Source organism: Haliotis rubra, unplaced genomic scaffold, assembly GCF_003918875.1.
Source record: "Haliotis rubra isolate DU_JTF1 unplaced genomic scaffold, ASM391887v1 Scf68, whole genome shotgun sequence".
Classification (NCBI taxonomy): Eukaryota; Metazoa; Mollusca; class Gastropoda; order Lepetellida; family Haliotidae; genus Haliotis; species Haliotis rubra.
The window spans coordinates 581,293-653,381 of NW_025767390.1; the positions used below are offsets into that span (position 1 = coordinate 581,293).

A 72,089-nucleotide genomic window follows, 5' to 3' on the forward strand; every position below is an offset into this window, starting at 1 on the left:
GAAACGAGCTTTTTGGGAAAGCCCCTTTGCCATTCTGTCCCCAAACCACATCATGCAGATAAGGTTAAAAGAAGGCCTTGGTTTAGCTGCCTGGCATTCAGCAAGGACGATCCTCAGAGCAATGAAAAATCTGAAAGGTATTGTATTTTCGTTCATGTTGATGTGACCTTGTAAGATGTATTCGCCAAAGACCTGTGTTCAGCTGACGGACGATGGTATAATAAGAAACAGTGCATGCTCAGCCCAATTCATAAACTTAAAATGATTCGGGACAAAAGGATCTACAATGGGTAAGACACCTCAATCACCTGAGTGATGACTGATTGAGTTTGGTTTTACGCCGCTTTTAGCATTATTCCAGCAACATCACGGCGGGGGACACCAGAAATGGGCTTCACACATTGTGCCCATGTGAGGATTCGAACCCGGGTCTTCGGCGTCCTGAGTGATGAGGTGCCTATTCCACAGTGGATCCGTCGATGGTGTTTTCGAATCCAGATTCGCCATGATACTTTTCAGCACTTTTCGGTTTGTGCTGGTGAGTTTTACAAATGTGATATGTTGATAACTGCCCGTAAGGCGCTTGTCGTTAGTGAAAAACTGAGCTATTTGTACAAAGTAAAAGTCAGTTTTTATTGAATATGGTGTGACATGTTTACGTCAATTAGAGAAAATACGCCGAGAATGGCTGGAACTTTGCCGATGCGGCGTAAAGCAATATCCATTCATTCATTTTATTTCATTTTAATTCAGAATTGTGGAACGCCCTACTAGCTTCGAGGGGTCAGAGCGCAGATCGATGCTCATGCTGTTGATCACTGGATTGTCTGGTCCAGACTCGATTATTTACAGACCACCACCATATAGCTGAAATATTGCTGATTGCGGCGTAAAACTAAACTCACTAACTCACTCACTCAAGGGGTCAGTAGACTAACGCTTAGTCTCTGAATATGTAGAATTTTGACAGTAACAAATTGCATTGCATGGAGGACTAGGCAGTAGGGAAAGAATGTGATTCAGGAAATTTGAGACATACTGAGAATTTAGGGGTTATAAGCCTTTGTTACAATTACAATGGTAGCCCCTATCCTCTGGTGTCAGCGTTCGAAATTAACGTCGGTCTTTAGGCTGACTGAAAACCACTCGGACCCACAGCTTTTGTTTTCTGCATATCCTATAGCCGACAGTTCTTTCATCCCCAATAACTAAGTTTATTAATTTTCAGAAAATATCATAAGTAATTTCTAGTTTGTATCTCGATCAGCAGCTGGTAAAACAATGGTAGACGATATATGGAGGTGTGCAGAGTTTTGACGTGTTTCCAGTTAGTCTACTGTCAGAATGTGGCGGTTTTTAGACTGCGATCCCCCGAAAAAGAAATTTAAGCTGACTGAAGAAGACGCCTCAACGCTCCCGACTCCAGTGTTGCCCATGGTGTGGAAGCTACCGAGGAGTCTGATGCTGCAGTGCTTAGTGGGTGTTGGCGCCAATGGTGCACAAACTGCCTTGGATGACTCTGAATGCTCTGACATATCCCTGTCTGAACATTCAGATCAAGACTTTTCAGAAGACTTGGATCTTGACATGGATGTTGATTTTGTTGTAAATGAAGACATGTCAGTCACTAGAGGTAAATTAAACTCTTTAGCTCAGTTTGTTAGTTGTCACAGTTTTTGTTTGCTGGGAATTATTTTGATTGTAGCTAAAATATAGGGCCTACACATTCTGATCAGGACCCACAACCTGTCATGGTTCTGGGTCTTGCAGCTTTTCGGGGTAAGGGCAAACACTGTTTGGTGTTTGTTTATTTGTTGTCTACGAATGATATATATGGATACAACATCATAGCTGATGCATCAGCGATCCTGGCATGATGTGGTCGTCGTTATCGCCCAAGAGGGTGAAGTCCTGTCCAGTTACAACAGAATTCTTACGTACACATCCAATATGACATACCCGTGGGGCACATTTGTCATTGTGTCCCACCCAAGATCATGACCCTCCATGACGTCTATTGCATTGTGCTGAGACCCCTAGGGGGACAATATATACATTGATATTAGGGGTATTTACAAGCTCCTGTGGACGTAGAGGATTTAGCTAATTGTTCCATCTCCAATCAATATTTCGTTATTTTAAGACTTTTGTCGACAACTTCATTGCCATGTTCTAGGTTTTTGGACATACTGCATCGTTCGCTCGTCACGCCGATGACCCGGGTTCGATTTCTAACATGGATACCATACGTGAAGCCAATTTCTTGTGTGATAATGCTTGAATATTGCTAACAGCGGGTTAAAACAATTCTCACTCAATAAGAGGAATGTGTGTGATGGTACTGCATGGAGACCACGGGTGTTGGAGACATGCTCGATCAGGGCGAACCCTTTATTTTTATACACAATTTTCATTTGTACTGTTTTCATTTGTACTGTTTTCATTTGTACATCCAGAGCGGCGTTAAACAACAACCAACAAACCAACCAACCAACCATTTGTTCACACAACACGTGAGGCTTGTTCCACGAAGTGACCCTAGCCCTGCGGCTGTCGTTAGGGACCGTTCATAATTTATGGCTAGGGGGAGTGGTGATGATTTTTATGGAGAAGCATGTACAATGTGAATGACACCACCACCACCCTAAAAATTATGTACAAAATAAGTGAACCCCCCACCCCTTGCATTATGTACAAATTCAATGACCCCGCTCCCCTTCCCATAATTTCTGAGCATAATTTTAAACATATTTTTATGTACAAAATTGCTGACCCCCCCAGCTCCCCAGAACCACCACCACCCCCACCACCCCAAATAAAAAAATCCAAAAAAAATCATCATCACCCCCCTAGCCATTAATTCTAGGCAAGGGATTGAGAGCTGCGATCATCTTAGCACTAGGATCTTTCATTACGGGGACCAGGGACCCGTTTCACAAAGCGGTCTTAGCGCTACGACTGTCGTAAGTCTATGTTAAAGTATGGTAGTTACGATCATCTTAAAGTAGCGCTACGATCGCTTTGTGAAACGTCGCCCGGGCTTGGACCGCTATCTTCTTGACACTCTTGAAGTTTTTGAAAGGCATTTAGAAGTTGGACGAACATGAATGCATGACACGTTTTATGGATAGCCACATTGCATTGTGTAAACATTTTTTATCTACAGCACAACCAGAAATTATTGAGAATTTAAGATTGTAATTCAGTTACAGTTAGTTAGGAACAGTTAGTATTTTGTCAAGTCACCATGGGCAGCAATGCAGGCTTCAATGCGGTGGGGCATACTACTGATCAAAGAAGTTAGAAAGTCGTGGTCCATGCTGTCCCAATATCGGACCACCTCTTCTGTCATATCAGCAATATTTGTCAGTTTTTTTCTTATTGACACTTTCCTTCATAAATCCCCAAACATTTTCTATTGAATTTAGGTCAGGGCTATAGCTTGGCCAATCTAATAATGTCATATTTTGGGTCCCAAACCAGGCCTGTGAATGCTTTGAACGATGTTTTGGGTCGTTGTCCTGCTGGAAAATCCAAACATTTCCATAGAACATTTGCAATACTCGTGAGCAGATGGAAGTAAATGTCCCTCGAGAATATCTGTGTACCGCTCACTGTTCATATTCCCTTCAAATACACAGAGGGGCGTTGCCCCTAACACAGATATGCAACCCCACACGTTAAATTTCGGACTGTACTTTGGGCGCTGATACAAAGGTTTTTCAGTTGGTTTGGTCCAGAATTTTAGTTTATTAGGAAACAGCCACACAGAACTTTCATCTGAGAAAGTCACACTGTCGCAGTTAAAATTTCTATGCTGTAAGCACCAGTTCAACCTTCGCTCCTTTTGTTCAGGTTTCATGATCGGTGATGGAATTCCTCGACTTTTCTGCCAACCCATATGCAGCTCAATTCTAATTGTCTCCTTACAGACAGCCACAGTTCCTCTATCAATCATATCCAGCCTTAAGGTTTCTAAACTCCTTCGTTTGTTTTTAGAAACAAGACTACCAAGCCGCCTCCTGTCACCGACAGTCAAATTTCTGGGCCTACCTGCGCCTCCCTGGTGCTCAATGCCATATCCATTTGCAATATGTTTCAAAACACGATAAACTTTGGACAAAGGGATGCCTATTCTACTTGAAATCACTTTAGCTGATCTGATGTCCTTGTTATAATACTCTAAAATCAACTTCCTCTTCTCTAAATCATCCATACTGAGGATCACTGAAAATGTCGTCTGCTAGCAAGTAAACAAAGGGGAATAACTCTTCACAAACTAATGGAAAAGGATTAACGGAGTTGTCTCTCTTGAATGAAACCAAGCACTTGATAGCTGGTCAAGGTTGTTTATACTAGAAATCCAATGAAACATATTCCTAAACTTATCAATAATTGCTGGTCATACTATATATATATTCACTATGTACACTGACTCAGCATTCACCTGATGAAGGAGCAAGAAATAGCTCTGAAACGTCGTGAAAAGAATAAAAAAAGAAGTTGTCGATAAAACGCGTCACGTATTCTTGACACTTGCTAAAACAGCGCTTCTCGGTGAACTAATGCTATGTACATCTTCTCCTACTGCACTCGCTCACATATTCAGCATGCATGTCCTTATGTAATAGGATATTTATTTCCCCTGGAGAGTCTTTCTATGTATAGGATGTAGTATCCAAAAAAACATTTCCACTGGATTTTTTTTCAAAGGATATTCTTTCCTCAGGCAGCTTCTGGCATATTTTCTCGTATAAATATTATTTTCTCCCGAGATTATTTGATCCGGAAATATTAATATTAATCGTTTATACATTGTAGCTTGATCTCTCACGTATTTCTGAAGCTATCCTTCCGTGAAGATCCGTGTTAGAACTGATCTTCAGTAACCTATGCTTGTCCTAAGAGGCGACTATAACGGGATCGGGTGGTCAGGCTCGCTGACTTGGTTGACACATGTCATCGTATTCCAATTACGTGGATCGATGCTCATGCTGTTGATCACTGGATTGTCTGGTCCGGACTCAATTATTTACGGATCGCCGCCATATAGCTGGAATATTGCTGTGTGTGGCGTAAAACTAAACTCACTCACTCACTCAATCTGAAGCTATCACGCCGATAACTTTATTTTTTTATGAATTGCCCTGCTGGTTTTCTTTTCTAGGTGTGGACACAAACATTAAACAGTGCATGTGAATGGTTGAAAGTACATTTATGACTGTTTAGAAAATACATGTTTTAGTTAGTGCCAAGTAATGATAAAACGAATGTTAGTGCAAACGAGTTATAGGATAGTGTTAGCGGCATTAGCGTGGAGCATCAAGCATTTTTAATATAATGTCCAGAATTTATACAGTGAAATATTTAAGAAACACGTCCTTTTTCAGAGAGTTTTTCAGTCATGGGGTGATTCTTTAAACGGTCAAATATACTCATGCCAATAATGGTTGTAACCCACTTCAATTTTTTTTGGCGGCGAGGGGTGTGGGTGGGGTTGGGGTGGGGGGGGGGGGGTGACAAGCATTATTGGCATGAGTATATTTAGCATAAAGTAAAAATAAATAAATAAAGTGAAATTGACCCCATCCCAAAATTATACAAATAATTGCATCGTATAAATGCCGGTGGAAGAGACCTTCAAAGATAACACGAAAAATAAACAGATAAATCAAGAAAAACAAATAAACAAATTTTATATTATTAGGAAGAACAAACATATATAGTAATGTGTGCCCCTTTGGTATAGTTCGTGATCATTAGCTGCTACGAATAATTGCAAACACGTAATATCTCATGGCGAGTTTAGTGCGGATTTTTTCTGCACTGTTGGTAGACACCATTTCCATCTAAATATCAACAGCAACCAAAAGAGACATGTCGACACGAAGCACGTATTTCTGTAGCGTTTATCAATATCCATAAAGCTGTTCCTCTCACGCTGACACAGAGTGAACATGTGGTTTTACAGCAACTAAGGTACTCCAGTAGGGGTATTCTCGGGACGTGGACATCCTAAGTCGTGTAAAAACAAAGTCTAGAAAAATGTAATCCACTGTGGGTTACTAAGCTAATTAACGCCAGACAATAGACAGAGTTTGTGATTGCAAGATTTCAGGCAATACTAGACTGCGTAAGTATAAGGAAACAGAAACAAGGGTTTATTTACAGTTTTAATAAAATTATAATACACTGTGTCGGCAATGACGCTAATGTTCCCACGGTTATTAAACATCGACAAATCTCAGTTTCATTTGGATCAGCGGGGTGGTTGTGTGAGGATGTCGTTACCTGTAGATACAGTTGATTTACAACACTTGATGCCACGAACACAAGTCATTTGTTCTTCTCTTCAGGATTCTGTATGTGTGTCAATTCACGCAGAAATATCTTCCGCCTCAGAAATGTCAGAAGTAATTTGTAATCTAACTGTAGCAACAATTTCCTGACAGTGATTATTACTCACCTAGCGTGTACACTTATCGGAGTGAACACATTTTGTGAAATCAGTCAACACTGCAAGCGATTTCTGGAGTGAACTCACTCACCTATCATAGTCACATGCTAACCATGCTTACCAGAGTGAACTACCAGAGTGAACAGACTCACGAAACATTCACAATTCCGGTAACAGTTAAGATTTTAACACTTCCCGACCAGTTAATCCCTTACTTAAAAACAGACGACATCAAAGGAAAACCGTCTGTCCACGTCCTGAGAAGACAGACAAATATTTTACTTAAGTCTCACCTCATGTAAAAGTACAGATATATACAGACATATACATAAAATGAGCCACAATTAAGGGGTTATGAGAGACTATTACATAGAAGTGGCATATATGATAAAAGGTACACTAAAGGATTTAGCCGCATAAAATAAGTTTCTTCTTTGAAGAACGCAGGTTTTGGCTGTAAAATAAACATGTTCTTTAAATAGTAAAATCATTTCTTTATTATAACATAAATCTAGGAAGTTGGGATAGCTGAACCACATATGGCCATATAAACTTTCACGTAGATCATCGTACAGCGGACATGCCAACAGTACATGACGTTCGACTTAAATCTTATCACTACATTGAAAACACACTCTTTCATTTACATGCATATTTGAATATCTGCCTGTTTCCAACTTTAGAGGTGCAGAACCGGATCTAAACTTGGAAAGGGCAGATCGATAGGAAATGGCATTTGCACATTTACATAGCTTTCGCAACCATACACACTTCTCTCGTCTCCCATATCTGCACGTGAACCACGCTTTGCAGTGGTAGTCTCTTTATAGGACATATCATGAGGGGGAAATTAAGCCGACAAAGAGTCGCCAAGGTATCCATGCACATGTTGATATGTAGATATAGATGTAGATGTTATGACTGCATACTTACCTATTACTTTTCAAGTGCTATCCATGCTGACACGGTGAATAAACGTGCACAACTTGTCTGCGTTTGTGTGGAATCAATTGCAAACAGCGCGGTTGAAGGAGCGGCTATAATCGTCCACGCGCTTTTCTTCAGACTGTCGCATGTTTTGCACGGGTAATGTGCCGTGTGTCGTAAATGTGTGAGAAACTCTTTGAAACATTCGGCAATGTATCCCTGGGCCGTCGGTGATGTAAAGTACTGCCATATAGCTTGAATATTGCTGACTGCGGCGTAAAACTAAACTCAATCAGTCAGTCACACTCACGCTAACGCAAGTGAACTTGTGATTACACAGCAGTTAAGGTACTTCAGTAGTTTTGTATCAGTATCCATTACACTGTTACACTCGGGCTGTTGCAACTGAATTTGTGAATCGAGAGCAGGTATATATACTGGAAATACACGTAACACCGCGATACAGGTCACCTATGAAGTTTTAAAATCCATTCAAACAGCACCGAATTGTTAGCAGAAGCGTATTACTTTTCGGGCATTGCAAAACCGGATCCGATTTTACTAGCGCTTACTTCAGCTAGACCAGAGTTACCCCTTAGACCACAGCTAGAACTTTTACCCTGACCCGGAACGCTCATTCATTGACAATCTTTAAAAGCTGCCTAAAGACATACCCCTTGCAAAAGACTGAATTTCAATGAAGATATAACACCTCTACTGCACTGTATTTTAATTTTGTGTAACGCTCTGGGTTTTGGCACATAACACTTGTCTTTAAAATACACTTAGACATACTATTTGTTACTTCAGTATCGTTTAGCTTGTGTTTAACCCGCTCACGCTGGACAGCTCGTCATTGTCAATTGAAATTGACATCGTCTCCCCATATCTGCACGTGGACCACGCTTTGCAGTGGAAACACGTAATTATATAATATATAATTCTAAACGACCACATGACAATGAGTCGAACTTGCAGCTCTGTCCTGTTACATACGAGACTGGCGGAATACGACAGTCGTGTCGCCAAGCAGCTGTTGTTATAACGGGGTCGTTTTCACGAAGTGCCTACCCGCGACGTGTTGAGACTCGGATGTCGTATATAACGCTCGAACAGGTGCATCACCTAATTTGCCAAAATGACAACAACCGAGTGTCGGGAAACGTTAACAGACATTATTTTTGTGCCAAGTGAGTATATGGAAATTAGTTAATATAGAAAATTAGTGGGGAAGAAGGTAGATGTATGGAAATCGACTTCCTGGTCAGTCGTGTACGTATGTATATAGTGCTAGCTTCGGCGATGTGGGTCACATTGACTCCCACCTTTTTGTTCACGAATATGCTATCGCAGGAAAGATTAGAAAATACAGTCTTGTGTTGATAATACCATAACTATAACATACCCAAAACCGACACGTTTTATGGAGTATGTAGGTGTTATATCCGTGAGCACCATTTGACACGACCAATTAAACAACCTACTTTGGAGCTTTGGTCAGTCGTTCATTTCCATACAATGTCTAATTTATCAGTAACAACCATGTTTGTCTGTTAGTTTATATTTATTTTAAGAGAAGGCTTTTATAGTGAGGTTACAGGTTAATAAAAACTTGGATTGTTTTCTTAAGGTCAGGGTGACACAGAGATTTGTTGAAGCACAATAAGATTTCATTTGTGTGGTTTAGTAGTGGTGAAAGAAACATTCTTGATTGTCTATATTTTGTCTCACGAAGTAAGTATTTTCTAAAACCAAATCATTTTCCGTAATTATCGTGCATAATCCGGATTGAAACTAAGTTCAAACTTTTAATGTTCAATATCCGTCATGCGCGGGGATTAGAGAAGCACACGAGCTTCTGGCTGTAAAGCCGGTTATTTTTTAGTTGTGCTGGAAAGTCAAAGGCAACTTCGATGAGCCTTAATTCACCGACAATCAGCTAGTATAATCGCATCAATAAAAGGTAGATCTATATGTTGTATTCATCTGTAAGTAAATCTGTACTGCCTCCAACTTCAGTAAAGTAGCTAACTGACGCTGAAGGGGTCGTTGTCGGCACAGGTACTACAGATACGTACCCCAGGTACGTTTCTGTATACAGAGTATGTACCCTAAACAAAGCCAAAATACATAAACGTACCTGGTACCCTAAAAGGCGGACGAGTCCATATTCCGCAGTCCAAAACCGAAACCACATGTAGTTGTTCCCGTTCACTGATTGCGAGTGGTATTCATGTGCATCGCGAAATATCCGTTACTGTGTTGTGTATTCTCATTACTTACATAACGCAATCAAATGTATCTAATACAACAGCATGCCAGTTCCGATCAAGAATTCGACACAATGGGAATGAAATCGTCCAAGGGTACGTTTCTGTATTTTCATTGTGGCCAGGGTACATATCTGTATTCAGAAACGTACCTGGGGTACATATGTGTAGTACCCGTGCCGACAACGACCCTAACTGAGACACATCAGTTCACAAGGTCGATATGGACACAGGTTGATGAAAAGATGATGAAATGTTTTAAGTAGGATAAACCAAACAACCTCTTTTCTTTGTCTTTTGTTATTTTATTTATCGATCTAGTACTAGACAATGGTAAGCTTACCTTATGAGATTTGTTTATTTGTAGCATTGAGAAAGATTCTATTTCTGTTTGTACAAAATCCCCAAATCGTATTGTTTACATGATCATACATGATCAGATTTTGTCCTATCAATATCATTATCATGTGATTCATTTCTGTCAACAAAGAATGATTAAAAATGACGAAATGCCTCGTTGAAAACTAGTGGTAAATTTATATATATGGTATATAACGATACATAGATCATGATACGATACATTTCATGATACAATTATCATGTGAATGTTGATGTTAAGTTGTTTGTAAACATGATTGGCGAGCTGGGGGCATGGTGGGCGAGCTGGGGGCATGGTGGGCGAGCTGGCTAAGGCACCAGGCTAGTGATCCAGTGAGCATGAGGTGCCGGGATCGAGCCCACCTGTGACTGGGTGTAAAAACCTTGGAGTCAACTTTATGTGCAGACTCTTTCAGTGTTGTCACAACCCCTAGTGTACAGTACACAACCCTCCCCAGGGAGTTGAGATTGATATTAAGATGTGCTGTTGAGATTCACATCCAATAATCGAGGGAAAAACTACCAGCGCCTTGAGCATGCACTAGTGCGTGGATATGGGCGCTATATTAATATCCAATAATAATAATAATAAATAACTTCTTTAGTACATGTATAAATGTTTAAGCGCAGGCACTAAGGAAAAATACCTCTAACTGCTACGCGTTTTTCAATATTTGACTGACAGAAATGCAGGAGGATCCTTGAAAGAGTAGGAAATGTTTATTTTAGCAAGTGAATTATTTTGTATTGATGCAGAAAGAAATGCATTATCTATTTTAACATTACTTGAAAATTCATGATGTACGTGTGCATTGATGTATTGTTTTACCCCTAAATATTATTAGATAATTAATTACTTTCATGCAGGGAACAGGTGTCCTTATGGAATCTGGAGTGTTAGTTAAGTTCGAGTGTTTTTACACTAATGTTCTCTGTTCACAGTGATGGCAGAGTGTGGTGTGAAAACCATTGAAGGCTTCGCAAATGATGTCGTCACTAACTTAGAGCGAAGGGAAATGAAACGAGTTGGTGAAATATATGACAAACTTCAGAAAATGAAATCAAGCGATATCATGAAGCATAAATTCAACTACTGGAAAGTAATGCAGTGCCTGGGGGAGGTCGGAATAGAAAAAATTATTCTGACAATCAAAACGAACACTCTTCACTCCTGTCACTGCCATGTGTATTCCAATCTGTTTGAAGCAATGAACCTATTCTGTGAATGTCTGACTACAGTGAATGTCATAAAGAGAGTCCTCTACCACAGACAGGCGCTTGTGCCGATTTTCTTTGAAGCTTTGAGACAGACGAAGGAACCAAGGCTTGTGGGGAAAATGCTTGTTATCATGTATCGGTGTCTCATTGTTGGAAAACAGTCTCTGGTAGAGTTGTACATGTCAAATAAGATTCTTAAGGACCTTCATTCAGTTGCCCAGAAACAGCTTGATTTCAATGACAACTCTGTGGATATTGTTGAATATAGTGTAAAGTTATTGTACGGGCTGGTGATTCATGGAGGTAAAAATGTTCGTCATCAAGTGAGGCATTCGTCAGCTATTATTGCTGTTGAAGAGTACAAGCAATGCCTGGAAAGAAAGATTGGTCCCAAAATAATCCGTCTAACAGATCCTGTGGTATTAAAGTACTACACTGCGCTTCGAATCGAGCTGGATGGAGGGACACAGTTAATAGACAAGCAGTCACTGCGGGACATTCTCAAGGAGGAGTGTAAGAGTGATAATGGGCATGTTATCTTTTGTTCAGCGCCATGTTGTCGCAGACAGTTCCAGGAGGAAAGAGACCATTTTCGTTACTGCGGAGCATGCCGACTGTCTCGCTACTGTAGCAAGCAGTGCCAGCGGGAACACTGGAAGGTGGCACACAAGGAGATGTGTCTCAAACTGGAGTGTTATACACAAGATTCATGATTTTTTGAGATTTTTTTTTTTGTGAGGCTTTTGATATTTTTTTTCAATTTAAAACTTTTGAATTTTTTAAAGTCCATTTTGATTGAATGTCTGTTTCATAAGGTTTATTTGGATGTTCATCCAGATTAGTGTTTTCAATTTAGATTTTTTGAACGTAGGTTTGATACCTGAAAACATACCATGAGGTTTCAAATTGGAAAAAAATTATAGGTATTAAATTGAAGTTTAAAATCTCTAAATTTAAAACAATACTTGATTTATATCCAGTCAACTACAAGACTTACAAAACAAGTGCGAGTTCTTTGTTTATGGTGGAAATGAATCATGATTTGCCATCAGTTGAGCCTAATATTTTCATGATGTGAGAAACATTTTCAATCTTTTCTGGTGTGCAGACTGTTCTGGTCGATGAAGTAGCTCTGTGCTGAATTTGTGAGTTTTGTGCTACATTTTTTATACAACCAGGGATTTATCTAGACTTATTCATGGGCTCATAATCGACCACCTCTGCTACAAATTTCAGTGAATGCCCATAAATGTAATGTTAAAATTCATAATTCATGTAAATATAGCTATAATTAACATGATTAATTGGCAGCTTGGTTAGGTGAGTCAGCTGATTACAATATCCAAAGGACGTTGAGGTAAATTTATGATTTTATTGAATGCAATGTTGAGCGGGTCGGATACTTAGAAAAAAAATAATTACAAAATGTCTCCCAATTTTATGCAAGTTTACAATTATTTTCCAGTTTTACTTTTAGTTCTAAGTCTCAGATAAACTCCTGCACTCATTTTCTCATTTCATTATTTAACCTGAATGCTGGCTTATGCTTATGTTTTATTATTTACATTAATTTGCTATGTGATTGCTTTTTTACTAAATTTTAGTGAAGGAAGTCATCAACAATAAATGTGTGCTCTTGTGTGAAATTGTCTGTTCCTGATGAGAGACAATTCTTTTCTTTTAAAGTGGAAGCGTTTTATTTTTCAACTTGAGTATCAGATAATTTTGTGTTGGTTAGATAAAAGAAGCATTGTATATAGATTGAATTTGCTATATAGTATATTGTGTGCTCAGTGCTTTTGGTTGATGTGCTATTTTGTAGGGCATGAGTTGCCAATCCTGCAAAAATTCATTGCGCAGAGTTGTGTCCCTTGAGTATGCCAGGAACCTGTGATTGTGTATGAAAATCCCAGATCTCCCCTGATTAATAACCTAGGTTTGTCAGCAGCAAACCAATGCTTGTGGGTTTCTCAAATTTGATAATGTCTTGGGACTGCATCACTTTCGGCTTTCCTCAAGCATTAAGATGACACCCCTTGATGTAACTGGGCAGTGGGGTAGCAAAGTGGTTAAAGTGTTTGCTCGTCATGCTGAAGACCCGGGTTCGAATCCCCACATGGGTACAATTTGTGAAGCCCATTTCTGGTGTCCCCTGCCGTGATGTTGCTGGAATATTGCTAAAAGCGGCGTAAAACCAAATTCATGTAACTGAAATATTGTTCAAAGAAGCCATAAATGCATCTATAACCAGTAGTGTTGGGAATTGGTTAAAATTTCATAATTGATGATTGGTTTATTACAACCAATCAATCATCAAAAATGATTGGTCAGCGTCATTTATAAAAATGTCCTGGTTATAAAGAAAAAACCTGTAGTTCTTTCGAGTTTATTGAGAATTGCACACAATGCATTTGGAAATTTTACATCTTTAAAGGATGACTAATATGTTAGGAACATAAATTTCCTGGAGTCTTTAAGATAAAATCAATCATGACTTGGAACGAGCTGGTAATGCTTATGAAATGTAACAGACAAAACCAACCTTGTGGAAAATATTGTTAAAGCAAACAAGTGTTCCAAAATTGTTTGTGTTCGATTATGAGAAAACATGATCAATTGCTTGGTCGTTTAGTCACTGCGACCAATCTTCGATTATTTCAATTAATCGGACCACCACTAATAACCAGTGACATTTCAAAATAGAGACCATCCTTCTAGGCAGAGGCTACTGAGGACAGGTAGCATCCCAGTGATGATAGTCCTCATCAACAGAATTCTTATATTTCTGAACAAGTTCAGGGCCGGTGGGGTAGCCTAATGGTTAAAGCATTCACTCATAAACCATGTATCATTTTTGTCTAATTCAAACACGACTAGTGGTGGTCCGATTAATTGAAATAATCGAAGATTGGTCGTAGTGACTAAACGACCAAGCAATCGATCATAATTTCTCATAATCGAACACAAACAATTCTGGAACACTTGTTTTCATTAACAATATTTTTCACATGGTTTGTTTTGTCTGTTACATTTCGTAAGCACTACAAGCTCGTTTCAAGTCATGATTGAATTTATCTTAAAGATTCCAAGAAATTTATGTTCCTAACATACTAGTCATCCTTTAAAGATGTGAAAATTTGCAAAAAAACCAACCAAAAGAACTACATTTCTTCCCTTATTTTTATGTGCATTAAAATTTCATAAATGACACTAACCAATTATTTTCGATGATTGATCGGTAGTAATGAACCAATCATCAATTATGAGATTTGAACCAATTCCCAACACTAAACACGACTATCTACAATCTGAGTACCTGTGAAATAAGTCTTGACGTTAGGCCTCAGGACTTGTGCCCAGAAAAATTCTTAAGTTTTGGCTTATACAGGGTTATGTTTAGTGAAGACAAAAGCTTCCATCATCTCTCTGTCTCCTTCTGTGCGTCATATTACTTTGTGATGAGATACCTTAGAAAATTATGTTACTTTTCTATTGTCATGTTGCATTGTTCATCAATATGTGTTTTTATTGGACTGTGCTGCATAATAGCGCATGGGTTTTTTAATGAAAATGTACATAAACTTTTTTTCAGCTTGTTTTCATGGACATACATGTACAAACAAATATAACAGCATGTGATCCTTGAGGGATCCGTAGAAGATGCTTTATCTTGTCATTTCGTTGATAAGTCCAAGAATAGCCGTGTTATACCGGAATGAGCTGGAAATGAAATATAAAGTGTAGAACATACAAACTTTGCTTAAGAAAAGAAGCTTTTGTAGTAACAGTGCAAGAAACGTATTTTACATTTTTAGATGTTTATGTTCATTTATCGACTCTCAAAGTCATTGATTTACTTAACGTGCTTAAGATTCGGTTTGATGTTTTATTATGTATACATTTAAAATTGAAATAAATTGTTTTACTGCTGCATGGATTGATTGGTCTTGACGGGACTCCAAATCTGTGTTTTCTTCTTGGGAAGATATATTTGTCTGGAACTTTCTAATATCAGTCCCGCCTGGATTCTGCGGTGAATTTTTTAGAATTCTGCAGGAATTGAAGTAAATTCTGCATCCCATTTTTCAAAATTCTGCAAAAGATTCTGCAGTTAAAGGACTGACTGACTGACTGAGTTTGGTTTTACGCCGCTTTTAGCAATATTCCACCAACATCACGGCGGGGGACACCAGAATTGGGCTTCACACATTGTACCCATGTGGGGATTCGAACCCGGGTCTTCGGCGTGACGAGCCAACGCTTTAACCATTAGGCTACCCCACCGCCCCTGCAGTTAAATACTTGAAAAAACAACAAAAAATGATAATTTCAAACTTGAATTCTTAAACACACAGCTGTAAATGTTTTAGAGCTTCATGACATTCAATGACATTACAAACTCTACAATATTGTTTCGTTTGATAGGTAATCTGGATTCAACTTTCAAAATAAGTAAATTCTGCGGCAGAAAAATGGCAAGTTCTGCAGGTATTCTGCATGAAAATGCATTTTTGGTGGACCAGACGTTTTTCTGCATGAAATGGTATTTTCCGCAATTGATTCTGCAACCACGGAATCCAGGAGGGACTGTAATACTTTGTAATTGGATTTCTTTATTAAGTTCATGCTGTGTCGTGTTCGATTTTCTGATACATGACATTTGAAGGCAAGATGAGGTGAAATTGGGTTTAACATCAATAGATAGCAGCATGTGTGCTCCTGGTAGTCCAAATTAGTTTCGGTATGTTGTTGTTGAACACTGAGATACTACACCACAGTGTAAGTTGTACACCATACTTCATACACCATGTTCCCTTAATGCCAAATGCCAGGCAGAGTAACAAGAAGTATTTAATGTCCTTTTGAAGGAGACCCGTGAAAATCAAGGTTAGAATTAGTCTTGTCATGGTTATCGTAAGGAGCCTCTGACAGTATCATGTGGTCAGGCTCGCTGACTTGGTTGGCAAACGTCAGATTGATGCCCATCCAGACTCCATTATTTACAGACCGGCGCCATATAGCTTGGATATTGTTGAGTGGGGCGTTGAACAACAAAAATGCTTTGATGGACATGATTGGATACACCCACCAACATGCTAGGAAAACATTGTGTTTGATGAAACCAGACAGATTGATTTTGTTTGTGACCCTGCCAAAAGTGGGCAGTGGAGATGTAACCGTATGTCCAAGGTCTTAGTTGCTGCAGTTCTTTGTGCAGAGTTGTTTCCCCTGCCTGTGGGTCAAATTCACCCTATGCATGTACGAAACATGCCCTTTTGATTTTAAGGGTCAAGTTAGGGGGTCGGTTTATCTATGAGATCGGCTTATCTATGGTAATATACAGTAATCATGATCCTTGATCATGGATTCTCGCGTCACCACAACTCCATTATGGGACCACCTCCGTGGTGTAGTGGTTAGAGCGTCCGCCCGAGAGCGGAAGGTCGCGGGTTCGATCCCCAACCGCGTCATACCAAAAGACGTTAAATATGGTACTTGTTGGTCCCTGCCTGGCGCTCGGCATTAATGGGTACAACAAGGACTGGTCGGCTCGGAGTCAGTATAATGTGTCTGAGTGGGGTATTCATGCTTCACTGTGGCATGGTATCTCAGTGGGCTAGCACTATAAAACCTCTGGGCTAGTGCAGCTACACATTACGCATGCACTATAAAATATTCCAGCTTAAACCCAATTTCACCTCACCTCACCATTATGGACTCTCAAACAACCAAAGAGAAACTAAAACTGCAAACAAAAATAATTGCAGTAAAAACACTGTTGTAAAGAACAGTCAGAAATGCACAAAGGTAGGTTAAAATGACACTCCTAATGTCACATTTTCTTAATAAAATGTTACAAAATGAATTGAAACCAATACAATATATCACATTTACTACAAAAATAGCTATGAGTCTACAGCCAGCTGTTCATTGGAAACCTGCCCCGAGTATTTGTGGTCAAGACGTTTCCATGTTAATATGATGTGTATCATGGTATATATTTAGTGTATGAGTTCCCCGACCGCGTCATACCAAAACGACGTTAAAATATGGTACTTGTTGGTCCCTGCCTAGCGCTCGGCATTAATGGGTACAACAAGGACTGGTCGTCTCGGAGTCAATATAATGTGTCTGAGTGGGATATTCATGCTTCACTGTGGCGTGGTATAGTGGGCTAGCACTATAAAACCAGCAAGTCTGGGCTAGAGCGCATCAGCATGCACGCTATGGCCGTAAATATTCTCAAAAAACCCAATTTCACCTCACCTCACTCCAGTGTATGAAATAAGCCAAAAGACGGGGCTGGTAACTTCAAAATGTTACCAGTCCCAGACCAGACACAAAGATAAGGCTCAGATGTATATAACATCTAAATTTTTACCAGACCATCGAGCTGGCTAGCTGTAAATCTAGACCGTCCATCTGAAATCTAACCCGTCTCTGGCGGTCAGGCGGGCCTTATTTCATACACTGTGTATCAAGTTGTGATGAGTATCATACCATGACATTGTTGTATCATTTCACACCTGTACAAACAGGGGCAGTGGGGTAGCTTAGTAGGTAGACCTTCCGCTTGTCACACCAACAACCCGGGTTTGATTCATCTTGTGGCTGAAATGTGTGAAGCCCATTGTGGTGTCCTCCATCTTGATATTGATGTGTGGCATAAGCCCATTTGTGATGAGAAAGTCCTCCATCTTTGATATTGATGGAATAGATTGACATCCAATGATCGAAAAAATACCAGTGGCATAAAGTCATGGATATCGCTCCTATAATAAAATAATAACATTGATTATCCTGGCACACATGAGTACTTCTTAATTCTACAAAATCTGTTTCTCCTCCAGATTGTGGAATAATATTGAAACCTTTAATAAACCTTCCCTCTATCTTCTAATACAAGAATCAGAATCAGACTGTTCTATTGCCTTGTCAGTGTTTGGCTGTAAGTATGAACTTGCAATCGTAAAGATACAAATTCGCTTCTTGGATCTATCCTGTTTTGTTACAATTTTGGTTGACACCATCATGTGGCAGAAATACAGAGCAAATACTGTAAAGTCCAGGTCACGTGTTCACAACTCTGGTGAAACCCAAACAAAGGTATGGGGTTGACAAACCTAGATAATAACAAACAGGGATTTAAAAACGGGATTATAGATTTCTGGCTGACTGACTTGGTGATGCACCATTGTATTACAATTGCTCCTCATGATGTTGATCAGTGGAGTCTGGTCCAGTTTTCGATTACTCAGCAATATTCCAGCTGGAATGTGGTGGTCTGTAAATAATCGAATGTCTGGACCAGACAATCCAGTGATCAACAGCATGAGCATCGATCTACAAACATATTGGGATACAATGATATGTGTCAGCTGCAATCGACCACTCAGTTATGCCAGAAATCTATGATGACGTCTTTCGACAAGCATGGGTTGCTGAAGATCAATTCTTCACAGGTGCAGAAGACTTGAAATTTTAATATGGTTGGAACGACAAGGTCAAGTCTCCAAAAGGACATATGTACACATATTATATGAGTGAGTTTTAGGTTTACACCACTTTTAGCAATATTCCAGCAATATCATGGCAGGGGACCCCAGAAATGGGCTTCACAAGCTAAAGTGTGTGCACATGCCCCAATATATATAATATTGACCAAAATATTGTCGAAAATGTGTGACTCTGTGCCTTTAACATCATCTAACTGTTATTATATGCTACACTGTTGTCTACTTTCGTATGAACAAATGTTCAATATCTTGATGTTTGTTATTTATATAAATGTTTATTTCCACATGCAAACATTCTATGCAAAATCCATGCATTTGGGTAAGGAGGCCTTGTGTATAGAAAATACAAACGTGACTACTGTCACAGGGCTGAACTGTTGAAGAAAGAAATGAACAATTCGGTTTGAAGATGACAAAATTTATTTTTCAAAACAATACCACAACAGCATTGGGCATAAGATACTGAGTATTTGCATTCAAAGCAGAACTGTGTCTTAAAAGCCACATCAAAAATCTTTCAATCATGATTAAATCATTGTATCTGTAATCTATATTTCAATGTCTACTGATGTCCAGTGCAATATTCCACACCGAGCATCAGGTACAGATCTTCTCTTGGGTAAGGAAACTTTCTGTTATACACATCTCACAGACTTTGTCTTCACTCATGAACTTCAGGCAGCAAGTTTAGCTTCTGATAGTCTTTGGGCCACATTATCCCAGTTGGCAACATTGAAAATAGCTTTAACATAATCTGGCCTCACATTCTTGTATTGGAGGTAGTAGGCATGTTCCCAGACATCGATGCCAAACAGGGGAACCAGTCCTGAAATACAGATGTAGGAGAGCTGAGTGAGTGAATTTAGTTTTACGCGGCACTCAGCAATATTCCAGCTATATGGCGGTAATCTGTAAGTAATCATGTCTGGTCACGACAATCCAGTGATCAACAATATGAGTATTGATCTATGCAATTGGGATACGATGACGTGTCAACCAAGTCAGCGAGTCTGACCACCCGATCCCATTAGTCGCCTCTTTCAATAAGCATGGGTTATTGAAGATCAATTCTAACCCAGATCTTCATGCTGAGCTGAGTGAAGGGTTAGTAATTTATGACATCAAGTCTAAGAGACTAGACATCATTGATGTTGGGTTTTTTTATCAGACCAGCAATATTCCAGCTATATGATGGCGGTCTGTAAATAATCAAGTCTGGACCAGACAATCCAGTGATTCACATCATGGTCACAGATGTATGCAATTGGATAAAGTGACAGGCATGATTCAAGGTAGCGAGTCTGATCACCCAATCCCATTTGTCATCTTTACAACAAACATGGTTTGCTGAAGACCAGTTGTCACCCAGATCTTCAACAGAGTAAATTGGGAAATCTTTCATTTCAATATGGGAATTTTACTGACAGACTGCAGAATTAGGCCTAATATCAAGAAAAAATCCCTCTTAAAAGCACTGTCTCCTGTCAACAAGTCTAGAAACGTCCCTGTTACAAGCACTGTCTCCTGTCAAGTTTGTCTAGAAACGTCCTGTTACAAGCACTGACGTCTGTCAAGCTTGTCTAGAAATGTCCTGTTACAAGCACTGACGTCTGTCAAGCATGTCTAGAAACATCCCTGTTACAAGCACTGTCTTCTGTCAAGCATGTCTAGTAATGTCTGTTACAAGCACTGATGTCTCTCAAGCAGGTCTAAATGTGTCCATGTTACAAGCACTGACGTCTGTCAAGAAGGTCTAGAAACATCTCTGTTTCAAGCATATTGAGAAAGATCCCTTATACAAGCACTGTCCCTGTCAAGCAGCTCTAGAAAAGTCTCTTTTACAAGCACTGTCCCTGTCAAGCTGCTCTAGAAAGTTCTTGTAACAAGCACTGTCTCCTGTCAAGCAAGTTTCAATAAGGCCCTGTTACAATCACAGTCTCCTGTCAACATGTCTAGAAACGTACCTGTTACAAGCACTGTCTCCTGTCAAACAGGTTTCAAAAAGGCCTTGTTACAAGCACCGTCTCTTGTCAAGCATGTCTAGAAACGTCCCTGTTGCAAGCACTGTCTGCTTTCAAGCAGGTTTCAAAAAGGCCTTGTTACAAGCACCGTCTCTTGTCAAGCATGTCTAGAAACGTCCCTGTTGCAAGCACTGTCTGCTTTCAAGCAGGTTTCAAAAAGCCCCTTACAAGCACCGTCTCCGGTCAAGCAGGTTTCAAAAGGCCCCTTACAAGCACCGTCTCCGGTCAAGCATGTCAAGAAACGTCCCTGTTACAAGCACCGTCTCCGGTCAAGCATGTCAAGAAACGTCCCTGTTACAAGAATAGACTTCCATCACTATGACACACCTGCTGTTGCCTCTAGAGGATCTTGGTTAGCACAGGCAGACACTCTCAGTCGGCCACTGACAGGGTTGAACCCGAGCCACGCCCACCCTGACCCCTGGACTGACACAGCCGATGCAGTTAGCTCCTTCTTCATTTCCTCATATGAACTAAAGTCGCGTTTGATGCAGTGCATAAGGTCCCCATCTGGCTCCCCGCCACCGTTCGGACTGAGCACCTCCCAGAAAATGGAGTGGTTGATGTGTCCTCCGCCGTTGAACCGGAGGGCTGGCTGGAGGGAGATGATAGAGTTGATATCGTCTGGAAGAAAGTGCTCAATTAGTATAACTCTCCTCACTCCTGATCAGATGGGCTGAGGATTTCTGCTGTTATCGTAAGGCTTGTGAGTGAGTGAGTGAATGAGTTGGGTTTATCACTGAACCATATTTCAGCTTCAATGTAAGCTTAATGTTAGAGGAAAGCATTCATAACTTGTGGGGGTGATTCTGAGATACCAGCACTCAGCAATGTTCCAACTTTTATGGCGGCGGTCTGTAAATAATCGAGTCTGGACCAGACACTCCATTGATCAACAGCATAAGCATCGATCTTCACCAGGGGTTCAAAAATCCCATCACCCGACACCCGGGATAAGTCAGTTTTCATTTCGGGCAATCAAATAATGGTATCTTACTTGTCCGTGGGCTACTAGATAATCTCTGCTTGGGGTTTCAAACTGCAAATAAACTTGGATTTCATTTCATATCTGCTCAAAATATAGCTATTAAATTTTGCAATGATAATTAAGTAGAGTTATCCTTTTTTGCTATTTCTCACTTCTCGATAAATAGTCCAGTGAACATTAACATCAAATACCATGTTGATGTATTCTTTCATAATTACATCATCATGATTATGTCATAAAAATCAGGGCAAGTGGAAAATTAGCCAGGACAAGTTACTTTCTTAAAGTCACTGTGGCAAGTGGCTTTTAAAAAAATAATTGTACCCCTGCTTCACAATCAAGCACATCAGCTAGCCTGACCACCCGATCCCGTTAGTCAGATGTTTAAAGGAGCATGGATTACTGAAGATCAGGATCTTCACAGGTTCAATTCTGAATGGACCATAACTGACTTTTAGGCAATGAAAGGTGCTAATAGCAAATTCAGATGCATTAGGCAGAGCAAGTCATGATGCTTGCTTACATTTATTTAATAATTGAAACAGAAAGACACATATTTTTTTCATGAGATTCGTTGAATCTTATAATTAAAGAATATAAATCCATCTACATAAATGATGCCTATGTTCCACTGAGCATTAATACTATCAATCAACAACTTATTATGAGAATCCTTGTCTACAATTATCATAAGAACAATGCCTTGTCAAAGGAAAGTTCTTATCGATCAAACCAAACTTAAAATGTAAACCTGAGGCAGATTAACTTAAGACTCATGAACTAATGGTTCCTCAAAATTCACATACCACTGCATCAATCCCCAAGGTCTGTATCAAGCAAAGCAATTTGTATCTAGCACAAGTCAACTAGAATGATATCTCTCTAAAGAGGTCAGGTACAATTTATGGCAGTTTGGTGTTCTTCATACATGTTATCACTATTTGACCTAGCAAACACATAGGTTAACTCTAGAGGACCCAATGCTTCTAAGTTGCAGATTAGAGCGTGTCCTTACTTTTGGCCTCTGCTTCTGCCAATTTTTCCTGGGCCACATTGAGGTTTGTGACGTAGGTGTTGTGATGCTTCTGGTGATGGAGCTTCATGATGTCTGCCGAGATGTAGGGCTCCAGAGCGTTGTAGTCATAGGGGAGGTCTGGCAGTGTGTGCTTCATCCTCACAGCCGCTGAAGCGAGGCATGCTGCTGAGGGCACAGCCCTGGGAGAGATTAAACAATTACAACTTGGCTATTATAGAAAGGTGAAATAGGAGCAAGCAACTCATCCTGAAACCCTATTCTTGCATCATGTTAGAAACATAAGAAGAAAATGTTATTCCTACTCCTAAGATTAGCAAACTTTTATTTTGTCCCAGAAAAAAATTATCTACAAAATAAAAAATTCAGGTTTTAATTTCTTCTCTAAGGCATAAGAGACAGACAAGTAAACTTTTATCCAGGCCATCTGATGGACGGACGAATCAGACCAAACCAGACAGACATGACATCAGTGATAATTATTAATTTAGCATGGCTGACCTATCAACAGTCACATGTCAAATTCAGGAATCAAGGCCAGTTGTCTGCACATATCCAAAGAGAGATAAAATCAGCAAAGTAGTGCTGCTTGCAAAACCGGCGACATATCCATGGAATGGTTTGTTTGCTCTGGTAATGAACTGTATTACATTACATTCTACTGTAGTCTTATGTCAGTAATAAGGTAATGACCAGGTTCATCCAAGATTCATTGCTGATGTCAAAGTTTGAATTCAAAGCACAGAGCTCTCCACGTCTATTTGAGTCCAACTCATGATTTCTCAAAGATGTACATGTATTTACATCTTTGGATTTATCAAGTCCGTGACTTTAGACATTGGTAAGAAGCCTGAATCAAGAAAAAAATATTTTGGCCCTGCCAAGATGGATAAGAGTATATCATATGCTTGGTCCTAGCACGAAAATCTGCTGTAAATCACTAAATGATGCAGAATAAACACACACACCACACAACATATTACCATGGTCAAACTACCAAAACTTAGAAGAAATTTAATAATGCCTCAACCTTTCCTTTATGTCAAAAGGAAATAATTTTCATGTCTTATTTCATATGTTTCAAATTCCAGACAAGACACAAGTGCATGACCTTCAGTTGTACCAAGATGCATTGGGTTTGTTTTCGTCTTCTAAACACCCAACCCCCCACCCTTCCCCAAAAAAAAATGCAATAGAGGTTTTTGCAATATAAACATAAATTCATTAAGTCATCATGCACGCTTGGAGATAGCGGATGGACTGTGGCCGATAAATATGTGTTTATTGGAATAGTGTTGTGGTGAATATGAGCAGCATTATTTATATTCCGTTTATTCTACTTTATTCCTTTCCAATAAGTTTGGTTCAGACGTAGAAATCTTTCTCGTCACTGGGCGATAGTGACCTTGCGATTTCTTTGAAACAATATGTTGACAAGCAGAAAAGACAACTAACAACAACTCGCCGACAAATGCCATTTGCGTTAGAATAACATGTGCAATATTAAATTACTTAAACATGCACAAATGTATACCTTTTAACTGCAGAGAGCGTAGCAGACAACATGTTGGTGCCTTGGATCAGCACAAACGACGATTGCTCCTAATGATGGTATTTTCCTCTAAACTATTTGGCATACATCTTGTCGTCAAGGCGTCTGTTGAATATTTTATGAAAGATTGGTTTCCTTAATTGTTTATTGATTCGAATATTTCTATTTAAATATACAATTGTCTGTGAAGGGGTGATCTTGATTTCAGAGACCAGATGACGTAAATATAGTGATGCGAAATGCATGGCACTGTGTCATTCTGAATCATCTATGTTTTATTTATCCGCGTTTAAAGTTCTAACGCAGCATCATAATCTGAAAAAGTGCACACACACAAAAAAAGCAACAATTATCTACAACAAAACGCGAAAGATTTCGCTCACATTTCGGTATCCTAAGAACAACAAAATAATTTGTAGTTGAAGCAACACCACAAACATTGACAACACGGTGGCTGCCTGAACCCCCTCAGACGTGACAATCGTTTGATCGGACTGGGTCAGATAAGTTAATTACCTTCTCACATGGAGTTGTGAAGATCGAATTGTTTCGGAAAGGTTCCCTCGTCATTGATTCAGAAATGCCTAACATCTATATGGGACCCAATGAAGGCAAAACTATATGGAATACCCAAAGAAAACTAGTTATCAATACGCAATGTGAGATCATTGCTGAAAACTTTATCTGGAGATACCGAAATTTGGACGCTGTTCCCTTCATGGGTACAATCTGGAAAGGTCCCTCGTGGGATGCACTATGTAAAGAATAACTGATATTGGTCGTACTGACGTCCACGGTGCCGCATTTGGCTCTGCAGGTCAAACCTACGATCATGAGTTCGAATCCCAGCTCGCCCTGACTACGTGTCTAGATTTCTCAGCACTATAACGTGCTAGGGGCTTAAATGTCAAGGAACTGTAACACTTCGGGCTTTCCTCCACGTTAAACATACAACACTGGAATACAGCACTACACTCACTGACGTGGGTCAATTTGATGTGTAAATCCGTTTTAGGGCACATGGGTACAATGTGTGAAGCCCATTTCTGGTGTCCCCGTCGTGATATTGATGGAATATTGCTAAAAGCGGCCTAAAACCATTCTCACTCACTCACTCACTTTTAAAGGGGGGGTAATGTCAAGATCTTGATCTCATGAGTGATAATATGTGTTTTTTTCACAGTTCTGTTGGTATTGCAATGTTGTCAGGAGCATCGATAGATGAATATGGTTTGTAATTATGGTAGAAATCAACAGATTGATGGTGCTTAGGAATTATGAATCTATAGTTGGATAGAACAGGGAAAATAGATTCCTCTGAAAAAGACTCCACACCTCCCAAAACATAAAAAAGTGAAGAATATTGACATTTAGCCTTGTTTTCTAAATAGCTGAATATTTATATAGTTCAGTATCACATTCTGTTGTGTGGTTGAACATTTCGGCTGATTATCTTAAGTTGTTAAATTGTATTCAAATGAAGTAAACTTAAATCTACCTTTCACTATTTAAACATTCAGCTATTTAGAAAACAAAGCTCAATGTTAAAGTTCTTCTGTAGATGGATCTGCAATGTGTCCTCAACATCTGACTGACTCATCCCTCGCGCCTTCCCATAGTTTCTTCAAATTCAAAGATGGTGTTAACACAGGATAAGAAATATGTTCACTCCATCACAGTAGCTCTGGGGACAGAATAGGTCATCAACATCTCACTCACGCTTGTTGTAACAAATGGCCGAATAATGCTCTGCGATAGGTTTGTAAAAATTCAATGATTCATCAGCGTGGAAAGCCTGGCTCTACGGGATATCCGGATTGGAACTGATCTTCAGCAACCCATGCTTATCACAACTCAACTTTCGAGCCAGGAGTGAGTGAATTTAGTTTTACGCCGCACTCAGCAATATTCCAGCTATAAGGCGGCGGTCTGTAAATAATCGAGTCTGGACCAGACAACCCAGTGATCAATAGCATGAGCATTGATCTGCGCAATTGGGAACCGATGACATGTGTCAACCAAGTCAGCGAGCCTGACCACCCGATCCAGTTAGTCGCCTCTTACGACAAGCATGGGTTACTGAAGACCAATATTCTAACCTGGTCCGTCACGGGTATCGAGCCGATAGAGCATAACCACATCACGCCATTGGCAGACGACAGGAGAAAGTGTTTATTTGGTATAACAGGAAAAAATATAGGGGAATATCCTCATGCTTTCAATAACACGTTGAAGGTAAGTTTTATCAAGTCTTTATTTTGGGTCTCCGTTCCAAAGTACATGCTATAAGCGTAGAGGGCAAATATATTAATGTTATGTTATATCACTATTTACATGTCGATATATGAGGGCGACCCAAATACAGCTGTAATATATATGGCAATACGCTGTAGTTCAGTTATCTCCCTTAGACCTTTCAGCCAAGCTTTTCTCACCCCGTGAAAAGCTTTCAAGAAGTTATTTCCCTTGAACTGTTCAGAGACACTCTCCTAACTTGTGAGTGAGTGTGTTGGGTTTTACGCCTCTGTTAGCAATATTCCAGCAATATCACAGCGGGGTACACCAGAATTGTCCATCACACATTGTACCCATGTGGAGAATCCGACCCGGGCCTTCGGCGTGACGAGCGAATGCTTTAACCACTGGGCTACCCCACCGCCCTCCGACTTATAAACTTGACACTATAAACAAGTAACTTATTCATGCATGCAGTTATCAGTAAATATTCACAGTCAAATTAGGCAAGGACAGGGTATTTTTTTTCCGAAGTGGTAGCGTAATTGAAAAAAAACCCCGGAGAAATGGTGTTACAAAAGCGAGAGGTTTGAAACTGTTTCACTTACAAGTCTTTGGGTCTAATTATTACACGAAATCGTTCTCAAATATAGGGACAGACAGATACTTAATGTGTCATTACTATTGGTAGTTTATTTATAACAAATCAAATAAACAAATTTAAAATTTCATGAACAAGAATGGTGGAAACAGGATAGCATGGATCATTGCTCTTACTGCCGTTAAGAAAATCACCGGTTTATCTGAACCAGCTCTCCATCACGTTATTGGTAGACTTGTGTATTATACTTGAGTTAAATTAAATATTCTTAACCTAAATTTGAAAAACGACTACTCGTTTAGAAAAAAACAACATCTTATTGATTTTCTCGATATTCTCTCAATAATTTTCCAGCTATATGACGACAGACTGTGAATAATTTACCCTGGGCGAGACAATCTAGAGCATCGATCCATGCAGATAGGATTACATGTATCACCAAAGTCAAAGATCACATGATTTGTTGACAACGAACTGTCGGTTATTATTCCAAGTACTTTCCCCAGAGCCATAGCTTTGGCCAGTGTTGTCAAACCCAAACTTTGTACTTCAGACACGTAAAAAAAACAGGGGTAGTGTCACTATCAGACGTTTATCTCCGAACAATGAATTTTCAGATATCCCTGCTGTTCGATATTTTCAGTAAACACATAAATTCCATTGTCTATCAATAAGAACACATTGGCGGTCAAGGAATCACACCGAACAAATGTTATCCTTTTTTTAACATGCATACATTGACAAATCGCTTCACTGAGGTTGAACCGACTTTTGATAAATAATTTCTTTAAGCCCCAAATAAACGCAGTGATCGCTTTCTTGCTGATAACTAGTTGTTGGTATACTAGCATTTTGCGAAGGCTTTCTTGTCTTCAGTCAAATGTTTTGAAAAGTAAAATCACAACAAATTGGTTGTAATGGATAAACTTGTTTGAATAATGGTACAAATTTGTATTTCATTTGTTTTGAAGATTTATAAATACCTTGACATTTTGGAGCTCATTTGCATAGCACATGGCGGCGTCCTTGGGCTTGTGGGAGGTCCGTCCTGCACCCGTTCAATGTTTATATTTACAATTGGAGAACGAATGCTGAACGAATTTGTTGATGTTTTTAGTTTTCGTAGCAGTCCCAGAAATAGTATAATCAGGTAAAAGTAACGGTTACTCTCAAATGCATTTATAATTTTAAAATTCTTTCCAGGAAGTTGGAATGTCCGCCATGTTTGTGTCGACTAACTGCATCCATGTTCGTAATTAACGTTTTAAAGCTATCCTCGTGTTGTCAATACACCCAGTATGTTGTCAGTTTTGTTATTGTAACAAAATGTTAGAACTGTGCGTTATGGCATCTTAAAAAGAAACAATGAATGAACGTGTGTTTACAAATATTTATTGTAATAGATTGTTCAAGGGCAGATAACTCTAACTTGGCTACATAACCATGCCTTCTTGGTTTCAAACTGCTTTGAACCAAATTTGAAAAGCTTGACGAAAATATTCGTTTGTCATTCCAGAAGCCAGCAGTATGTCTGATGAGCCAGTGCCAAAGAGGGTAAGATATAGAGATATCCTGTTCATTTAATTTATTACATGCACCTTTGTCAAAAAGCCCTGCCAAAGACATGCTCCAACCCAGTCTCACTAAGCATGTTAGCAAACTTTTGTATGTCAGATATGGGTGTTTTGTGCAAAGTTATTTCAGTGACAGAACAGAGCTGGCTTTGTGAATCAGATTCCTGATTGGAATGTTTTGTTTAGCAGGGATTGGGATCGAGAACTTTGACAATGGGCCATTTTCCGGATTATTAGCCATTATCTGAATTTAGAATGGGCCACTTCCTTGTATAAGTAGTAAACTTCAAAATTTTAATGGGCCATTTTTTATTCTAATGTGCAAAATGGCCCTGGCCCCTGCCTTTCCCAATCCCTGATTATAGTCGTGTTATCATAAACTCAGTCATTATTACTGCAGCAAGTGTTCTCAGTCTCATAGATAATTCTCATGTACTGTTCCATTTGTTTGAGATAGCCTATCAGTAAGTAGTTGATGGCTAATTACCACTTTATTTATACATTTGCAGGGTTATGCCTTGTCCTGTTTAAAAGCAGGGGTCAAGCCGACCCCAATTACACCAAATGGGAGGGTCTATAGGTAGTGCAGTTTACTGTTAGATGCAATAAGTACATTTATAACTGGAACTTTGTACTTCTCATTAAGTATGGTGTACTTGATGCTTATTTCTGCCCTCGTAAAACCCTGATTTGAATATTGTCACTTCCTTTATCGAATATTTTCTTGGATCATATGATAAATTTCTGTCATTCCATTTCAGATCCGCATTGATACAGAGGAGCTTGGCTCTCTTCCCAAAGATGACCTCATAGACAAGTATGTCTTGTAAAGCCAGACTAACTAAATCTTATGACTTCAACTAAAGAAACAATTTCATGCAATAAGGGTTCAGCCTGTACCAAAACATTTTGAGTCTGCTAGCACAAACAATGCCTGAGAGCATCATTTTCTGGAGATTTTGAATTCATTTGTAGGTTGCTTCTAGATGAGAAAACCAATCAGTATTTTTACTAGACTCAAGGCTTTGGACTAGTAGCTGAAGTCGAAGACTGAGGGTTTTGCCATGTGCAAGAATACTGCACTGGGTAAACACTGAGGGGAATAGATGCAAGCCATATATGTGCGTGGAAAGGGATTCAAGCTTAACTGGTTAATGGTATGGTTCAGTGCCCTTACCTGTATGAACTCCTGAGAGTCACTACTCATTCATATGGAAGCCTGGAGTGTTGGGGTAGCCTAGTGGTTAAAGTGTTTACATGTCACTCCGAAGACCCAGGTTTGATTCTCCACATGGGTACAATGTTTGAAGTCCATTTCTGGTGTTCCTCGCTGTGATATTGCTGAAATATTGCTATAAGTGGCTTAAAGCCATGCTCACTCATTCACTCACTGATATGGAAGCCATTTTGTTACAGTGTTTCAACCCAGTTTCATAAGTGAGTTGAGCACTATTTCTTCAATGTTGCATTAAGTTGTATTTTGAAGTGCTGTTTGCCATGAAGAGATCAATATATTTATCTCTTGAAACTGATCCATGGTTGGCTAACTATCATGTGTCATGATGCTGAAAAATACTCATCCCTTTTTCACTTCAATAATACCTATGGAAATTTAGTGTTCATGTCCAGTCGCAAGTAGCATGGCTTGCTGACTTGGTTGATTCTCGTGATCGCATCCCATTTGCATAAATTGATGGACATGATGTCGTTGATAGGACTGAAACAAATATTTACAAAATGCTAACATATAGCTGGAATATTGCTGAGTGAAGTGTTAAACACCAATGTAAGGAAGTTGGAAGGTCAGATGCAGGTAAACATTTAGATTCTTATGCTATTATCATGGTAAGGGCTAAACCTCAGTGACCACTGGAAACCCTGAATTCAAACAAGAAGTCGTATTAAGGTCATGGCAGTGCTACTGTTTGACAGCATGATAAAGTTACATTAACATGAGTATTTAATGTTACTTCTATAGACTCTTATGGATGTCATTTTCACTGTGAAATGCAGATCAACTGCATATTTATGTAAAACCAAACCCACAAATACTAATAGTGCAGAGAATAAGCTGTGTAGAAATTGAGATTGAAACAGTCATATCTGGATGTCTGCCACATAATACAGATCCTATGTTGTGATAATACTATAGTTACCAGTTAGGACTCCTTTTTTAATCAACTGGCTTATATTAATTTAATGGCACAGATGCAAAGTTGTTTTGATGTGAATAATTGCACTATTCAAGGAAAGTCAGTATTGTAGAGTGCATCTTAGCTTGACAAACATTTCTAATAAGATGCCTGTAGAGTGCATCTTAGCTTAACAAACATTTCTAATAAGATGCCACTGTTAAGACTGACTGTACATTTTCAATTTTTCAGACTTCGTGAACAGGAGTATTATGTTCGATACTTAGAGAAGTCACGGCCCCGGTCAGCAAATGGAGGTAGGTGTCTGTGATGATAGTATTCTTCCAATTAAACTTCAGCGTCGGTCAGGAGAGCGACGGGTCAGTTGTTTGATTCCTGGCGGTGTCATGCCACAAGTTGGCATGGTACTCAGCATTAAGGGATTTTTAAAGAGGATGGGTTTTCTTGGAGTATAGAATGTATAACTACAATTAGTATGGTGACACTGATTTGGTTGATGGCAATAGAAAATAATATCAATCATAACCATAATATCAATCACTGGTTTGTCTTGACCTGTGCAGATCTGGGTTAGAATTGGTCTTCAGCAACCCATGCTTGTCGTAAGAGGTGACTAACAGGATTGGGTGGTCAGGCTCGCTGACTTGGTTGACACAGGTCATTGTATCCCAATTGCGTAGATCGATGCTCTTGCTGTTGAGTACTGAATCGTCTGGACCGCCGCCATGTAGCTGAAATATTGCTGAGTGCGGCGTTAAACAACTTACCAACCAACCTTTTCCAGCTTTGATTATTTGCAGGCTCTCAACATTAAGATGGAATATTGCTGAGAGCTGTGTTAAATGACACACAGTTCAGTTTATCAATGTGAAAACCGCTCTGGACTGTAAAACTGTCGACTTGAGAATGAGTTCAAACTGTAAAGCTTCTCAAATCATGTGTTCTGAGTTGTTACATGCTCATTATGTCAATCACTGGATTGTCTGGACCAGATTTGATGCTTTACAGACTGCTGTTACATAGCTGGAATATTGCTGACAGAGCCTTTAAACAACAAACATCCTGAATGTTGATTTCAGAAAACTTGCATGTCACCATTTCAGGTGAAGACGATGATGGCCGTAGCTCAGAAGAGAAATTAAAGCAGCAAAATATGGAAGCTGCAAGAAGAGAAAATACTTTGGTGCTTCGACTAACAAATAAGGAACAGGAGCTACAAGACTGTTTGGTAATTCTTGTTTACAACACTGATCTGTTCAGGATTCAGATCCAAGTATTCAGAAGAGTTATGTCCCTTGGACCATGGGGGCCCTATCATGTTATTTGCCATGACACTTTAGAAGTGCTGTAATGTTAATTAGTCTTAGTGTGTGTTTAAAAGTAATCATGAGATTAGATATCAACATAACGACTCAAGTTGTGCTGTTTTAATCATGACCCTTAGAAAGCTTAGTTGGCTCTCCTTGGCACTATATTTTGCAAGGAAAACAACTTAAGCAATTAGTTGCTGTTAATGGATGTGAAAAAAAAGTATCATTCCCATTCCTTGATGGGTATTCAGTTAGAACAAACGTCAAATTGCATGTGAGGACTGCTTGCTTCCCTGCTGTCCTCAACATATGTTATGGCTGGGAGTTAATGCTACAATAGAATAATGAAAAATGCTTTTCTTAATGAGCAATGTGAAGGCAGCCAGAATATTGTTTCGTGGTGAATTAAACATCAAGCAAACATTTTTCTTAGATCAAATTGATTTTCAGCAACCCATGCTTGTCGTAAGAGGCAACTAACGGGATTGGGTGGTCAGACTTGCTGACTTGGTTGACACGTCATCGTATCCCAGTTGCATAGATTGATGATCATGATGTCAAATCACTGGATTGTCTGGTCCAGACTCGATTATTTACAGACTGCCGCCATATAGCTGGAATATTGCTCAGTGCTGTTTTTAACAACAAACCAACCAAATCATAAATCAAATTCTTTTGTGAAATTTTACTCTAGAAACATTCTGTTATGAGGCACAAGATCTGTTGAAATGATGTCTCTCTTTCAGAACCAGATCTCCGAGATGAAACAAGCGCAGACACAGAGTACAGCCCAGCTTCGATCCATGCTTCTAGATCCAGCTCTGAATCTTGTGTTCCAGAGGATGGCAAAAGAAGTCGATGAGTCCAAAGAAAAACTGAAGCAAACACAAAATGAACTGAGCAGCGCTTGGAAGTTCACGCCAGACAGGTGTATATCAAACTCTCTCGTAACCTTTATAGACATGTTTCCGGTAAGATAGCCGGTCCGACTTGACCAGTAAGACACTGACATTTCACACCAGCTGATAGCTCCAGGCAGTTGTTAGGCTGTCATCGCCTATAGTCTGTCATCGACAGTCGTTGCGAGGACAATGGGCAGCAGCCCTGGCTCCGACGTGAAGCCTCTCGCCCATCCGTCAATACGCCCATCCTTTGTCAGTCGCAACATTGGACAAGTGGTCAGGCCTCTCAACCAGTTCAACATCCCACTAGGCTGTTAGCACTCCTTGGTTCCGCTTTGGTTGTTGTAATGACTATTTTACTTTGCACCTTCTTTTTGAATTTCCAGTGCTCCAACTCGCTGCGCCAGTACGGTAATATCGTAAACGTCCAAAGACTTACGCCATCTGTTGTTTGTAGTTCATGTGACCAGCAAGGACTGCAAGCATTGCTTATTTGGCTAATAAACTCATAGGAACATTTTGGATGCTTTAGGTGTAAGTAAACTCCAACTTTGCAGGTTAAGATGTGACTGGACTGGTTTAGTAACTGACATTTAAGCAATGGCCATCAGATGCATTGCCAGTCAGTCAGGAGGTATCCCTGAATAGGGCACATTGCAGAGACTTTTGCTGGGTCAGTCGTATGAATGACTCGGCTTCGGGGTCTTGGAAGAGGAAGGAGTGAGAAGGTGCTCTTTCTTAGCATTATTTTTATTTGCATGTCTGGCTTCTGTTTCAGGATGTAATGTTAATCATGATAATATTGTGGATTTTTCTAATATGCCAAATCCTCACCAAGCATGCTGATAGGTCTAAGCATCATGAAAATTACAAACACAGAAGTGTGTTGAAGTCATTTGCAGGACAGTGTCTCCTTTCGTTTACAGTTACATGATAGTTAAGACAACATCATTGACTGTTTCTAAATGGCAGTATCTAAAAAATTAAGCAATAAAGATCTTTATGATGTATCCCTAGGTATCCAACCCATGAAAATCTGGGTTAGAATTGATCTTCAGTAACCCATGCTTGCATAAGAGGCGACTAATGGAAACAGGTGCTCAGGCTCGCTGTCTTGACACGTCATCATATCCAAGTTGTGTAGATAGATGATCATGATGTTGATCACTGGATTGTCTTGTCCAGACTCGATTATTTACAGACCATCGCCATATAGCCGGAATATCGCTGAGTGTGGCGTAAAGCTAAGCTCACACACTCACTCCTTGGTATCCTTAGTCAGGTCTTGATAGGTATGTGTACACTGCAGTCCTCTAATCACCAGTGAATGTAGTCACTGATATGCTGTGTCATGTTGATCAACACAATGCCATTTAGAAAATGGTCAAAAGTAATGTGTTATTACTTATATTGGGATTACACTTTCTCAGTCAGTTAGATTCTAGTACTCTTGTTGGGGTGAGTCCCACCCGGGACTCGAATGGAAGCCGTAGTGGGTGAGATGGCTGACTTTGTGTGCTGGCGGTAAGGTGCCTGACTCTGAGAGTGTGGGTTCGAATCCCGGATGGACTCAACCCAATAAAAGTACTAGAATTTACTTTACTGAGAAAGTGTAATCCTAAATGTAACATATGTTATAATGTCGTGGTGACTTTCGGTATTTAATCAGATAATGAAGTGAGAAGTCCAGCTACACCTGAACTTGGTGCTCACCATTGCCTAACATTGAAGCAGTGTGTACACGAGATACCATACAGCAAACACTCAAGTGGCACATGATCATACTTCGAAGTTCATGCTTGTCCGATACGACTAAATTATGTGGAGGACAAGTGATTATGATGGTAGTCCTCATTGTTGAGAAGCTTTCAAGAGCTATTATTGAAAGCCATTGGTCTTAAAATACTTTAAAAGTAAACAATTTCTAAGGCTGTGTCATGCCAAATAAGAAACGTGGCCAGTCAGAGTGATGGGAGGAGCTAGTGTACACAAACCCATGAAGTATTGACAGCGTAAAGTAATTTGATTTGTTTACCGTAACTAAACTCAGCTCAACTTGAATTTGGAAGACACTTAAGGGTAGCTGAGGAAAGGTTTTGCCTTTGAGCCATGTTCCCATGAGAAAGGGAAGAAATTGTAAATCAAGTACATGGCATGGCCATGGGATTGTAAGAAGGGAAAGAATGGCCCTGGTCTATACTTGAAGACTGTTTATTCGCTGTGATGGATTGAGAAAGACCATGCTGGGTCCATGATATGGACATGCATCAGTTAATCCATGTCTCACTGAAACTTAACATTTGATATGTGTTTACGGAGTACTTTAAGTGAGAGTGTTGTAACACAGAGGATGAAACCTTTCTTTGTTTGACTGCATGGAAATGTGGAACTTCTTGGCAAATATGACAAAAGATGACAGTTTGTGGCAAATTTGAGAAATGACACTGTTCCCACACTGTTGGGTCTGTGATGTGTCTGTGTGTTTTCCATAGGGTAACCTTGGTAAGACAGTTTAATGTGGTAAAATGTTTTGACCCTGGCTAGTCAATAGTAGAGAGCCAGATGGGGTCATGTTTTGTGTTCCAACAAAGTTTAGCTTTTCTGTTTAGTAGATAGGCTATAGATTGTTACAAACAAATGTGAAGTTTGTATGTAATTACTGCAACTGTTTGATTTTCATTTTAGTTACATTGTCTTTCAGATATGTACAAAATGTGACTTGAAAACAGCAATGTGTAGAAATGGTGAGACAGATTTGATTGTTGCGAGACAGTTGTCTTGATTCGGGTTAGTTTCATTCAAATAGATCATTAGCTGTGATTTGATAATTCTCTGTCTACATCTCACCAGCCACCCCACATGAGGTCATATCAGTCCTGTTGAAAGATGTTTTGAACCCTCAACGTTGAGCAGTGAAGATGATTTGACCTTGTTACATTCTTCATAATGTCAACACAGCCCATGGTCAGATGCAGTTTCTTAGGAAAATTCTTCTCTGTCCTTGATCCCAAATAACATCTGAACTAAAGCCACAACACTTCTTCCTTCAGTGTGTAAATCTTGCCTGACAAACAAAACCAGCAGAGAGCAACCCATCTGTGGAATATTTGCACACTTTATTAATAGAAATAGCAACACAAGTTACAAATGAGACAGAATCCCTATTAAAAAGTGCAATGTAGTAAAATCAACCACATTTTCTATGGAGAACCCAACAGATTGAGTATGTGCGGTCTTTGACTAGCTGTTTGGTTCCATTGAAAATGTAGCAGGTTTCAACCTTCATGGGGATTGTCTTATTTGGAATTTGTGTGATATTTTTTCGTAAAGTATGTGCATATTCCATAGTTTGACTTCTCTGCTGGTTTGACCCATGCAGGTCCAGGTTAGAATATTGTCATTCAGCGATCGATGCTTGTCGTAAGAGGCGACTAACAGGATAGGGTGGTCAGGCTCGCTGACTTGGTTGACACATGTCATCATATCCCAATTGCGTAGATCGATGCTGATGCTGTTGATCACTGGATTGTCTGGTCCAGACTCGATTATTTACAGACCTCCGCCATATAGCTGGAATATTGCTGAAATGTAAAACTAAAGTGGCGTAAAACTAAAGTCACTCACTCTTCATACAAAACTTCTTTTCTGTATGCAGCATTCTACTCTGAATGCTACACTGATAAGATTCTTGCCTACTTCCTGATCAACTGATACAGAATCCCCTTAGCGGACTGATGCAACCTCTGGTGGAAGATGTGGAGTGGTGGTCTCATCTGAATGAACTGAATATGTCACATCTCTTTGTTGTGACATAACTTTCCTTCATATGTTGCAAAAACACTTGGTTCAAATTGAACGTTTTCTGTACAACATCATTGACATGATATTTATATACAAGTTCCGACTTGTACCTTCTTATTTTATGAAAGGAAATACAAACAAACTTTCCATGCCACAGACAGCAGAAGGTCCATAAGCAGCTTCCTATCTTATTAGGAGAGGAACTCCTAGTCTCGTTGCAAAGTTGTGTCCTCTATGCTAGAAACCCACAATCATGGGTTCAAATCCTTATTCTCCTTCAGTAATTCTGCCAACTTACATACTAACCTGGGCCCCATTTCACATAGGTCTCGTAAGCCTAAGATCTCGTAACTTTTGTATTTCCTATACTGTCACATAGGGACTACGAATGCTACAAGAAAAGTTACGAGATCTTAGGCTTATGAGAGCTTGTGAAACGGGGCTCTTGCTAGCATTGTACTTCAAGTTTTTGTTAACTGTAGTACCATCATGATTGCTTTCAAAAATACTGCACAAATGACAACATTAAAGTAACATTTCAGATTGAACATATCATAAATACAAGACTCTTGAAGATACACAATAGAGGCAGAAAATGTGATGTGTAAAAATCTGTCAAAAACTTCCTGAGAAGCCAAAAAGAAGCCTTTCAGAAGCCCCCAAAAACCAAGCTTAAGACAGTTTCTTCTGGCCCCAATCTCTCGAAACAAACAAGTCTGAGTTTTGACTTAAGTTAGAGTTTTTATTCAAATTTGAGAAAACACAGAAAAATGGATTTCCCAGAATAAACTGAAATCGATATTGAACTCGAACATAGTTGACAATTTGAGTTTGATGGATAGATTACTTAAGTTGTTTGGGCTTTTAATTTTTAAAATTCAGTTGAGCTAAAAATTCAGCTGTTTCAAATTGTCAAACTCAGTTTGAAATTAGAGTAAAAACTTGTTTGTTTTGAGAAATCGGGGCCAGATCTTGACAAACATCTTAGTGTTAGACGTTTTTGTGGAATTTGGACTGAACAGCCCAGACTGGATAATGTACAGTGGCCAGAAAATAAGTGTACGTTATTAGACAGTGTTCATTTGCTCATGTTCTTTGGAATACAATGTTGGAATATTTACTGCATCTCCAGATTTCAGGTTATGTTCATTGTGATCATGCTTGTCTCGACCCGTGAAGATCCAGGTTAGAATTTGTCTTCAGGAACCTATGCTTGTCATAAGAGGCGACTAACGGCATCGAGTGGTCAGGCTCGCTGACTTGGTTGACATGTTGTATCCCAACTGCATAGATCAATGCTTATGCTGTTGATCACAGGATTGTCTGGTTCAGACTCGATTATTTACAGACTGTCACCATGTAGCTGGAATATTGCTGAGTGCACTGAACAACAAACAAACTAATCATGCCTGCCTGCAGCTCTAAGGTATCGGATTCTACCCTGTAAAGGTATTTTAGTGATGTGTGTGTATGTATATGGTGCGGAGACCTATACTTCCTGGAAGAAGAGGCTGTACAGAATAAAACCAAAGGACCAGAGGAAAACACTTCAACTTGACAAAACCCATCTGCAATGTGAATGGAAGTGGAAAATGTGTTTAACCTGTGATGGAACAGCTGATCACAAAGATTGTTTTCCCATACAGTATTTCAATCTCTGTAGAGACTATAACTTTATGGAGAGTTATTTAGAATAGTTTCAAGTGTGGACAAACTGGATTGTAGCATTTTCGGTCATTTGTTGGTGTTTCATTGGAAAAACTTTTCCCAAGATTAAATCCTTGAATTTCCTATATTATCCAAATTATTGGTTTGGTGGTTTTTATTTAATGTCAGTATACAAGTTATGCTTGTTTTACTGTAACAAGAAGTAAAAATAGTCACCTGCTGATTTGACAGTTTTACATTATTTAGCGAAGTTAGTGTGCTATTCAATGTTTGCGGGGGATACCATGATGTTCAGTTTCACTACCCTGTGAGAAGTTCATTTTGATTTAAATACAATTTTGAATTTTCAAATTTACTCAAGGCAATTTTGGCTGTCTGCAGCCCCCATGTGGAGATAAGAAAATCCCTGTCAAAAATTGAATAGTATACATGCATATGGTATGCCATTTTCTCTATTTGTGAGATATATATATTAAAGCTGACTTGTCACTGTCCATTTTGCATATAGTGTAGCTTCTCAAGTCTTTTTGTAAACCCATTGCCAAGTTGTGTTGTTGCTCACTGGACAAAGTTTGGTGAGCTTATGTCTTTGTTCAGTTGTTTTGGTTGATTTTTAACATTTTTGTAAGACAGGTTATTCTTTGACAAACCCAAATACCCCCAAATAGCTTCTTTCTCCTCCACATCCACTCCAGTCTTCATGGTCAGACCCTTGAAAGTGAGGGCTATTCTCAGTGTGTAATGGTGTGGATCAGTACTAACACGTCACCCACTGGATGACCATGCTTAATTTTGCTAGTCTGTTTATAACTGTTAAGTATGTTTTTTGATATTGCTGGAATTTTAATGAGTACAGAGTAAAACAATATTAGGCCTTTCATTTATCTTTCGATAGTAGTCCCCAAATAATCCCGGTACATACTGAGCAATGATAAATGGAAGTGAGACATCAAGCATTGTTGAATTCACTTCCCGAAAGCAAAGGTCACATCCTTGTAATTACTGAGGTTATACCTTCTCAATGATACTTCCGGTGCTTTCGGGGCCGTGGGGTAGCCTAGTGGTCTAAGCGTTAGCTCGTCATGCCGAAGACCCGGGTTCGAATCCCCACATGGGTACAGTGTGTGAAGCCCATTTCTGGTGTCCCCTGCCGTGATAGTGCTGGAATATTGCTAAAAGCGGCGTAAAACCATACTCACTCACTCACAGACAGACTCAGGTGCTTTCAGTCTCTGGTTTGCTTGGTCGAGACTAGATTCTTTACAGACAGCGGTGGTGTAGCTGGAATATTGCTGACTTCAGCGTTTAGCTCTGACTCTCTCTCTGTCCAAAAACATTGGTCCCAAAATTTGATTGTAATCTTTGAGGAAAACATAAGTTTAATGCTGAAATAGAGCAATGCCAAGTGCCTGTTTCAGTATCAGTAGTGTCCTAGTGTGCAAAGATTGCAATAGATGTCAGAAAGTAGGGCAGTGGGTTGGCCAGAGTACCAGTTACAGGGCAGAGTTGTATCCCTTGACTGCCTGGATCCACTGATCTCTTTGGCTTTGGTATAATTTGTCCAGATTGTGATCCTTGGATTGTAAGTACCATACCCATGCTCTTCCTTACACCCAGTACTCTTCATAGTGGCATGTGTGCCAGGAGACATGCCAGTTTCCTATACATGAGTTTGTTGAAGGGCTGTGATTCTTGTGACTATGTAATCACATGCAGAAAAATATCTTTGCGGCTCGTAATTTCTCAACTGTCCCGTTCAATGTCATATTTGCCACACCAGTTTGCATGCAGTCTAAACACAATGAAAGATTTCAGATTTACAGATTTTCTGTCCGTGAAACAGGTTTCAACTGATTCAAACTAACAGACACTACACATTGCTGACATTGTCTGACATACAGATAATTCCTCAAACATTACCTGCCATTGAGATATGATAGTGGATTTGGTTGTTAATCTTTGGCTTTCAAATGTGAAGACTATCTCCAAGGTTTGTATGAACAAGAGAAGGAGAAGACTCGAATGTCGGAATTATAAGTTGTTTTAAACAGTTGTGATGTTGTGAACCGAGTCTTGCGTCTTCTTGTGGCCATGACAACCTGATATGTTGCTGTTGCAGTCAAACAGGCAAGCGACTTATGGCCAAGTGTCGCATGTTGCTCCAGGAAAATGAGGAGTTAGGGAAGATGATAGCTTCAGGAAGGACAGCCAAGTTAGAAGGGGAAATAGCACTACAGAAAACTCTAGTTACAGAAATGAAGAAAAATCAAGAAGGTAAGTGGAGATTATGACTGGAATCAGGTCTAATTCTGTTAAAGTTGTTGTTTCTATTGTTTAGGTTTTAGATTGTTTGAAAATCTTTAGAACACTCTATGAAGTTAAGCAACCCAATGAAACATTTTTAGGCAAGCACCAAAAACACCAACATTTTTCATATTACACTGCCTCTAATAAATAGGAACATGGACACAATTAATTTCGTCCTAATGTATTAGGCAGACGGATAAGATGCATGCATGGCAGTTAGTTCAAGAGGCTGCATCTTAAAGGTTTGGTGGGGTAGCCTTGGCGTTCAAGCGTCGGCTCGTCACGCTGAAGATCTGGGTCTTCCTCACATGGGTACAATGTGTGAAGCCCATTTCTGGTGTCCCCCTGCTGTGATAATGAATTCAAATTCTGGTGTTGTCTGGTTATGATTCTCAGGTTATCAGCATTATGGGTTTGACTCTGGGAATTAACACCTTGAAGCACTATTACTGTTTGCTCTGAAATCAGTGTTATATATAACACATCTAGCTTACTCATCCAGGGTATGAAACTCCCCAAAATTTCAGCCAGACCACAGGGCTGCTTAGATGGAAAACTTGCCAGCATTCACCAAAACTTTACCTGCCCACAAAAAATACTAATTTACTTAGTATTATTAAATTAAAACTTGAAAAACTTGTGCCAATGCAGAAAGAATTAACTGTTTATTTCAGATTTGTGAGTGAATTGATAATGATTTATTATCCTGAAATATGATGAATATCTTCATATACATGTCTAAATTTTAACCCGACCGTCGGGCAGGTTAATTTGAGAATCTGGCAGTCCGCGTTGAAAACAAACCGTCCCGGGTGGTTGGGCAGGCAGGTATTTCGAACGCTGACTCATCATAGCATGTGTAATTTAAGCATTGTCGAAAAATCTTGATGATCCAGGTGAGAATTGATCAGCTAAGTTTTGTTATAAGAGGCGATAAACTGACTTGGTTGTTGCATGTCATTGTATCCCAATTGCGCGATCAATGCTCATTATGGCAATCACTGGACTTTATTTTATACAAACTATCATATAGTTGCGTAATTGCTGCGTAATATCAAAGAGTTTGTGAAAGTTGGTTTTATAGACATAATTGTCCGTTTGTCTTGCAGAACTGGATGAGTTTGTGGGAGACCTGGAGGAAGATGTGGAGGGCATGCAGAGTTTGATATATGAACTACAGACACAACTAAAGGAGACTAAAGAGCTAGCAGCAAAACTACAGACAGAGAATGAGCAGCTGAGGACTATAAGCAGCACACAGCAGCTTAAGGAGCCGCCTCCTTTAGCTGCTGATGGGGGTAAGCAGGTACTTAATCATATACCAGTCAGTCCCAAACCAGAGACTACCCAACCTGGGGACGATGATCCCAGCCCTGTTAAACAAGAGACTACAGATGTTACCGAGACACGGTCTCAGTCACCATCATTAGGCAAAGACCTGACCAATCACACATGTCCGGAAAGTTCCCACAAGGAGGTCGAAGCCATGGAAACAGACTCTGCACAGATCAACTGTAGTGACAGTGTAGGTGTAAAGGACACCGTGGAGGAAGAGGATGAAGAGGAAGAGATGGGCTGTGATTCGGGGGAGGCAAAATGGGCCAGCACTGAAAGAACTACACAAGCAAATAGCCACGGTGTCAATTCTGGTGTTCCTTCAGCAGATAGCACTAGCTGTCCCGACCACACGGACCCTACCGAGGCCTGGACTCCTCCTCCTCCGATGACAAACTCCAAGACAACGGAGGATAATGGTGCTGAAGACTCGTTAAGCTCGCCCGACAAGGCGGCAGTGACCTCACATGGCGACAGTGACACTCCTCTGGTCGCCACGGAGATGAAACCTGTGAGAAACGGTGTGGAGCAAGTGACTCGACTGGAGACGGGGGAGGAGGTAGAGGAGGTCTAATCGCACTGCTCATTCACCAGTTCAACAGTCATCTGCTTGTTTATTCTGTATGCATGCTGCAGACTCGGATCTTCATTGCAAGAGAGCTGCTGGTCTTGGGAAATCTTTCAGGATTTTCATGGGATTAACATACTTAGAAAACTTGAAAACTGAAGCACAATTCTTGTTCAGTCAGTTTCATATTCAGTAGGGTAGCATAGCGGTAAAGTGTACACTCATGCTGAAGGCCTGGGTTCAATTCCCAAGATGGGTATGATGTGCAAACCCCGATAGGGTTTTCAGATAAACTAATGTTAAAAAGTAACAAAAACCCAACTAACTCAATCACCCAGTAATACTAAGATTTGTTACTTTACCTTGAAAGTATAAAAGAATTCAGTTACATTTCTCAAATTCAGAGGGTCTCTGAGATTACATAAATCTTCTTCCACGTTACAAATATGCTGTTGAAACTAGGTATCGGTTTTTCAGTAGACAAATGTCAATTTCAAAGTGACAACACAAATTAAGGAATCGGTATACATTTCTGACATCAGGAAAATCATTCTTCGGTCAAAAACAACATCAAAACACATTCACATGAGCATGAAGTCATTTGTTTTTATCACCCAGTGAAATGAACTCAAACCACCTTCACAGCCAATTTTCATCAAGTTCATTACAACAGACTGAAATCGTTCGAGTTTGTAGCATGCAACAGTTGTGTAGTTTGTGTCATCATCATTCAATATAACAATCCGTCTATGAATTCCAGACATTCAGGAAGACATGAGAACTCATTCTGGTTTTGTACATTTTGTTTACATTATTCAACTATATGTTGTTTACTAGAGAGGAACGTGGGGTGATCACCGAGCAGGGACTGCAATACACTTAGGGGACACATCAGGGCTTAAAGATCAGGAACTGGCCGTTGCCATGGTTTGCGCCTATTTATGATTTTGATAATAAATAGTTAATTGGTTGCGTACTGTACATTGTTGTTAAGTGTCTGTAAACTTCAGCTCATCGAAGCTTATTAAGTTTTTATGGTTGAAAAAGTACTTTCTACATAAGAACATCTGTTCAGTTTGCTCAAAGTCGTTAAAAGAACAATTTAATAAGAACCACTGTGTTCCCGTGAATGGGTAATATGTGTGGAGATTTTAATTAGATGCATATACAATGAGTGTTTGGTTTTAATCATTGACAGCATGTAATAGCTGTGTATTCTCAGCTTGGACTGTGTTTTAATTCAATAATGACTTTGTTCATCCTTCTGGAGACTGAAAAGGTTTTGTGATTGTTGCCAAAAGCAGATGTTGAGGTTACATTCATTCTCTCAGTCTAATATAGGACTTGCAGGAATGGTTTGTATTCTGCCATTGTTAGTGCCAAGGAAGTATAAGATTATTGATGAACTACTTCTTCATAACCCAGGGCTGGAAATAACTTTAAAATTGCTAGTGTACTCCGGTACAGTAGCACAAGTAAAATCACTTGCCCTGATAATTTTTCCACTATACTGGCCGATTTTCTTGTTGATTTTTTAAATAAACAACATAATTAATATTGGAAAGTCAACTGGACACAGGTACAGTGTGATATACAAATATGCTTGCCCAACAGGAAAAAACACTGGACTCGGGCGTCGGGCAATGGGTTATTTCCACCCCTGTCACCTACAATTTGATCTCGTAATGTAATATAGTTGTTCATCCATATATTCTTATCTTTCCTTTGTACTCCAACTTCTAAATGCCTAGCAAATAAGTTGTAACTGTCAAGATGGCATGTGTTGTTTTTCCTTTTCTCAGAAGAATGAAATGATCTGAATGTTGCTTTTTAAGTATTACAAAACAAACAGTATTATGGAAGTCCAAAATAAGGATTGAACATAGATTACTAAGCCTCGGAAAGAAAACTTTTGGCATCACTGAATTGCAAGATAGTCTCCCTTTACCTTCAGGTTCAATAAAATCAGGGCTGACATTAGAGCTTGCGCTTGGCAGGTCGAGCTTGAATCAAGCATGTAGTTACAATTTTGCATGGGTTTTTATGACCTGCAATATATTTTTATGTTGATTTGTTTCTCACTAAGAGCAGTAATTGTTTAAATGTGGTTTAGTCAGGGCTTGCAGCTTCAAATGCCTGTTGGTCCTTACAAAAGAGTGCCTGCCAGCCCATTCTGTTTCAGTTTCTATTTCACTGTTATACATTCAAGGTTACTTGGACCAAGCAGTCATCATGTGTCATCATCCTGCCTCTCAACAAAAATGTCTCTATTAAAAGATGTCAAATTGAAAAAATGATTTTCTGTTTTCAAGAATTATTATTCATATAGTTTTATCAATGCATATCAGCTGGTACTGTTCAATAGACAGTATTTCTAGCAACTGTGACACTGTTTCTGCTTGTTAGATATTGAACACTTGCAGAATATTAGTGTTTTAAAGTTGAAAGGTTGAAATCGTCTTGAGGTGACTCAACAGTTTTGAAGTCTTGTCTACAAACATCGAAATTATAGTAATTTTTGTTGTCAGTATGGCATTCCGTAAAGAATGCAGGTACCAAGCAAGCCCCTTTGATATATATGTTTAAATCATCCTATATAGTGTCAAAGAATGACTGAAGACAGACATGTCACGCCATCCCGCAGGGGAGACTATTGATTTGACCTACATCAGTGACACAGGCTGAACGAGACGTGATTTATGATGCTGTGGACGTACCCAGTTATCAGGCAACTGATAAGATTAAGTAAACCTCGTATACTTATATACGGGACTGTGAGTTGTGGAGTGTATAGTTATACGCCTAGTTGGGATGGGAGAGGGAAGGGGTCTTATCACCCTGACATGTCTAAACATGCTGTATTTCCACTCCTTATACAATAACATTTGGGACAGTCAAATTCCTAGCCATATTTCTTGCTGATCTTGCACTATGGGTGTTTATTGGGAGGCTTATACAGGTCCATTGAATGACTTTCAAGTTTGGGTGTGTCTTCATTTTCTGAATTCCTTTTGAGCATGGATGTGATAGATTTTATGTGTTTTTGCAAAATGGTATTTAGTAATCTGGAATTTGGAATTTTATGTCTTAAAAATGCCTTGTAATGAAGGTCATAAATGTAAAATTATTTTGTTGATTGGAGGTATGTTTCAATAAATGTACATGTCTGTGAGGGGAATATGAATATTACAAGTCTGTCAAGTCTGACAAAGTTGCAGAACTTGTCCCACTGCAGTGTGTATGACTGTCCCAGGACGGGACGCTTGACTGCTTGCCATCTGTGCAGCTAGTGGGAAACGGTGTCATCAGCCAGGCTATAACAGCCATCGGTCACACTCCGTTGACCATGGACGCTCCGGACGAACTACATCCACACAGATAGGTTTGCTTGACTCTGACACCTGTTGCTATAGATGGTGACAAGGCAGTTTAGATTCCATGTCACAGTTGTTTTTTTCATTGCTTTGAAAGTAGGTCAGCTGTTTAGCATACCACACATTAATGTTCAGGTTGTATGCTTGTCATTTGAAGGTTGTATGCTTGTCATGTGAAGGTTGCGGTGTTTGAAATAAAGATTTGAATAAGGCCTGTTCCTGCTTTGTAGATGGTACTAAATCAAGGCGTGACTTGACATTCAGGAGCCGTGTGATTCAGTGTGTGTGTACACCAGTGAGGTGACTTTCGCACTCAGATGGCAGAATAATGGGGGACTTTGTTAGATAAACATGTCAAGCTTGAATATGCAGTGATGTTGTACCAAATGCAAGAGACGTTGACTTTCTGTCCTTGTTCACGGTTCAGAAGTTATTCATGCCAGCCCTGATCATGTGTATGTCAATATTGTTTTCCTCTACCTACTTTGCAGTTTTCATTCATCTCAAGGTTGTTAAAATATCTTTTTGATGACTGGAAGATTTTGACAGTTACGATATTATATCCTCTTGAATTTGACTGGCGATATTCAAAGTAAATTAAAAGTAATATTATCAGTAGTGATAGTAGAAAAGCAGATGCAAAAGTAATATTTACTCAAAAAAGCAGACCTTCGATAGTGTTTATTTCAAAAAGCCAATTTCGCCCATGTCACCAAAAAATATTGGTACTTCTGATTATTTCATGCCAACTGCCCAAAAATGTTTTCACATTTTCACATATGTGTCACCTTCATGTCCAAATGGAATTCTGGTTATGTATGTTCATTCATTCTGTTATAGTTTCACAAACTAAATGACTGACGTTTCTGTTTTTTTACTTGCCACAAAGGCCAATAAATTGACTAGACCTACAGGTACTTGCCAATTGACAAGCGTGTTTGTCAAATAGTGTTGTTTTCAAAATGAGTAATGTTTTCGGTTAGCAGATTTTTGTTCAGTCATATCACAATAGTGAACAGTTTGATAAAGACAAGTAGTGTTTCTGAACAGCTAACAGTTTGCAGAAGCCAGTAACGTGAGGAGAACAGCATCTGCAGATCCACATGCAGCTCGGAGGATGCAGCTGCACCTTTACACAGGGATATCTGCACTGCATCTCTCCATGTGGGTGTTGACAGGAGAATGAGTAATGGTGGCTTGACAAGCTGGTGCTACACAGAAACCGACACAAACTACCTGCTCCATACTCACGCCTCATAGGACCTGTCGCCCACGGTTACAGCACTTGATGGGAGGATGGAGTGCAGAGTCCTGATAGGGTTATCACACAGGGTCAAATGTACCATGTTCGTGTGTAAACAGTTGGCCTCATCGTGGTCACAGTAAAGGAATGGTTTTGTTTCCGTATTCTCTCTGTTCATGTCTTTCCTTACAATATACATGTTAAAGGATATTTGCAGGTGGTGAATTTTGATAACATGATTTTGAAAACAACAGGAAATAGTGATATATGCTCAAAACACTTTTTGTTAAGATGCTCATTTAGTGCAAGAAGTTCAAGGTTTGAAAAGGCCATGAATTTGCAACCTGGACATAAAAAAGGCAAACTTTTACCTGCCTTGAAAAGGCCTTAAAGTTATTTAAAAATTATGTTTTATGCAAGATGTTAGAATCAGTGGAGTTTCTTGATATTCTTTCAACAAAATGTGCCTGGGTCATACAGTTGAGTGCCCTTCAAAGATTTGCTTTAAGCTGTTATTAAAGAAAGTAATTTTATTTTCTCAAGTGTTCAGTATCTATTTGTGTTAAAGAACATTTAATGATATCTCATTGTTTCTTTCAGGTAGTGTTTTCTGAAATCAGATTCATGTGCTTGGGTTACAGTCAATTGTTCTGAAAGTCAAATCTTGAATGAGACAAGATAATAGGTTTGGAATATCTTTTCAGTATTGTATTTCAAATGTTTTTTTGCTTTTTATGTTTCTTTGAAGATCTGTTAATATTTGTGAGTTTATAAATGTCAGTCATCTTCACGAGCCCTGGAGAATATGTATATCAATAACTTACACTAGCTTTTAAGATGAAACAGTTAAGACCCTTTGTACCAGAAGGGGCTATTACAAATATACAGTCATGTGAAACAAGCTGTTACATCATAGGCCTTTCGTTTTCAGTGATGATTAAAACATGGCGATGTACTGCAACATCAGTTAAGGTCAAGTCGTGACCGCAAAATATGGAAACAACAAACAAACATGGCATGACTCACTTTGTATCCAGAATATACAATTAACTGTAGATATCCATGAAAATTAGTTTCAGTCTGATAAGTATGTACATAAAATGTTGCTACTAGTTGCTGAGTTACCTATTGCAGCAATACAGGTATCACGCTGTGAACAGCCTTTCCCCAGGAGTTGAAGGTAGTTTATCAGCAGGTATAATTACACCCTTTAGGAGGTATGGAATGTGCTGGCAGTATTGAAATTGTCAGTGCAGAATGAAACCTATATAGTTTTGAAACGGAGAGCATTTTGTTTGGGACGGGGATGGTGGGATTGTGTAAGGAAGGATTTGGTTCAGGTGACAGGTAGCATATTACCTGTGCAGGTGTCTGCTCGGTGATGTTTTAAATCTCATCTTGTTGTACGTCTCCTGTTTGCTCGTGTGGAATAAAATCATGTATAAAACAATGCTTCTTTGTGTTCTGTTTGTGAGGAATTTTGTTCAAACTGTGCATCTGTTTGAGACAGGATATGGCTGAGATATTGCATGAAATTGCCTGTTAAACCAACGTTCTTCTTTTATTGGGGCAAAATGATGCAAGACTTGTTGATGTATTGGAACTTTTTAACATCTCTAGTGGAACAAGTGTGTCTTTGTTACGTGTATGAAAGGAAGTTATCCGAGCGATGTTGTAATCTGTTTGACTTTGTTGGTTAGTATACGACAGGAGGGTTTTTAACTCTTAAGAGCATAGCGAAAGCTTGCAGTGTTTCATTAATAATTTGTCATCTTCAGGAATATATTTCAGCTTTAATTAGTCCCAGCAAAGATTTGCCTGCATTCACTTGTTTCCAGTGGCTGTGAGAGCATGACAGTAGGCTGCTTCTCTGCAGGGTGCAGGCAGATATGTAACAGTCAGTTACAGTCTATCCCTCACACACAGGTGAAGGGTGTAAGACATCCTTCCGTCGAGGTGATTATGCCTGATCTAGAACATGTAACTTATCCTGGTGTTCGAGTGCAACATGGATCCAAATGTGGGTGGACATTGCAACCCTGATTTGAAGCATTTTAATTATTTAGACCTAAAATAATCATTTGATTGCATGTTTTATAAATAATATTTTACTATTAACTTGATTGGTATTGGAATATTGTCTTAATGTGTAAAACTTTTTGGATGTGAATTTCTCATGTAAAATATATGAATTCATTTGGAGTGCAAGGGTGCATAAACAGTAATAGACCCATGGGTTTTAGTGCATGTGCACCCGCCATCTTTCACCCCATGGTTCATATGCTAGCAAGCTCGGGCAGTGCTTGTGTTTACTTTGTGAGTTTGGAATAGGGTGCACCCTCCTTCGTTGTCTTGGACCCCCCTCTGATAAAACTACAATGTTAATATTGCTGTTACTAGGCTCCAGTATTCCTATATTCTGTTGGGTTTTTTTTATCAGGCTTTTATGTTATGAGCGACAAGTGCAAGACAATTTAGGTTTGTAAGATTACAGACTTCGATCTGAAACCAAAAAAATCAGCATGCTGTAATAACGGGGATTAGAAGCGACGGGCAATTGCTGGGGTGAAAATAGAACGCCGGTTACGGGTGTGGGAAAGTTTGAGTCGGTGGGGTATGGCGAAGAAACGGCACTGTGAAGTATTCTCTTCAGGCTAAACCAGTGAGTATTGAATTCACACAGTGTTCATGGTGAGGCCTCTCGTTAAGCAGACCCCGAGAGCGAAATAATGGGCTTCACAAACACAGTGTCGTCTTCGTTGGGGAGCAAGTTGAGTCGTCTGCGCTGCACGAGAATATACAAATACGCTTCCGTAGAGTTGACAACCGTCGTACATACCCTCCCATCCCCATTTTTATGTAGCTAGCGGTCCTTGAGTTCTTCAAGAAAATATTTCTTGTTGACCTGGTCACCCCATGTGTATGAAGTATTCTCATCGTTGCAATTGTACCCATAGCTTCAGACGGGTAAAGTGGTACGTTTTGTGGATCGTCCTATGGGACGAGATCGAGAAAGTTACTAAGCTGACAGTTGCCATTTTGGCATGTATATTATTGATGTAACGATCGTTTTAGTGCAGATATAGCTTTGTTGAGTTTGGTCCAGGTTATTATTCTACCTTTCGATATGGTCACCTCTCTGCAGCAATCTTGAGTGAAGAATTGAGTTATATTTGTGTGGAGCGTCAGTAATTCTTCAGCTATTTTACTCGTACGCAGGTGCAGGTGCAGAAGCTAAAGCAGGTTTTGGCAGTCTCATTATATATTATCATGTAAGTCGGCCTGCGCCCTTTATCAACAGAGCTCTACAATTAGAGTGACTCATTCCCCATAATGCGAGACCTGTAAGGTTAATTGGTCGGTGCAGTATCAAGTTTAAGACCTTAAACAGTATCATCTAACACTGCGACGATGCCGCCAGAGGCCTTCATATTGACCTGCGTTTACTATGAGGAAATCGGTCATCGACGTGTGAAGGGTTAGCTTATCTGTTATTACACAGTGATTTGTGTGCCGATAACGGGTGATTGAGCACGTAAACTGGTCCCTTTGAAGGTTTGCGCCACCAACAGGTTACATGTGAGCTGTATTGTAACATGATAGACGGGGCCCAGCTTATGTAATACGTAGGGATTTGAATGTCGACATGCTCCCAGTGTTTAGTAACAGGAGTTCTGTGCGTGAATGGGATGATTGTCTCGCCAAGTTCAGAGTGTAGAAAAGGATGTCACTGGGGATTTTATCTTTGTGTAGTCTGAAAAGAATGTTATTGGCGGTTGATCACCGGAGATAATCAAGGACTAAAATCAGACGTGTCTGACCGATTGTGGAATTCAGGTTAGAGAAGGTTCGCAGCAACCGGTGCAAGTCTAAAGACTCGAGCAAGTGGATCGGATGTTCAGTCTCGGTGTCTTGGTCGATTGCGGCTCATCGTACGCAGACGGGGTGGATTGTTGCTCGTGATATCCATCACTGTTTCGTCTGGTCCACACTCGGTTATTTACAGGTCACTGGCCCTGACCGATTTAGATGGGGAGGCGTAATGGTTTGGGGAGCCTTTTGTGGGAATGGTAAGTCACAACGGCACCGTACTGCCATAGTGTAGAGGGGAAACGTTTTGAGCCAAGCCTACGTGTCATTCATGCAACGATCCTCTACTGACATTTCAACAGGACAACGCTACACCCCAAACTGGACCCGTGAAGATCCGGGTTAGAATTGGACTTCCGTAACCCATGCTTACCGTGAGAGGCGACTAACGGGATCAGGTGGTCAGACTCTTTGACTTTGTTGACACATGTCATCGTATCCCAATTGCGTAGATCGATGGTCATGCTTTTGATCACTGGATTATCTGGTGCAGACTCGATTATGTACACACCGCTGGAATATTGCTGAGTACGGGTTAAACAACAAACCAACCAACCATCGCTCTATACTGCAGTTCTGAAGTGCAATTTCTTTCGAACGCTTGTGTTGATGTCTGGCCATTCTGTACCCCAGACCAGAATGTCATCGCACAAGTTTGGGATGAGTACATAGGATGATTTAAAGAACTCGGGCAAAGACTTGTAGACCAGTGGCGACAATGTCCTGTTATGGTGGTCAGACACGGCCTCCTGCCCATGAGGAGACGTTGTGTTGTCGTTACGGTCGCCCGTCGTTACTGGCGTCTGTTCCAGTAGTTTTTATCAGTGTATAGTTGGTTTGGTGTGGTCATGGAACGTCATGCATTATTGTCCCCATAAGATGCCATAATCCACCTTTCATCGTTTGTGTTGTTACCTGGATGATACGAGTATGATATCTTATGATTATTTTCATAATGGTATGTTCACTACTTCTATTGTTTGATTCAAATTAACAAGTGTCAAGTTGTTATGGTCTTTTCATCCAATCGGATAAATCTTTCACCCTTTATCAAAGATTTCCGTGGAGAGGAACATCACATTGAGTCTATTGACTAAAGCACTTTAAATTCTTACGCCCCAAATTAAAAGGGAACAAAAAGAGTTGTTAATGTAGTTGGCAGCGTAGCAATCAGTTAACAATATGCCACACTTTGTCGAGTCCCACTAAAAGTTGCATGGGGCAACCTCCACAGTCCATTCAATATATTGGATCTGTTTTCTATATTTCATTTTTGACATCTTTGTAAGCATACGTGATAGAATGATAGAACTTGGTTATCCTCATATCCTGTTTCTATTTGCGCACGTATCCTTTGATTACAATGGTTAAACCTCTCCACTTGCTGCCATCAAACATCACTGTCGCATATCTAATACGTAATTGGGCAAAAAACAATATGTAAAGCGGACAGAAAAGTTTCCATCAGGACATTCCGTTCTAATTTCAGAAGAAGAGAAATTAACTAACAAATATGAGAAAAGTCCGATCACGTGATATGCAAATTAGCCATTTATGTTGTGTCGTCACTGCGCAGGAGTCTACATCCAGACCGGAAGCAACAGGTTGTATCATCGCTTATAACATTTCAAAAGGAGAGCTATTGCTCATGTCGATATACCTTTCAGCTTGCCTCCTTCAGTATGTATACTAGGCACATAAAGAAACTGTGCATACAAAAATTTAAAATCTAAATTTATCAAACCTGTGTAGACACATAAGGATTTAAACTCAGAGATTAGTGACATGTATCCAACATGCATGCACGTGCCACGTTCCGTGACGTCAGTGGGTTCGTCCTTGAGACGTGCAATACGTTGTTGCACATGCATTCCGGGAAAGAGAAACAGAGCAAATGAATGCCACACAATACTGTCACTTTAGAAAGCTCAACCCCTGCCCTTGCGATCGTTTAAAAAATTAAACGGCTATTGAAACGCATAGCATGCCAAGGCTCACGTCTGCACAACGTCATGAGGCCATTGCGATGGTCCGTGGGGGAATGTCTCAACGACAAGTGGCTGCACATTTCCACTGCCACCGGAACACCATTTCTGCACCGGTGAGACGCTACCAGAACACAAATGACGTAATCGATTGGCCACGTTCTGGACGTCCACGTGTAACAACGCCAAGACAGGACATATGGATAAGGGTGGCCCATCTTCGCCACAGGTTTCAGACTGCAGTGATGACTGCCCGAACCATCCCAGGACTTCGCCGTATCCACCCCAACACAGTTCGACAACGTTTACGTCATCACGGGATCAGACCACGACGTCCCGCCATACGGCCTATCCTGACACAACGTCATTGACAAGCTCGCCGAATGTGGTGCCAAGATCGTGTCCGCAGACCCTTGTTTTGGTAGAGAAATGTTGTTTTTACAGATGAGTCCAGGTTTAACATTTCCCATAGTGATGGACGTCAACGTGCCTATAGACGCGTGGGAGAACGTTATGCACAGGCCTGTGTCTTGGAGAGGAATCGCTTTGGTGGTGGTTCCGTGATGATTTGGGGTGCAATAACAGCACAACGTTGACTTACTGCCTTGGTCAGCAAATTCACCGGATCTCTCCCCGATAGAGCATGTTTGGGACGAGATGGATCGACGTCTACGCCGTCTTCCTCATCCGCCAGATAACGTCCTTGACCTTGCAACAGAACTTGAGAGAATCTGGCGTGACATCCCACAAGCCTTCCTTGCACGTTTGATAGGCTCTATGCGTCGTCGATGCACTGCTGTTCTCAATGCCGATGGTGGACATACCCGTTATTGAGCTTGTGACATGGTCGTTTGACCCCTGTCCCGCTTGTGGACTCGTGACGTCATTGTGATTGACTTTTCAATTGAAATTCTCCGGACTTGTTATGGTCTCATGATCCCTCCATTAAAGTTTATATGTACCTTTGACATTGTTATCGTACTGGGATAATATTTTGACAATGCACAGTTTCTTTATGTGGCTAGTATATTTATCATCGTCTGTTTCTACGAACGAAGCGTGATTTATCAGAGGATGATCGGATTAGATGAGACGCCACACTATCAAATGGCTTTACTGTAGCTTTGATGCCTCTCGCAGTATACCAACAGAAATATATAGGTTGATTGCGTGGTGGTTGACTTGACAACTCGTCTTTTGGGAACAATTGAGGAGATAACCCTGTTCTTCATGCTTGTCGACGTTGTCTTCCTGACGACGTAGCCACCGGGACGAGGCGTTGCTGGTTAATATTGCTTGTGTAACTGTGGTAGAGGATAAATTGTCGTAACAGAGACATTTCAGCCCAGCTGGTAATTTCTTTTCCCGATATGAGTATTTATTTTGTTGTTCCACATGCGAAATTAATGGTTCACTACAATTTCAAAGGTGATTAGTTTTCCCGATCGAGTATTATGCCATTTTGCAGGTACTTCGATGGATTTGAATATGCATCGTGAAGGAAATTCCTGAACTCGCACCTTTCCAAGACAAGCGTGTCCATTAAACTATGAATCATATTTTAGTTTCCATCCTCCATATTGTTGCTAACAAATTAGCTAAGATGCATAGCGTTCACTGACATGAACGTCAGTGAACGCTATGTATCTTAGCTACTAACAAATGAGTGAACTCTCATACATAGAGATAGTCCAACCAGAGAACGCCTTACAAAATCAACGCCCGTTTGAAAACACGTGATATATGAGCCATCGCCCGTCCCATTTGCACCGACATTTTCCCAGAAATTATGTACATTTCAGAAGTGATTCCAAGTTTTCAGTCAACTCGCCTTAGTGCTTTTACATATTTGACTGCACATTCGTTGTGGTCGTCTGAAATCGTATTATTAATTTACAAACGATCACACCATATGGTATTTTGAATTGAGGAAGTGGATGATTTATGGGTATACAGTCTTTCAGATATATCGCTGGATGTCGGATTCGTTGAGGAGGGGAAGCGATGAAGGCTTTAGACGATTTTCACATTGGTGGGATGCTGTAAAACCAGGACTCATTATCGCGTCATACTAAAGTTTGGCCTACGACCATAGGACTCTGACAGGCTTACTGGACACAACTCTGCACGGTTAATTGCAGGGCATATATAGCGATAAACCATTTCTCCTGACAATATACATCGACTGAGTGAGAACTAGTGGTGGTCCGATTAATTGAAATAATCGAAGATTGGTCGCAGTGACTAAACGACCAAGCAATCGATCATGTTTTCTCATAATCGAACACAAACAATTCATTAACAAAATATTTCACAAGGCTGGTTTTATCTGTTACATTTCATAAGCACTATAAGCTCGTTCCAAGTCATGATTGAATTTATCTTAAAGACTCCAAGAAATTTATGTTCGTAGCATACTTGTCATCCTTTAAAGATGTGAAATTTTGCCCAAAACAACCCAAAGAACTACATGTTTGTTCCTTATTTTTTGTATGCATTACTAACCAATTATTTTCGATGATTGATCGGTTGTAATGAAAGAATCATCAATTATGAGATTTTAACCAATTCCCAACAGTAGTGAGAACCGTGAAGATCCGGGTTAGAATTGATCTTCAACAGGTTATGCTTGTCGTAAGAGGTTACTAACGGGATCGGGTGGTCAGGCTCGCTGACTTGGTTCCACATGTCATCGTATCCCAATTGCGTAGATTGATGCTCATGCTGTTGATCACTGGATTGCCTTGTCCAGACTCGCGATCGATTATTTTCAGCCCGCCGCCATATAGCTGGAATATTGCTGAGTGCGGCGTTAAACAGTAAGCAAACTTCGAAAATAAGGTGTGTTCTTACGCGACATTGGATCCGAGATTGAGACTTATAACTGCATCAATGCTTGGCCAACGAAAAGTGAATTGGTCAAAAGAAATAAAAGTACCTTTCATGAGATCTTTCAACAGCTGTAATTTGTATATGAGCGTGCAAAATGGTAGTACTGGCTTAAAGATCCAACTCTTCTTATCTACTTTTTCTACCAAACGGATCTGACCTTTTGTTTGTTAAGGGTTAAACATTGTCAAGATAATACGTATGAAGTATATCTACGTATGAAGTATATCTCCATACACCCTGGGAGAAAGAAAAAAAAATGGTCACAGCAAGTTTTGTAAAGGGGCACATATATTGATTGGGTTGGTCAGGCTCGTAGACTTGGTTGGTGCGTGTCATCGTATCCCTTTTTCGTGAGTTGATGCTCCTGATGTCATCCTTTTGTTTATTACAGACTCGATCATTTATAGCCCGCCGTCATGTATCTGGAATATTGCTTCCTGTGGTGTTAATTGAACAAACAAACACAATCAACACTTGCTGATCCTTCTTGGGCTTTTACTGGTATTGTTTCGAACATTCAAGCACTAATTCCGGGCTTTGGTTTCGCCAAGTCAAGGTCACACTCTAAATATCCGCGAGGAAGATGAACAAATTTAGAGGTCACCAAGCCAAATTTACAGTGTGGACAACTTAATCCATGTCCTGTTATAATCCATGAAACCGACACTGGATGACCCCTAACGTAATGACCCTGTGGGGTCTTCGGACGGAACTGGGTCTCCAGCAGTTGGTGAGTTTAGTTTAACGCCGCTTTTAGCAATATTCCAGCAATATCACGGCGGGGGTCACCAGAAATGAGCTTCACACATTGTACCATGTTGAGAATCAAATTCGAGGTTTGGGCGTGACAAACGAACGCTTGAACCAGTAGGCAGCCCCACCGTCCTGGTTCCCAGCAACCTATGCTTGTGATTAAGAGGCGGCTTAGGATAGTGAATTGCATGTCAACGTAGCCTGGAGGCGTTGGACGTTGTTCTTAATATCAGTCCCCGGGTTGGTTTGTGGGCTCCACACGCTGTCATTTACAGTGTCCTGGTCTGATTGCAATATTTTGGCCTGTGTCTTAAAAAAACTACGAAAGGTCTAAACTACGCTGATTTGTAAACATATAAAACACGTTGATAATTTTCATTCATTTTTTTAATGTTTTAGGCGTGCCTCTTTACCTTATAATGCTGATAAAGTTTTGATTCGTAATTATTTTTTGGTCGGATCCAGTTTTCAAGTGTAAACCTTTTGCCAACAGTTTTAAATATATGCACAGTCAGTCCATTTGGTTTTGTTCACAAGTCGCTGTGGGCGGTTGGGTAGCCTAGTGGTTACGCCCAAGACCCGGGTTCGATTCTCCACATGGGTACAATGTGTAAAGCCATTTCTGCTGTCCCCCGCCGTGATATTGCTGGAATATTGCTAAAAAGTGGCGAAAATCCAAGCCCACCCACTCAGTCACTCACAAGTCGCTGTGCACCCTGGGTTGTTCGATGAGCATGCAATACTCGAAATCACTCAGCTAGTACATCTAAGTTAATTGAGAGCAGCGCGGAAGACAGGCAAACCCAGACAATGAATGGAGTCTTTGCGCAAAGCCTCAATGGAATTTGACAAATATTTATGTTATATACTAAATATATTCTACTGAAATATAAGCGGTGTTCATCATTTACTCACTCACTCGAAATATAAAAAGAATCATGTTTTGAACAAAACGTTTTAGCACATGCAGCCAGTGTTAATGGCGATAGTCTAATTCAGCCCCACACAAAGACTGGGTTTACCAAGCTGGTCAGATAATCCCCTCTATACCGCTAATCCCCAGCGTCGCCACCATCCCGACTAGGTGCCCGCTTTGTCCCGAAGAGGGGTTGGATATGCGAACATGACATTTCAAGTTTAGCCGAAAACCAACATAGAATTAAGGGCCTTTTCGGTCCAGGTCGTGTTTGTGAAATTCACGTATGTGACGTGGACGACACATACCGCACCGGCATGGTGTATTGTCATCCATCGTCTGACACGCCCCGTCGTTTGTCCGCTGCCGTGACGTCATCAAGACCAGACCGAGTTGTAATCGTGGCCTCACGCCCTGACCCGCGCCCACATCCTCAGACAAGGCGCCAAAACGACGATAGTGTATGCAGCTACATGTATACCATAATTGTTTTTAATAAGTTTAAAATGTACAAATTAAACATATTTAAAAATTTGCAGCGTGTCAGTAAGTAGTTTCGTTACTATGCAAACAAGGTGCGAAAACAACGCCAGTGTATGCTGTTATACCACAACTTTAAAAAGTAAAAAGTAAATATTTCTAAAATTTGCAGCGTGTCCGTATATACTATTGTTACTATGCAATCCCGTAAGGTCTTGGTCATTTAGGGGCGGTGGGGTAGCCTAGTGGTTAAAGCGTTCGCTCGTCACGCCGAAGACCCGGGTTCGATTCCCAAAATGGGTACAATGTGTGAAGCCCATTTCTGGTGTCCCCCGCCGTGATATTGCTGGAATATTGCTAAAAAGCGGCGTAAAACCATACTCACTCACTCACTCACTCTTGGTCATTTGAGGTGTATGCACATAATGTTCAACCGTTCTTAGAGAATTTACAAGATAGAAATTGATAACGGTATTACGTGCCCTGCTACTATTTATTTGTGAAGGTTACACAACTTCATAAAGAATCATTAAAAGTGCGATTTGGCAGCACTATATAGTTTATATACGTAGGGACACATATGGGCGTGGTCATCTATCATTAGGGATGTGGTCGGGGATTTTCCGCCATTACTGTAATCCAAAACAAAACATGCCCCACATGTTTGTCCTTTATGTCCTAGCCTTCTGTAATGCCCACACTTTTCTTACGTATTTCCCGAGATTGTCTTTTCACTATTTACGATCCTTCCCAAACTAGAAAAATTAATGGTGCCCCTCCCAGTAAATTCCAACTATCAACGATGCCCTTCCCCTGAAACTACAACTAGTAAACTTACCCCTCCCCTGAAACTACAACTAGTAATGGTGCCCCTTCCTGAAACAACCACGATAAATGGTGCCCTTCCCATGAAACTACCACTATTAATGTTGCCCTTCCCATGAAACTACCACTATTGATGGTGCCCTTCCCATGAAACTACCACTATTGATGTGCCCTTCCCATGAAACTACCACTATTGATGGTGCCTTTCCCATGAAACTACCACATAAATGGTGCCCTCCCCAGAAACTACCACTATTAATATTGCCTCTCTCCTGAAACTACCACGATAAATGGTGCCCCTTCCCATGAAACTACCACGATAAATGGTGCCCCTTCCCATGAAACTACCACTATTAGTATTGCCTCTCTCCTGAAACTACCACGATAAATGGTGCCCCTTCCCATGAAACTACCACTATTAATGGAGCCCTCCCCTGAAACTACCACGATAAATGGTGCACTTCCTGAAATTAACACTTGCCCGAAACGTTGCATAAAATGGCGTCTTTTTACTTTCACACTGATTGCATACAAACTGCAATATTCAAGTGTTAGAAATACATGTAGTACAAACAATGCCCTATGAACTCCAAAACGACAAAAGAAATCTGAATAAATGAATGGTCACGGATGTTAGAACAAAAACTGACGTTTAATGAAGTTTCGTACATCCTATTGTTATGTGAACAAAACCTATGACATGTCACGCTGTTACTGTGAATACCGTATCCTCCCTGCGTGATTCATCGGCTGGTGTGAGAATGTGTCTAGACAATACAAATCCGGGTTGTCCAGTGTGAGAAATCTCCGTTCAACAATGGAGATATTATTGTTTGCTCAATATTTCACGCAGCACTCATGAACATTCCTGCTCTATGACGTGGGTCAAAATAATTGTCTTTGGGCCTGACAAGCCAGTGATTGATATTATGTGTGAGTGAGTTTTGTTTTACGCCGTTTGTAGCAATATTCCAACAATAGAAAATCACGGCGGGGGCCACCAGAAATGGGCTTCACACATTGCGCCCGTGTATGGAATCGAACCCGGGCCTCCGGCGTGACGAGTGAACGCTTTAACCACTAGGCTACCCCACCGCCCCTTGATATTATTACCGGTACGTGGTCGGGATGCAGTGATATCCACGACATCATTTCAGCTATATGACGACGACCTTAAAGCTTAGATACAACCAACAAAATAAACATAATATTAAAACACAATTATCATTTATTCATGACATATAATATACATTGCTGATTATGAAAAACACAACAAAACAAATAAACAAAATTATAAGCGTACAATCACAAATCAAAACTGCAATATTTTGTACTTTGGTTTACTACCCTCGAAACTAAGCACCCGGGATACCGAACCCAGTCAGAAGGTCGGGCGTAACGAAGCCTTTCATTGGCTGGTTAGCGTAACGATGACTTTCATTGGCTGGTTAGCGTAACGAAGCCTTTCATTGGCTGGTTCATTTGCACAGCTGTTGAAACCACTTTTCACCCCAGCTGGTTTTTTAGTGAATCGTTTGAACTCCGATTTCGCGGGGTTTTTTTCATCGCGTTATTTTTCAACTTTATAAGTTGAATTTGCAGTTTTGATAATTTGTTACTGTAAGTCCACACCGAAAGGTATCAGAATCTGCAAAGTTGTGTTTTGCGTTGAATGTAAGCTTTAGCAAATCGTGTGGGGTTTTGACAATCCAGTGATTGATATCATGAGCATCACGCCATCTGCATTCATTGATACCCTGTGAACCCTGTCACCAAGCGACCCGCAAAGATCCGGGTTAGAATTGGTCTTCAGCAACCCATGCTTGTCGTAAGAGGCGTCTAGCGGGATCAGGTGGTCAGACTCGCTGACTTGGTTGACACATGTCATCGTATCCCAGTTGCTTAGATCGATGCTCTTGATGACAGAGACAAGGTTGTCTGGTCCAGACTCGATTATGCCAACTGCCTCCATATTGCGAGAATACTGCTGAATGCGGCGATGAGGAACACTTAAACAAAATGATCATTGCCTCGGCATTTCTGCGTTCGCTTTCTGATCGTGATTGGGGCGGTTGGGTAGCCTAGTGGTTGAAGCGTTCGCCCGTCGCGCCGAAGACCCGGGTTCGATTCCCCACATGGGTACAATGTGTGAAGCCCACTTCTGGTGTTCCCCGCCGTGATATTGCTGGAATATTGCTGAAAGCGTAAAACTAAACTCACTCACTCACTCTGATCGTGATAGTTTGGTGGAAGATACTTTTTGAACTTCATTCCTTTCGTATTAATTCAATTTGTTTATGTAATTAATGGATACAACAAACTGAACTTACAGGTATTTCAATCCGACGTCCGGAACCACAAAACGTTCTTCCATTAATTTAATGATATTGTATTCGCTACGAGTTTCCAGACAACCACTTCAGCATTCCGCATTCGCCTCGGGCCAACCATCATATTACCACAGCGGAACAAGCCGAGCATATCCGAGTGGGACTGAAGATGTCTGACATCGTCAAGTCGTTATCGAAGCAGGTAATTAAATAGAGAAACAGCCTCCAGACATGTCTGATATTTTCCGTTGTGGCGAACAAATATCTGATCCGTGCCACTTAGAATGCAATGGGCTAGTGTAATATCTATTTTATCCAATACCTCCGTCTGGACCTTGCTCCAAATTAAACCTGCTCCACCATCGCCTTTAGCTGTGGGTCTCATTGTAGGCGACTTCGGCTGTAGAAGCACGAGGGTTCACTTGTCTGAAGGCGCCGTAATTTGTTGTGCGGAGTTGCGTCCCTTGAGCAAGCTAAACCCTTTTATTATAGGTTCGAATCCCGGCAATCCCCGATCATGTTTTCCGGGTGCTCGGCACCATACCCATGCCCGTGCGTTTCACCGGGATGGTAAATGTCTGAGATCTCCATCGCTTCGGTGAATGAGTGAGTATGGTTTTACGCCGCTTTTAGCAATGTTTCAGCAATATCACGGCGGGGGACACCAGAAATGGACTTGACACATTGCACCCATGTTGGAAATCGAACCCGGGTCCTCAGCGTGACGAGCGACCGCATTAGGTGAGGTGAGGTGAAATTAGGTTTAACGTCGTGCTTGAGAATATTTCGCTCATATGACGACGTGCATGCGTGTGTATGTGTATGTGCGGCTGCTTGTACTAGCCCAGACTGAAGCTGGTTTTATAGTGCTAGCCCACTGAGATACCATGCCGCAGTTAAGCATGAATACCCCACTCAGACACATCATACTGACTCCGAGCCGACCAGTCCTTGTTGTACCCATTAATGCCGAGCGCCAGACAGGGACCAACAAGTACCATATTTTAACGTCTTTTGGTATGACGCGGTCGGGGATCGAACCCGCGACCTTCCGCTCTCCGGGCGGACACTCTAACCACTACACCACGGAGGCGGTCGCGACCGCATTAACCACTAGGCTACCCCAGCGCCCCTCCATCACTTCGGGCTTTCCTTTCACGTTAAGTTGATGTTACAATGTAACAGAAAAATAATATATAGTCATACTGCTCAAAGCGGCGTTAAACAACACTCACTCACTCCAGAAACCGTTTCTCCTCATCCATTATATTGTCTGCTGTATTGTGACTAAATAGGGCTCGGTTCGCAGACAAATAAATTCAAAAACTGTACCGGTTTTGGAGCATAAGATGTACCTCACCTCTGGTTTTAAACCGGTTAAGAGTGGAAATGGTTGACGGACGGTGAAGATGATACATTTACTTACACATACTTTTGTGTGTTAAGTGATTCACACTACAGGAAATATACTAAACGGAAATGATTTAAAATAATCCAATTAAAGGTCAGACTCATAATAAACTAACATTTTTGCACCCCTAATACAACACATAAATGTCATTCTTAAGTCTTTTATCTGTTTAAAACGAAGGTCTTCACTTAATCAAAAGAAAACAATCCGCACGACATTATGTATTTCCACGTGGGGTTCCGACTCTAACACCGTTACAAAGTATGCAAGGGATTATTTATGAAGTGAGACAACTAATCTTCCGCGTTTTTATCAGCTCTGAGCATATCCTAGACCATTTCATCCTTTTCTGTTCCTACAGCGACACATGGATTTTCTTTTGAAGCTAGACGTGGTGTTATTTCAGTCTGATTCGGATTTTTTTTCAGGTACTAACGATTGTTTTTCAGTTTTTCGAACACGAAAATGAAAGAAAAAGTTCGAAGTTCGTGTATCTATAAATGTACAACAGACATTTTGAATACATCGATGGGACCACCCACATTTTCGAAACATCGACATACAAATGTATATCGAATTCGAGATCAGTGGTGTGTTTTAACGAGATTTTTATATGTGTCTATTCTAGTTAAACGCAGTGTCAGTAATTATGTTTTCACGCGATCCCCATTTCGGCCTGTAAGTATAATTAGTGAGTTTAGCTTAACGCCGCTTTTAGCAATATTCTTGCAACATCACGGCAGGGGACACCAGAAATGGGCTTCACACATTGTATCCATGTGGGGAATCGAAACCGGGTTTTAGGCGTGACGAGCGCACGCTTAACCACTAGGCCACCCACCGCCCATGTAAATACAGTATATTGAAGAAACGTGTGATAAACAATGTCTTAGTCGGACCAACAAAACCTAACAAGGTGGACAATTGTAGGATTCGAACCTTGGACCAACGGATCACGAGACGGCGATCAAAGGGACGCAACCAGGCTGAATAAAGACGCCAGCAAATAAACATGTATTACTTCGATATAGTCTGTGTCACAGTCCCGGAACCGCATTATGTTCTCTATTTCCTAACCTCCCCCCACCCCCATTTCCTCCATTTCTCCATATATATATATACACACACACACCTCCCGCAACGCTAAGGCCCTAAATAAGTCTAGATTTTTCAGGTTCGAACTCCCATTTCACTGGAGCTGTCTGTATTCAACGAGTCAGAGTGAGACTCAGCTGTACAGTTTACATGCAACATATTTCATATCAAACTAAACACAGTTACTGTTGAAGTACATATAGGTGTTTGAAGATTGTCAAGTCATGTGAATGTTTCCTGTTGGGAGCTGTTTCCACCTGGAGAGTATGGCACCCCTTACCCCCACCCCATAAATCTCATCCTCTAACCGAATCGTGAACATCTCCATATATGACAGCATTCATCGCCTGTACAGTGTCGAAATTATTTCCGTGTTAGGTCAAGTGACAACAACGAAATTTGGCGGGTAGCCAAGTATCCTGAGGAAGGCCCTCCACCCCAAAAATCGATATTCTTGTTCGACCACACCCAAAATAAATAACTCCTTTTATGGTAATGATTCCACTTCACTTCTTTAGATGAAGCGGAGGAGGGATGAATAAATGGACGGACATAAATAGAATGAATTTAGGAAGGAAGGATCATGACTGACTTTTCAGAGGGCGGATTGATAGATGAAGGAAGGAAGGAATAGACGAGGATGGATGAATAGATGGACAGGAAAACAGGAAGGATTGATAGATGGATGAATAGATGGACAGGAAAACAGGAAGGATTGATAGACGAAGGAAGGATGATGAATAGATGGACGGAGGAAAACAGGAAGGATGAATGGATGAATAGATGGACAGGGAAACAGGAAGGATTGATAGAAAGGAAGGAAGGATGATGAATAGATGGATGAATGATGAATTAATAGGATGGATTGATAGACAGAAGGATGGAATGGACAGGAAAACAGGAAGGATTGATAGACGAAGGAAGGATGATGAATAGATGGACGGAGGAAAACAGGAAGGATTGATAGACGAAGGAATGATGGAATAGATGGACGGAGGAAAACAGGAATGATAGACGAAGGAAGGATGATGAATAGATGGACACAGGAAGGATTGATAGACGAAGGAAGGATGATGAATAGTGGACGGAGGAAAACTTGAAGACAAGGAAGAATGGATAATAGATGGACGGAGGAAGAGCGGAATTGGATGAGAAGAATGAATGAGTGAACTGAACGAGAATTTTAATTGAAAGTGTCTTGAACGAAGAATGGATATCATTATGAGCAACGTCTGTCGTGGTTGTCCTCGATAACACGCACTCGTCACGATCACCAAGCCCAACAAACAGATCCATTAAGTAAGGCAAACATTGGTTGCTTGGGACCAGTTCTATTCTGGAATCGAACCGGTCATATGTTCTTGTCATGACGTGTTTTGACCCATGGCAGGTTTTGTTTCCTGTCTCACCACAAAGATTTTAACCCCTCAGTCCAAACTAGAAACAATACTTCTGACGCCTACATATAATAATAATAATGAAAAAGGTATTTTCTACTCTACATTTACGTATTTTATATGAAATCCTAACATTGTGTATAATTATGGGGGCGATGGGGTAGCCTACTGGTTAAAGCGTTCGCTCGTCACGCTGAAAGCCCGGGTTCGATTTCCATATGGGTACAATGTGTGAAGCCCATTTCTGGTGTCCCCCGCCGTGATATTGCTGGAATATTGCTAAAAGCGGCGTAAAACCATACTCACTCACTCATCACTATGTATAATTATCATCATATTTTGATCAACCATCCACATATATGCTCCATAGTTACCATGAACAGTTTATGTTGTTTATTAAAACCTCTGTTATCATCACCATCACCACCAACAATATCATCATCATCATCGTCCTCGTCGTCGTTGCCAGTATACAGTTTTATTAACCCGTGAATATCCGGGGTAGAATTGGTCTTCAGCAACCCATGCTTGTCGTAAGAAGCGACTGACGGGATCGGGTGGTCAGGCTGACTTGGTTGACACACATCATCGTATCCCATGTACGTATCTATGCTCAGAATGTTGATCACTGGATTGCCTGGTCCAACTAGATTATTTACAGATATTGCTGAGAATAGCGTTAAACAACAAACAAATGATTATTATTATAATTATTATCTATTATTAGTGTTGTTATTCTTATTATCAGAAGTGGTTACGTGTAGAAGATAAGTTGTTGCAGAACTAGTACATAGTATAATTCAACCGAGATGGCAGCCGGTTCCCTGGGTCTGTTGCGCCTGCGCTACGCTCCACTGATCAGTGTCGTCGTCCATCACTCCTGGGATCTGTTGCGCCTGCGCTACGCTCCGACATTGATCGCTCGGAGCGTACTGATCGCAACAGACACTGATCAGTGTCGGAGCGTAGCGCAGGCGCAACAGACCCAGGGAACCAGGCTGCCGAGATGGACGTCTAAGCTAGCCACGGTATAAGAAGATCTTGTTCAAGAAACTGTTCCAACCGCCACGCCAACCATCCAATGTATGGGGGCACACTTCAGTAGGGTGTATGCCTGCTAACATATCCAGTGTTTGCATTCATACACGGGAGTGCTATTGACATGCCCCCCACGGAGGTGAACTCTCTTGAAAGGGCTATTGAGTGATGATTACGTTATATGCCTTCTTCATTCATACGCTGTGAAAACCTTGTAGGTCAATGGGAGACGTTGCAGCTCCGCTTCTCAAAGCTGTGTGTGCCAACGAAATTTACATTTGGGCCATTCATGGTTCGCGAACACTCGTATAGCAGACCCTTAAATCAACGCTTAATACTATGGGTGATAGCATTTCATTGTTAGGGGACCCTGTGCGTGTGCGTGTATGTTTCGCGTGTGTGTGCTTTGTGTATGTGGAAAGGAGAGAGGGGGGGGGGTGGGGGGTGCTTGCTTGTGGCAATATTCCAGCTTATATGGCGACAGTTGGTATAGACAATGCAGACAATCCAGTGATCAACAGCATGGGCATCGTTTTACGCAGTTTGGATACGATGACATGTGTCAACCATGTCAGCGAGCCTGACCACCCGATCTCACGCCAAGCATGGGTTGGTGAAGCCCAATTGTAACCCAGATCTTCACGGGTATGGAGGGATTTTTGAGGTGGGGTGTAAATACCCACACCGATTTATTTTTCACCAAGACCTGTATCACCTTGTTTCAACGGTAAGATGACCGAGTCACCAATGTCCAAGCCATTCGTCCTTGTGTTTGTTGTATAACGTCTCTCGCAGCCGTATTCCAACACTAAGGGCAGCCTGTAAATAATCGACTGGTTGATAAGAAACGATGCACGCTGTTGGGATACGTTCCACCAAGTCGCCAAATACGACCATCATGTCCATTTTATTATAGGCTCCTGGCGACACTTCTTACCCAAAATGGGGCGGCGGGGTAGCCTACTGGTTAAAGCGTTCGCTCGTCACACCGAAGACCCCGGTTCGATTCCCTACATGGGAACAATGTGTGAGGCCCATTACTGGTATAGCCGCTGTGATATTGCTGGAATGTTGCTAAAGGCGGCGTAAAACAAAACTCACTGACTCACTCTTACCCGCTTGTAAATTCCTTATCTATATGAAAGCAAGATACAAAATAAACAAAACATAATAATGCCACTTGTGGACTGACGTTTAGTCTCAGAATTATTTATTTATTTATTTATTTATTTATTTATTTATTTATTTATTTATTTATTTATTTATTTATTTATTTATTTAATTTTGTATTTATTATTATTATTATTATTTTTTTTTATTTTTGCATTTATTTATATTTATTTATTTATAGCAGTGTGCGAAATAGCCACTGGCCCGTTAGCCTGTGGCTAGTAAAAATCCAGTCGGGCCAGTAAATCTCCACAGTCACTGGCCCGGCTGGCTAGTGAATTTTCATGGGTTCATTTTTTAAATACATCACACTCTCCGACTTGTTAAGTTATAATGCACTTTTAAATCATGCAAGATTTTGGCCTGATAAATGATAGTATTTTACCTATCTGTAATATTTTGCTTAGTTTCTACATTCAAATTTCGGGCTAGTGAATTATTTTGTGGGCTAATAACTTTCAGGCATAGCTAGCCCGACTGGCTAGAAAAATTTGGAAACTGTTTCTAACGCTGTCCTGTAGTGCGCTATTTCAGGCTCATTTCAGGCAGTGTCAGCGGGTTAAAAAGAAACATCATTGTCTCCCAACAAATCTGAAGTAGGATAAATGATCCACCCACACATCCTTGGATTGATTTACCGTCATCATTACAAAATGGCGGCAATTTATGACGCGTTTACGAGCAGGGTCAAGGTCACATGATAAAGAAACGAACGACATGAATGACGTCCACGGGCATGGACTTCGTATTCCTCATTTGGAACAATTTCTTACAGATAATATTTTCTCCCTTATGGTTTCATGTATTGTCATCATTATTGTTATGAATGATCATAATATGTCTTGATCGACATGGCACAGAGCGTTATGCGTGGGGAGTAAGGAGTGACTGAAGTTAGAGATACCCGCAATATATCACCTGTTTCATGCATTACCTATATGTGGAATCGAACCCGGTATGGCGAGCGAACGCCTTAACCACTATGCTAGATCCAACTACCTATGTGATAATCCTGTAATCCAAGCAGAGTACAGGTCAGTGTTGGGCGATGGTTAAAGTGTCCAGACGTCACGCCAAAGACCCGAGTTGGTTGCCCCACATGGGTACAATGATATTGCTAGAATATTGCTAAAAGCGGCGTAAAACTAAACTCACTCACTCAGGTCAGTGTTAAAGTATGAGAAGGTTATTGTCGCAACCAAGATTGCTTTGATCACCCGTGCTCAGATTATCAACAATATTATTGTGATTTTTTAAATTTCGAAATATATTTTCCCGCGTATGATTTCATGTTACGTTTTGTATGTGCGAATATATATGTGTGTGTGCGTACGTGCGCGCGTGTTTGTTTGTGTTTGTTTTCAAATCTCAAGGTATAAATAATCGAACAAATTAATAAAGTCCTCAAACACTCTTGTCAAACACTCTTGGATCAAGACAGATTTCAACTCCAAAACTCCAAAACAGTGGCTCCGTCCTCAACATGACCTAGATAGACACCTAACTGTTAAGGTGTATGAATAACTGTACAGTTGATTGACATTCAAAAAGCATTTAACAAAACCGAAAACGAACCTCAGTACAAACATGGTAATACTGGGAACGACCCACAAGCACACAGAATATGTAAATCCACATTTTCCACAATGCTTTTGTAACAAGGCTTACCTTTTTTCATGTAAGCAATACAACATTTGCATGGCCCCGCTTCAAAATAAGACCTAATGTATATATAACGACAGATGGAGGTGTATGCGAGACTCCAAATTAGGGCATACGAAAGGAGCTTTGGAGCGAGAGTAGCAGCCCATGTGTGCCAAGTGGCGCCGGCTGAATAAATTAGTAGCATAAATGCGAATCCGCCTGTATTTTGATATCTGAAAATGGAAAGTAACAAGATTGGAAAAGGGGCATTGCCATGGTCTTTCACAAAGTGTCAAATATCTGTTATATACTACTAAAAAACATAAGGTACTTTCCGGTTATTTTATATTACTGGGGCCGTGGGTAGAGTAATGGTTAAATCAACCCTTGAACAATTGAAGACGCGGGTTCGATTCCCCACATGGTGCAAGGTGTGAAGCCTATTTCTGTTGTTCCCCGCTACGTGATATTGCTGGAATATTGCTAAAAGCGGCGTAAAACCATACTCACTCATTTTATGTTTCTTTTGCTAATTTGTCTTGGCATCAGTCAGTTGGTCCTTAACTTATTTTGAGTGGTATACATGGACAACTTGGACTTAGGTTATGCTATCTGTTGTACATTGGTTGTGAATTGAACACAGTGTGTATGAAGCTGTAAATCCAAACATGGCTATATTACCATATTACCTGTAATAGACACAGCTTAGAGTAACGGTAGACTGCTACGTTTGACTCGGAAAATGAGACGCTGGCATCATCACGGCGCAAGAACTGGTACGATATCTGTGTGGGATTTCTTCAGCGTGGCAACTTGCATAGACTACCCCACCGTCCCTCGTGAGACGCTGGCATCATCGCACTGGTACGGTATCTGTGGTTTTTTGGCAACTTGCACATGATGTGTCTGACTTTTTAGTCAAAATAATTATTTACTTTGGTTTTTCGAAATTAATCCCATAAAACAAGGCGTGTACTTTCTTTTGTACATCAGTTTACTTTATTCCATCACTTGGGTTAAAGTTGATCTTCACCCACCGATGGTGCGACTAACGGGATCAGGTGGTCAGTCTTGTTGACTGGGCTAATGTATGTCATCGTGACCTTTATACCTAGATCGTGCTCATGATGTTAACCACTGGATTCCCTGGTCCAGACTCGATCACATTACGTTATATAGCTAGAGTACGGTGTTTCACAACAAACAGAGATATTGTTGCTGTCTTATGTTGAAAGGCCGGCGGCTATGTACCAATGAATAGGGACGGTGGGGCAGCCTAGTGGTCGTCACGCCGATTGCCCGGGTTCGATTCCCCACATTGGTACATTGCGTGAAGTCCATATCTGGTATTCCCTGTCGTGATATTGCTGGAATATTGCTAAGATCGACGAAAACCCACTCGCTTGCCAATGAATAACTGAGTTCACTATTTCACGTTTTGACAAAATAATTTTTTTCAAGCCAGACATTTTGACCATCCGATTGTTAAGTGGGCCCATTTTATACTTTGCAGGAATTATCTGATCTTCACAAGGAGGGCGAGAAAAAACTCGCCCCTATATTGTTAAAGGCGTTATTTAAATGCGGTGATTGAGATGCGTACAGTATCTCACGGTAATGCTAAATGTGGTCTGGATTTGATGAACGAGCTGCTGGACCTAGGTAAATTTACACTGCACCAATCGTGACAGGAATCAGCTGACACCCTGCAGTGCACACACGCTGCAGGTACAGCTTAATAGCAGGGCTGCACCGTGGTGCACGCAGTATGCACGTAGCAGGGCTGCACCGTCGTGCACATAGTATGCACGTGCGGGTGAAATGAAGGGATTCTTGGGATGAACTGCCTGTGATGGAATCGTGGTGTAGAGTGGGTGAGTGAGTTTAGTTTTACGCCGCTTTTAGCAATATTCCAGCAATATCACGGCGGGGAACACCAGAAATGGGCTTCACACATTGTACCCATGTGGGGTATCGAACCCGGGTCTTCTGCGTGACGGGCGAACGCTTTACCCACTAGGCTACCCCACCGCCCCTGGTGTAGACTGGTAGCATTATTTGTAGTAGGACAGTAATGGTGGTAGTAGTAGTTGTTGTAGCAGTAGAGGCAGTTGTGGTAATTGTAGTCGTGGCCGTGGTAGTAGTAGTAGTAGTAGTAGTAGTAGTAGTAGTAGTAGTAGTAGCAGTCGTAGTGGTGGTGGTAATATATAATAGTAGTTGTTTTTAGTAGGTAGTAGTAGTTGTTGTTGTAGCAGCAGAGGTAGTTGAGTGAGTGAGTGAGTGAAGTTTACGTTTTAGTTTTACGCCGCGCTCAGCAATATTCCAGCTATATACTGAGGTAGTTGAGGTAATCGTGGTCCTTGTAGCAGTAGCAGTAGTAGTAGTTGAGTTGGGTTTTAGTAGAAGAAGTAGTAGCAGTAATAGTGGTCATATGGATGTCGACAAGTGCAGATTTCCCCCGGAAATTCGAATGACATTAGACAATATTCAACGACCCTTCCCCCATAGCTCCGACCCAGACACCATTCCTCGGGAACCTGCAGGTGGTAAGCCCTTCTTGCCCTTGTGAGATCCAAGTCTGCATTATCCCCTACAGGGATCTTCGAGGGGGTCTCCTTCCAGGATGCCAAGCAAATATACATGCCTACACAATATGCAAGTGCACGGGATTACCACTGACTTAAGGTACTCATAACGGAAAAAAGCGACAACCATATTTTTATCATGAATGCAGCGCATTGAGAGCTGTTTCCTTTTTTATATATCTGGCTTGTCAGAAACCTTTGGAACCGACATCAGGGTACATTAACATGTAATCGCTTTTAGCAATATTCCGGCAACATCACGGCGG

At 40.6% G+C, this 72,089-nt stretch overlaps 3 protein-coding genes across 4 annotated transcripts; 2 read left to right on the plus strand and 1 right to left on the minus strand.

Annotated features, from left to right (window-relative positions):
• The first annotated feature begins 8,410 nt into the window (after positions 1-8,410).
• Positions 8,411-12,629, plus strand: LOC124257964. 2 transcript variants are annotated; one of them, XM_046692038.1, is made up of 2 exons: positions 8,411-8,574; positions 10,975-12,629. In XM_046692038.1, exons 1-2 carry the CDS (start codon positions 8,523-8,525, stop codon positions 11,961-11,963), a joined length of 1,041 nt encoding a protein of 346 aa, XP_046547994.1. In that variant the 5' UTR covers positions 8,411-8,522; the 3' UTR covers positions 11,964-12,629. The 2 variants fall into 2 exon arrangements, with proteins under 2 accessions (XP_046547994.1, XP_046547995.1); XM_046692039.1 differs by lacking the exon at positions 8,411-8,574 and adding an exon at positions 9,230-9,347.
• A 6,540-nt stretch (positions 12,630-19,169) lies between these two features.
• On the minus strand, positions 19,170-24,429 carry LOC124258023 (superoxide dismutase [Mn], mitochondrial-like). Its single transcript, XM_046692098.1, has 4 exons — positions 24,344-24,429; positions 22,792-22,991; positions 21,116-21,412; positions 19,170-19,593 (listed from the first exon to the last, which is right to left on the minus strand). The coding sequence occupies exons 1-4, from the start codon at positions 24,373-24,375 to the stop codon at positions 19,442-19,444; spliced, it is 681 nt and encodes a 226-aa protein (XP_046548054.1). The 5' UTR covers positions 24,376-24,429; the 3' UTR covers positions 19,170-19,441.
• A 3,776-nt stretch (positions 24,430-28,205) lies between these two features.
• LOC124258041 (pre-mRNA-splicing regulator WTAP-like) lies at positions 28,206-44,349 on the plus strand. The gene is made up of 8 exons (XM_046692111.1): positions 28,206-28,347; positions 28,714-28,751; positions 29,533-29,588; positions 31,156-31,220; positions 32,028-32,152; positions 32,981-33,162; positions 40,725-40,879; positions 42,022-44,349. Exons 2-8 carry the CDS (start codon positions 28,725-28,727, stop codon positions 42,819-42,821), a joined length of 1,410 nt encoding a protein of 469 aa, XP_046548067.1. The 5' UTR covers positions 28,206-28,347; positions 28,714-28,724; the 3' UTR covers positions 42,822-44,349.
• Positions 44,350-72,089: the final 27,740 nt, after the last annotated feature.

What these genes read in the sequence shown, in the direction of transcription:
- LOC124257964 (XM_046692038.1), top strand. Translation starts at nt 8,523, where the DNA reads ATGACAACAACCGAGTGTCGGGAAACGTTAACAGACATTATTTTTGTG. An exon ending in AGACATTATTTTTGTGCCAA is followed by an intron (nt 8,575 to 10,974) that starts GTGAGTATATGG and finishes CTCTGTTCACAG; the next exon opens with TGATGGCAGAGTGTGGTGTG.
- LOC124258023 (XM_046692098.1), bottom strand. Translation starts at nt 24,375, where the DNA reads ATGTTGTCTGCTACGCTCTCTGCAGTTAAAAG. An exon ending in GGCAGAAGCAGAGGCCAAAA is followed by an intron (nt 21,413 to 22,791) that starts GTAAGGACACGC and finishes ACTTTCTTCCAG; the next exon opens with ACGATATCAACTCTATCATC. An exon ending in TCCTCTAGAGGCAACAGCAG is followed by an intron (nt 19,594 to 21,115) that starts GTGTGTCATAGT and finishes TCTGTATTTCAG; the next exon opens with GACTGGTTCCCCTGTTTGGC.
- LOC124258041 (XM_046692111.1), top strand. Translation starts at nt 28,725, where the DNA reads ATGTCTGATGAGCCAGTGCCAAAGAGG. An exon ending in GCCCCGGTCAGCAAATGGAG is followed by an intron (nt 31,221 to 32,027) that starts GTAGGTGTCTGT and finishes TCACCATTTCAG; the next exon opens with GTGAAGACGATGATGGCCGT. An exon ending in AGGAGCTACAAGACTGTTTG is followed by an intron (nt 32,153 to 32,980) that starts GTAATTCTTGTT and finishes TCTCTCTTTCAG; the next exon opens with AACCAGATCTCCGAGATGAA.